Source organism: Python bivittatus, unplaced genomic scaffold (assembly GCF_059951505.1).
Source record: "Python bivittatus isolate LINGU-HERP-01145 unplaced genomic scaffold, Pbiv_v1 ctg000050_np1212, whole genome shotgun sequence".
Lineage (NCBI taxonomy): Eukaryota > Metazoa > Chordata > Lepidosauria > Squamata > Pythonidae > Python > Python bivittatus.
In genome coordinates, this window is record NW_028277033.1 from 6645003 (window position 1) to 6717091 (window position 72089).

At 40.8% G+C, this 72089-nt stretch overlaps 1 protein-coding gene across 2 annotated transcripts; it reads left to right on the forward strand.

Moving 5' to 3' along the window:
* The first annotated feature begins 1495 nt into the window (after positions 1-1495).
* On the forward strand, positions 1496-43551 carry TSPAN14 (tetraspanin 14). 2 transcript variants are annotated; one of them, XM_088129374.1, is made up of 9 exons: positions 1496-1636; positions 21629-21726; positions 31710-31760; positions 35818-35964; positions 37894-38064; positions 38754-38879; positions 39411-39455; positions 40574-40693; positions 42672-43551. In XM_088129374.1, exons 2-9 carry the CDS (start codon positions 21646-21648, stop codon positions 42747-42749), a joined length of 819 nt encoding a protein of 272 aa, XP_087985500.1. In that variant the 5' UTR covers positions 1496-1636; positions 21629-21645; the 3' UTR covers positions 42750-43551. The 2 variants fall into 2 exon arrangements, with proteins under 2 accessions (XP_087985500.1, XP_087985508.1); XM_088129382.1 differs by lacking the exon at positions 31710-31760.
* The last annotated feature ends 28538 nt before the right edge of the window (positions 43552-72089 follow it).

Genomic DNA, 72089 nt, shown 5'->3' on the forward strand with positions numbered 1-72089 from the left:
CTAGCGAGATAGCTGGCTTGGTGTTCATGGGCTGAAAAACAGCCCCAGGTGGACAGGATGCAAGAGGAGCAAAGAGATTCATCTTGGGAAGAAGGCAGTGAGAAACAAGGGTCATTTTCTAGGACAAGAAAGGTCAGAATGGTTAAAGCAATTCACTTTCCAGGGGTAATGCTTTGTTTTGCAAGCTAGGAATTGAGGAAAAGCAAAAGGAAGGTGGCCCTTAAGAGTACTGCCTGCTGGGAGGGGAACCAGTCAGTCAGTAGTGGACCCAATTAAGGTTGATCACCTGCTTGAGAGGAGGTCTGGCCACTAAACTCACATACTTTGGGCATGGTATGGAAGTGGACAATGAACTAAAAGATGGTTAGGCTTGGAAAGGTTGAAGGAAGCAGAAGATGGCATGTAAAATGGACGGACTGTTTAAAAAGGATTATTAGAATATCCCTGGAAACACGACACGTTATTGGAAGTGATGGGCTTGTAGAAGACTTCTGGCGGAGCTGAGAGGGAGGTGGTGCCTCCATCCTTGTGCCTGTTGGCCTCTCAGTGGCTTTCAATACCTTCTTAAAGTGGAGTTTCCAGAACTGGATACAGTACTCAAAGCAGGGACCCAACTTCATTCAACCAGAGATTCAACGTGGGCTGGGCAAGGCTATCCTGCCTTCTTCTTTCTCTGACTCGACACGTTCACAAACTTTGCACAGAACCTTGCTAGTTCTGGAATAGAAATACCATTTTGCCTGTCTCCATGCATACTTTGCTGGGAATAAGCCTCAGAGGTTCTAGGTAATGGTGCTGGCATTTGATGAAATCTGGACTACATTGGGCTGGATTTTGTACCTTAATATTTTAATTTTATTTGTTTATTTTGTGGATGGGAAGTTGGCTCTGAAACGATTCAAAGTAGTCTTGCCATGGCATTCTTCCGGGATTTGGTTTTGCTCCAGAATACAACTCTTGAGATTTCCTGGTGGCCTCCCATCCAAGGACTAAACCCACGCAAGCCTATTGCACCGTTTCCCCCCTGTGGGCTGGCCTGTGCTGGGTCTTAAAAATAAAGTTGAGTGTAGCTCAGATCTAGCGATCTCACGGCCATGGCCGTAACTTAAGTCGCAAGAGGGTAGATGTTTTTCTCCACTTCTCCGTCTAGCAAACGGGAGCGGGGGGGGGCGGTTTCCCCGTGGTCTCCCCTCCAAGCACTTCCCGGCCCCGGCCCCGGCCCCGCAACGCGGCAGACGTGAGGCGCTCTCCGCCTAGCCGGAGCCAGAGCGCAGCGACCCGGGAGTTCCCTTTGTCAGCCAACGGACCCGACGCGAGCGCTCCGCTGCGGAGGCGGGCGGGCGGGCGGGGCGGGCGCTGGGGCGGCTCGGCCAACGGGCGTGGCCAGCTGGCCCCCGAGAAGCCTGTTTGCTCGGCCAGCAGGGCGGACGCCGCGGCGCGGACCCCACTTCCAGCGGGCTTTTGTGCGCCCCGAGCCGGCCGCCTTTGCTCCGCTGGCGAGGAAGAGGAGCGCGGACCGGAGCCGATGGGACCCCGCTGGCGCCGGAGACGAGTCTGAAAAGCAGCCGGAGCCGAGCGGAGGGCGCGCGGAGCCCTCTCGGTGCCAACTTCCCCAGTTCCAGCTAGTTGCTTTGGGGTAAGGCGAGTCTCCGCCGCTCTTTGACTTCCCCTCGCTCCCCGTTTTTTTGGGGGGGGTCTCCTTTCGGGCTGCCCTCCCTTTTAAGAAGGGGATAACGCCTCTCTCTGCAAGGCCGAGCCTCTGCCTGCTCCAAGGGAGAGGGGGATTTTCTTTGTTCCTCGGGGGGCCGGCCCTCCGGATCGCGCGATGGGGGTCCCCGGCATTGGCGGGACCCTTCAGGAGCTGACTACAACGCCCATCGGGCCCGGCCCGCGCCGCTCTCCCGCGGGAAGTGGTTCGGCCTTCTGAACGGCCGCGGTTCGGGAGACCCTCGGAGTTCGCGGCCGGGGCGTGGGATCTGCCCTCGCGGCGCCTCTGCTCCGTTTCGCGCTCGCCTCGGGTCGCGGCTGGCGGGCTGAGCGCCGGTGCTGGCCGGCCGCGGGCTCCGGGCGCCTCGCCTCTCCCTCTCTCCCGGGAGCCCCTTTGCCCCTGGGCGCTTCGGGAGGCGACCTGGCTTGCCGAAAACAAACCTGAACCTTCCTCTTCCTTTTCCTGGATGCTGTTGCTGAACCGATTGGTTGCGCGGTGAACGTTGGAAACGGAATCCTGCCCCTTTCCTGGGTTTCGTGGGAGCCTCATCCTGCCCGGTCCTGCTGAATTGCTTAATCACCTGTTGGGTTTCAGAAGCAAGTTTCAGACAAGAACTTGCCGCCCGTTTCGGCTCCTGCCGGAGATCTAGAGGTGGCCCGGTCAACCTCTGCGGGGCTTCTTGCTGGCAATTCCTTTTCGCTCTGCGTTTTCTCTGAAGTCAAACCGGCTTCCTTGAGGATTTCTGCTCCCTTTGTCCCCCCCAGTGATAATCCTGTGCGTTCGGTTGGGCTGAACGAGTAGCCTAACTGGTGGGGAGCTCTGCAACTGAGTAGGGACATCTGCATTTTTCTGCTCCAGGTCCAACCAATTATGTTTTTTCCAACAGTCCACTCAGCATTTCAGCTGCGATCTTGCACCAGTTAATCTTGCAAAACTTCTGAGTAGCAAGGCACACCTTTCCGTTTCAGTTATAGTTGGCGTTGGCGTCTCCTCTTAGATATAAAGCAGTGTTTTTCAAACTTGGAACTTCAAGATGTGTGGACTTCAAGTCCCAGAATTCTCCAGCCAGCTTGCTGGCTGGGGAATTCTGGGACTTGAAGTCCACACATCTTGAAGTTCCAAGTTTGAAAAGCATTGAGATATTGCCTTAAGCTGCTTCCAGATAGAGGGGATCTTTGCTGTGGGCATTGTTAGAGAACAAACAACCCTTCAGTTCTCTGTACCATCTTGTAAAGTGATTAAACAACTAAAGAATCCCTTGAGCTGAGCTTAACTCCAGGTGACTTCATAGACTATCAGTTTCTTGAGAATGGTATCAAATTGATTTGCTGCTCCTTTTTTTTAGGATTTTTTTTTTCCAACTTCCCAGGCTAGCCTACCGATCTTGGATCTGCTGGTGGTCCTCTATCCATGTACAAACTAGGCCTGACCTTGCTTAATTTCCTAGTCCAGATGACTAGGACAGGTAGTCCCTAGCCACCTACTAAGATTTACAGAAGTTGTGAAAGTACATCAAAATATTACGTGATTTGTTTGTGTTGCGCTTTTATGGGGTGAAGATGAGTTGAGTGGCGTAGGATACGTTGCAGAGTGACTTGAGGAGACTGGAAACCAGGATGGGAAATTTATTTTCTACAGAGCCCCAGGCAGCAGGTGCGTTAAGCCTACCCTGTCTGAAAATCTCTGCCCTTTCTTGTTAATGGTTGTAGAGTCCAGTCTAAATTAGAACTTCTTAAAAAAACAAAAGTGGTTCAACACTTTCTAGTTTTGACCCTTTCAGACGCCACCAAACGGTGATAGACTTGGAGTCCTTTCCCGTGTCAGCAACTACGACCCAACATATGGAAAAATAACTGTTGTGTGATGTGTTATTTCTGTGCAGTGGTGTGGCAGCTCTGAAATTTGGAGGCTATTGCTAGGCTGGGCTTGACTTAAAAGCATTAAGTTTAAATCCTGAAGTCTGAAAGTTTTTCTTCATCAACATTTTGTTTGAGCTAACTTTAATGCATAATTCAGCTTTTTTCTGGGATAAATACAGGTTTCATTTTCTGGTGGGCTGGGCACACAGTAACATTATAAAGCATTGATGCATTTTTCAGGCTAATTTTCTCCAGAGGGGTCTCTTTCGCAGCAGGCTGCTTTGATAAGCTTTTTTCTCCATTTACAATTTTCTCAATAACTCTCAAAATAAATATAGGGGGGAGGATATTGAGAATGTATTCTTCAAATCTGCCAGAAGGCAGTCTCCTTCTAGTTTCACTTTCTGTTCCTTTGCCAGGCCTTCAGGTTTGCCTCTAGAACCCTTGTTCAACTCTTCGTTGCTGCATCCACGCAATTTTCTTAGATTTATCAAAGGAGGTTACCATTCACTTTGGGGATTTCCTGATAATACCCCATCTAGGTGCTAACCAGCTTCATGGATCAGCCAAGATTGGTTGATTGATTTTGATTACATGCCATCAAGTCACTGTTGACCACAAAGGTAGGTTTTCTCCATGATGATCTGTCCCTAACCTAGTCTTTCAGGTCTTCCAACTCATCACCACTGTAGCTGAGTCCATTCACCTTGCTGCTGGTTGTCCTCTTCTTCTCTTTCTTTCCACCTTTCCAAGCATCAGAGGCTTCTCCAGAGAGCTGGGTCTTCGCATAATGTGTCCAAAGTAGGATAATTTGAGCCTGGTCATTTGTGCCTCGAGTGAGAACTCTGGGTTGATTTGTTCAGTGAACCATTGGTTTGTTGTCTTGACTGTCCAGGGTATTCTTGCAGGTCTTCTCCAGCACCAGAGTTCAAAAGCACAAATACTCTTCTATTCTGCTTCTTCAAAGTCCAACTTTCATTTCCATTGAGTGTTGGCTTGCATGATTCTGATCTGCTCTTGCTTCTTGTTGAAGGACTGGTTGCTTGGGTTGAAAAGCAATGCTGTTAAACTGCAGTGTACTTTGTTTTCTGTTGACTTAAATACATCAGGATGTGAGAACCTCATGCAGAACCTGATCCGTTGGATCTGGAGAGAGTGGTGAGACATCCTTGTATACAGAGGAGTGAATAGGCTGTATGTGCAAGCCTTTCCATCCACCTTCGTCTCATTTACGGCGTCCAGTAGAAGGTCAGCTACTTTTTGTTCAGTACTGGAGTGGGTTGTAGAGCAGTGTTCCTCAACCTCAGTGACCTTAAGATGTGTGGACTTCAACTCCCAGAATTCCCCAGCCAGCATGGCTGGCTGGGGAATTCTGGGAGTTGAAGTCCACATGTCTTAAAGTCACTGAGGTTGAGGAACACTGCTGTAAAGGACAAAGAAATTATTCTGTTCCTCTCCTAGCTGTTTGACAGAAATTCTTTTTTAACACTGGCAAAATGACTAACATTCTCTCCCCCTAAGCTGACATGAAACTAAAACGTAGGCTGCAACATTAACTGTTGATAACCTTTTGTGGACTTCTCATTTTGATTATTAAACATGGTCGTGGACCACAAGGAACCATAGTTTTGAGGATTGTCTTGTAGATCTGAACTGGGAGCTAATGAAGTTCCACAGCAGTTACCAAAGTCCACTTTTGTTTATTTCAATTATGCAGATGCTGACTCTCGTGCCTTTTAGATTTTGTTTTGTTTTATAAATCAAGATTTAAAGGTACAAGAAGGATTGTGCCCAGGAGCATCTAATCCATCTATTAGACAGGCAAGAAGCTGTTTAAACTGAAATGTGTCTTGCACGTTTGCAGCGAAGAGTCAAACTTTGGCAGAGAGCAACAGTTACAATCTTATTGCTGTCTGCTCATAAAGAGGTCGAGTACCACTCAAGATTCTTTCAGTGATATTTAGATAGCTTGGTGTGAGTAATTTGCTCCGTGAATCACTGTGAAATTTATGGAGAAAGAACCGCATGCATTAAAATTTCTGCCTCCTCTTCATCACAAGGACAAAACTGTTCATTAAGAGGGATTTTCACACACACACAAAAGTCCATCTAATAGTAGATTAAATTTAGCCCTCAGGAAAATTAGCTGATGCCTGACAATACGATACCCAAGTAATTGGCAATGCCTTTTATACAGTTAAAGGACAACCCAACATGTACTGGAGAAGAAAATTGAAGGTAGCAGGTATGAAATATTGACGCCAATAACCAAAGGATGAATTTCATGGGATAAGCCAGACCATTTCTGCCTCTAAAGTGTGAGAGTTAGTTCTTACCATGTCAGTGAAAAACAACTTGATGCTGAAGTTCTTGGAGTTGTCGTGAACTTGCTTAAATGACTCATTCATTTTGGGGTGAAGCTTGACAATAGTCGGTAAATACTTAGTGATTGAGATCATACATGTGCTATGATTTACTTTGCTTAATTTGATGCATCATTGTTGGCTGAGTTCACCCAAAACTCCAAGCTATAAGCCATGGCTTAGAAACCCCAGCAGCTGGATTATGGCTAAGGGAACCACTGGTGAGCCTTTGTTCTGTTAGCAGCCTTTTGCGTTTCTTTGCTAGATTTCCAGAGTTTGGGGAGGTGCTGAGATGGGGATTTGAGCATCAAGGGGGATTCCAGTGCTATGGGTGACCATGTGCTGAATGTTACTTTATATTGGGTAATCAATTTCAAGAGAATAGCTCCATGGAGAGCAATGGATAAGAGCCCTCTTATTCATATTGTTCAAGAAAAACTGTCAGTAGGGTGTACACACTTTAGGATTGGGTATCAATTGAGTCTTTTCTAAAAAAAATCCAAAGAACAGGTCATCACAATCTTTTCTAAAAGGCTGTTGAAGCTAGGCTATACTCTAGGGCAGTGTTGTCCAAACTTGGCCACTTTAAGATGAGTGGACTTCAACTCCCAGAATTCCCCAGCCAGCCATGCTGGCTGGGGAATTCTGGGAGTTGAAGTCCACTCAAAGTGGCCAAGTTTGGACAACACTGCTCTAGGGAAAAAGGACAGGTGAATGCCTCAGATTTGGTCTTGTCTGCCTTCCTGTATCTCTCCAGTGCAGCAGATCTAAAACTCATGGAAAGAAGCTGTGTTTTATAAGGTGCTCATTATTACTTGTATGATATGTATGTATGTATGTATGTATGTATCAATCGATCAAATTTGGTCACCGCCCATCTCACTTGGAAGCAACTCTGGACAATTTACAGTAATAACAAGAATAAATATTAATTAAAATGCAGTAAAATGCAATAAAAACCATATTCATACATAAATAATATCTTCGAAGGTACTGCTAGTACCTTCTACCTGGTAGATAAGGATATTAACCTACAGTAGCATCTTCAAGGTGCTAGCCACCCCCAAGGTTGGTTGCCCTTCTTCTTGCCCCACGCAAGTTGGCAGAGCCAGGTCTTCACCCCTTTCTGGAAGGTCGAGAGAATAGGGGCCTGCCTCACCTCTGGGAGGAGGGTATTCCATAGGGTGAGGACAACGGCAAAGAAGGCTATCCTTCTGGGCCCCGACAGCTGGCATTCTTTCATTGACAGGGTCTGTAGCATACCCTCTCCTTGACTGGGTGGGATGGGTTGATATAATGGGTGTGAGACAATCCCTTGGGTGTTGGGTCTTCTGCAACCTGTTCTTCTCTAGATGTATCACAAGCTGCTCTCCAGATGTGTTGGGCTGAACCTTTTATCATCTTGCTATAACATATGGCTGTGTTGGCTAAGGAAGATGAATCAGCACAAGGGTGGGGAGTCTTATCTCTACTTCAGCCCTACCCTGCAGACTTCATTATTCAGATAGGAGAAATTCTGAGAGAACTTCAGTTGACTTTGGCTGATCTCCAAAAGGAAAGCAGGGTTGGAAAGGGTTGTTGGACACCAGGAAAATCCAGGGCCAAGAGCTAGATTGGAAAGACAAGAAAACATCCCAAAAGATGTCAGTGGCGCAGCATTTACACAGTGCTGCCAGGACAATTTCGTGGACGTGTCCATGCAGTTACCAAAAATTAAGCTTCATTTGAAAGACACTTTATCTTTACCTTTCAGTTTTGCCTACAAGGCTCTAAAACCTCCTGTTACGCTTCCCAGGCTGCCCAACTCTCTTCTTTGGAATTAGGAAGGGTAGCTGCTTGACATCGAAGTATATCTTCACACTGTTTTGCTTTCTCTGGTCTGGCTGATGGTTGTATACTCTGTGTCTTAGCAGCTGCAGTCCTGTGTTTTGCATGGTATTGTGCCCTCCAGTATTATTGTGTGCATTTTTGTGTATACCACAGTCCTCTGTGGAATAGCTCTAGTCTGAAGATAAATGGCTTGAGTTAGGAGCAGCATTTTGGCATGCGTTGGCTGAGCCCAATTGATGACCTGGACTTGGAGACCTCCTTCAGATGTTCACCTCTGTTATAAACCCTGCTCTCACTTTCACTGTCCCAGAGTCCATGCAGGGGAAAGTCAGCAGGAACCCATCTGTGTGCTTATGTAAGGTTTTGAAAGGAACCTTCCGAAAGTAGGGTTCATTTTAGACTTTTTTTCCTCACTACAGAGCCATCTCCTCTGCTCCTTCCATTTTGTGAGGATTAAGGGGGAGTAGTGTGATATGATTAATGGAAGAATTCCAGTTGACCCTAATTTTCCCTGACATCAGAACCAAGAAACCATAGCTTTAACCAGGTTTTAATCCAGCTTCATATATATACAGTATTAGAGAAACTTTATTAAACTTTGCTCTGTAAATCTGAATTGGGATAGGGGTAGCTTTATTCTGTCAAGTTTATATAACCTTAGATTAAAGTCCAATAGTGAGATATTGGGAACATTTTAACGTGATGTTTCAGTCCATAAAAATGTGTTTGCAGACATTTGCAGGCAAATACTTGTGGAGAGTGAAAGACAGAGAGCAAATCATAGCATTGCTGCTGGCATTACTAAAAATATTACTCTTGCAAACTGTGTTTGGGAAGAGTGGTGTGAAAGGTTATAATTTGGAGGCTTGGTCCAAAAAAATCCCTCTGAACTCTCTGAGTGTGGCTAAGAGATCTGGAGAGGGCCGCATGTTCATGTAGAGCTCTCCATGGCTCGATGTTGTAACTGTATTGACAGATCATAATTATAGTGAAGTAGGCTTTGTGAACCTTGATTTAAGTTTTGGCAAAGTTGTTAATGCTAGCCAGTACTTGTAGTCCTAAGCTGGGAGTGACATGCTTTTGAGTCTAAGGACTGCATATGTGCCTGGCTTTGCATATGGCTACTGTTCCAGTAAGAGGAGTAAAGTATGTTTCAGTGAGTTGATCATTACTAATTCACTGCTTTGGAGGAACGGTAAGATTGCCACACCTTGGATAGAGAGGCATGGACTATTACTCATCTTTATGTATTTCTGCTTATCCCTAGCTATTTTTTGAATGTCACTTTCAAATAAACTTGCAGAATATTGAAACCTAAAATAAAAATAATAATATCCCCCCCCCCCCCGGATCCTGACATTTCTTTGCAAAGCTGTTCTACAAACCCTTTGCTCTTGGGCGAAACACCATAAAGGTTGGGCTGTACTGAAGATGTGGAATTGCTGGTCTTTTGCTGTTAGTGGACTGTGGTTATTGTGGACCATTGGTTCTACAGACTGGAGCTGATTAGAGCTGTAATCTAACAGCAGTTAAAGGGTCACGGGCTTCCACCTTAACAATGTGGTCTCAAGGCTGACCCCTGAAATCCTTGCTGTGCTCCCCAAGATTTCCAAATAATTTTTAACCAACTTGAAATGTTTAATGGGGTAGAGGGGTGGTGGGGAGGAATTATTAAGTAATCAGGTCAGTTAATTAGTTAGATGCCATCAAGCTGGGTTTGTCTTCAACTTTTTCTTAGATGCCATCTAAGCCTACCTTGAATAACCACCTACAGCTCTTTCAAGAACATTCTAGTAATCTTTCTTATTCATTGCATTTCTGTTCTGAAATTTTCCTCGACCTTACCAAGCATAATCATTTCTTTTCCTAGTCCATCTAACGCTCACATTTCATGCCTAAAATATGTGAGTTCCTGATGCCTTGTGAGTACTCAGTGATTATTTGGTCCAGGAGCAATTTCTTCCAGTCCATGGCGCTCTTAACCATCACCTCACAATGTATAATTGAAATATGCCAATTTTTCCCTTGCTTTCACGCCAGAAATGTTAAGCAACGGTCTTTCCAACGATAATGCGTGGCTGATCATCAGCTGTCTTTAATTTCAAGGAAATGCCAGTGTAAATGTTCCGCTTGCCTCACTTTTTGCCACGCAGTTCCTAACGCAACGTCCGTTTGAACCACAGGGTAGTTGTCAGCCTGGGAGAAAAAAGGTGCGAAAACCCTGGTATAAGCATAAATTTACGTGCTGGTTACTCTGTGAGCCTAGACTGGCAGTGACTCAAAACAGCTCATAATTTATCACAGCAAGGCAATGTCCGTTCAAAGTTTTCTCTTGAAGTGAGTGGGCCCAGCCCATGTATTAGCATTATTCAGAAAGTGGCCAACAGTGTGCTTTTGTTCAGTTAACCCCATGTAGTGGATAAACTACAGCTAGTTCTTCTCTTTTTGACCAAAGGCGCTTTTAACTATCTCCCATTGTTCTTTAAAGGGTGGGTGAATTGCATTAAGGAGGGAGGGAACCGGATGTTCACCTTGTTTGTTGTGAGATCTTGGGTTACTTTAAGGAGGAAGTAGAGGAAACGAGGGTGTGTGTAGAGATACAGTCCTATTAAGACTCTTTACAGTGAGGAAATACAAGAATAGCATCCACAAAGGGTAAATTATTTTGTTACTGCAGCCTCCAGAGATTCTCACAAACAAGGGCTCCCACTGTTTGTAAATTCAGAGGCCTTTTCTGTCAAAGGAATCCAGATATCGTCACGATTCCATCTGGTTCTTTCTCCTGTACAATGGAGAAGGATTTATAAAAAATACACAAAGCAGTAGAAGAGGTATTTAGGGATAGCGGAATGCGTTTGTATTGCTAAACGTGCCAGAAGTCCTTCTTTTGGCAAATTGCAATTAATGGAGCATATGCTGAGAGAGATGGTGGTGGTGAAGACACAAAGCCACAGCGTGTTCTTTAAAACAGGCTTAACCTAGTTAATATTAAAATAACAGAACCAACCACGACTCAGAAAAAATAAAATTTATGGCTCAGCCCTTCTGTATAAAAAGAACTCATTTGCATCTATGCCATGTCTGTTGTAACTTCAGCTCCCAAATGTAAAATAGGAACCTCAGCTGCTAAAGGATCCTGGCTGGGGAATTCTGGGAGTTGAAGTCCACGTATCTTAAAGTTGCTAAGGTTGAGAAACACTGCCTTTCATCTAAACCAATAGACATTTGATTTAGCATTTTAGTGAAGATTTTGCTTAGTTAAGGGGCAGAATGTGGACAGATTCAACTGATTGTGAAAAATCCTAGGAGATTACATCCTTAGAAGAAGACAGCAATAAACTACTTCCATATTATTGCCTAGAAAAATATGCAGATGTGTCTAAGAGGTTGCCCAAGGTTGACCTTGATTCAAGAGAATGCTTAGAAGGGAAGGGACACATGAAAAAATACAGGAACCCAAGGCCTCAACTCACTGCTTATTTTCCAGATGCCTATTTTTATCTCCAAAGACCTTCTTCTTCTTTAATCAGAGACACAGGGCTTGCAATACAGATGTGCAAAATGGCATGTTCTATTCCTTGGAGCACTCTGTATCTTCAAAACACTGGGGGATGGGGGGGCTTGTCCATTTTTGGACATCTGCCTTCTAAAGAGGAAGTGGTTCTTGCCGTGCCAGAAATTTGGGGCTGGACTGTGTTCAAAGCATTGTGAACCACATCTGGATTTGGAAGATGCAGTTCTGGAAGGGTCCGAACTACTCCCGAGTTGCTCAAATTGGTCTTTTCCGAGGGAGAAACAGAATGTGCTTAAAACAGACTGTTTTATTTTGCTCATAACTCTTTTGGATAACTTTGCGTCGATCTGCTCCTAGGGGGAACACAAGGGAGAAAGCATAAATACAAATCTTCAGCTTTATACCTCTCAAAGCGCTTCTGTGGACATAACCTTGTTTTAAATATTCCCCATCTCTTTAGATGTAGAAATGGGTACACCAAACCCTGTCCAACTGAATCTTTTATTTCCCTCCCTTCCTTTTTAGGATCAGTCCCAAGTGTTTCCTGCTGAAAATTCCTCTTACTTAAAATGGTGAAAGTGTCCCAGAGATTCTACCACTTTCGGTTTAGTTAAAACACACTTCTGAAACTTATTTTTCATATGATTTCCTTTTTCTCTGCCTTTTGTCTTATAGGAACCTTAGTAAAATGACTTCAGCTGAATCTTTTGACACAACTGCACTTCTACCGAATCTAGCTCTCCTCCTTGCTCAACCACTCCATTGCAAAACACTTCTTTAAAAAGGAGGAAACAGGAACAACAGGCTGGGTTTGGTCTGATAGTAGCAACTTCCATAAGGCATGACGTCTTTACTCTTCAGAGTCCCTGTGACTTTGTGGAATTCCTGGTTCCTAATTAGCAAATTATCAATGCTGGTGAAATTTGTTATTAAGAATAAGCCTCTGCAGATTTTCTCTGAGAGGTAGGAGAGCATGACTGCATCTTACATGTCTCGTTAATTGCACATTCTGCAAACATAATGGCTGCATAAAGTAGCTGAAATTGATAATTTATTAAGAAAGGAAATTAATGAACTACACTTAATTTGGTTTAAAGGCTCAGATTCACAACTTTTAACTTTTCTAATTGGCTCACTTGCCAATGGCTTAAACCACAACTGAGTTTCACACATTTCTCTAAAATGCTCAGCATGATTAACTATTTATGTTTGAAAAGCCGTGTGCATGTACGTGTGCATATATAATTATTTGGGAGGATTGTTAATTAGATTTCTTTTACAGTTGATTAATAATCAAACCTGCATTTTGCCCCATATTGTATTCCTTCATTATGTTACTAATTAATTTTATGATGTCGCACATTTCTTTAACAAATTCCAGCGAAGAAAAGCAGCAATGAAAACTTTTCTAGGGTTGCAAGCAGTAATTCCCAAATGCCTCGATGAAGTAAGGATGTGTTTAATGGTATCGCTGAAGGAGAGTAATTGCAAACTCTTGTTTTATGGCTACAGCTGAGCTGACTGTGCTTGCAATAATAGTGATGGTTGTAGGAAGAGAAAAGAGTCGCTATTCTCGGGCACAATGCTGGCTTTCTGTCTTCCCTTCTTGTGTCACCGGTATATGTTTCTCCTGGGTTCCTAGTAGGAGCAAGTTCTTAAATACTACAACTTGGGTGGCCACATACTGAAGCTGGACCTACATGCCTTGTGGGTTTCTAAGATACATATATGGGCACCCAAAGAAGAAAAAAATGGTTTATGCCTGAGATTCAATCCTGAATTGACATCTTCTCCCCAGTGAAATCAGTGAGCAGCCTCCAGGTCACTGTGAGATTCTTTTCTGTAATCCAGTGGCTCCTTAGCTATTCTGCTTGGGACAACAGAAGGGTTCAGATGGGTCAAAGTGAGTGAAAAGGAAGTCCACAGAGTAAAGAAGGTTCCCAGCTAGTTATGGCTGATCAGACAAGAGGCAGTGTGGTTTGAAGAACAGGGTGTGGGGACACGTACTAGATTGGGTGGTATGAAATATAGCAACTCAGTGGTCAAACCATTTGGGAGGTCAGAAGCCAGATCATCTTCATTTTACACAGCAGTTCCCATTTGGCTAAGCTGGGACTAGAATACTCAGAATTTCCCAGAGTTGGCCAGGAATTTTGGAAATGTTAGTCCTAAGGGAACTAGAGGGCTCCAGTTTCAGGAAAGATGGGATCCAAAAAGTATGGTGTATCTCAGAGCAGGAAGTTTTGTTTTCAGCTATTGTAGATTGCTGCCTGCCAGTTATGCACATGCACTAAAAGAGTGGGGTTCTAAATTAGTGAAATAAGACAAAAATGTATATGCCATTGGAAAATGTAGTCAGTTTTCTCCGTTGGAAATCCGACAAACATTTAGTTTTCATATCAAGGGAGGCTTGTTTTAGGACTGGGGCTAGCTTTGACTATGAACAGAATTTAGGTGACCTGACTCAAGCTTTGGAATCACTTCTTGAAATTGCAGGTTGGTGTTGAGCAACAACAACCCTCCCCCCCCCCCAAAAAGATCACTTGCTTTGCTTTGCTCTGTTTGTCTTATCCATCCTCTTCCTCCTCTCCAGTTTTGAATGCCTCCATTGTCCCACCTGCCTTCTCAACTGGAGGAAGTAAATGGTCCCATTTGTTACTGAGAAGAGAAACATAATGCTATTTGTCCTCTGATCTGCTTCCTTCCTAAACTGCAAGACTTCATCATTCCACACTGAGCTTGCCTGGGAGCTGGTAAGATGCTGCTAAACAGTGCAAAAAGAGCCAGAGGAGAGAAACACAGAAGGGTGATCTAGGCAGTAGGAGCTGGGTAAGAAAACACGCAGAAGGGAGGGTCAGAATATGGGGCACAACGTGATGCATTTTTCTTTGGAAGTTAATCCTGCTGAACTCAGTGGAGCTTGATCCCCAGGAGACACATATAGGGTGCAACCATTGGAAGAGGAAGAAAGAAACAAGGTTCGGTGTTTGCATAATACAACATTGTGAAAGCATGTTGGCTTTGCAAGTCACATGAGCTGTCAGTTGCATTTTATTTCATGCAGCAATATTTAAAAATACAAGAGACCTTCCCATCTGGCATTTCAGAGTTGGGACGTGTGTGCAAAAATAGGCAATTGGTTCTTTCTTGTCCTGAAGGTAAGGGCAGTCTAGGCTTTTATGACTCAAGGGGAAAAGTGTTTCCTTCAACACTTCTGTGCTATCAGAAGCCCAGTGGGGGAACTTTGGTTAACTGTTTTAAGTGTGTCCTGGAAGAACTCTGCAGGATTCCATCTTGTCTCCTGTGTTGATTAATACCTGGGTGAAGCTCAGCTTCAGGATGAAGTGACATCTGGACACTGATATTGCTGAGATGTACTTCTCTTGGCTTGCAAGTTCAGGGTGGGAGGTCTCTACGTCCCTCCAGGCTGGATGTGGGAGAAGAAGCTGAATCTGTAGAAGACGGAATTGTTGCTGATTCTGGAGGGTTTGGGAGATATGCCTGATCTGGAAGGGGTTATACATCCCCTTATGAAACAGGTTCATAACCTGGAACTCCCCTTGGGATTCAGCCAGGCAGCCACATTACATCCATAGCAAGGAGGACATTTTTTCTTAGCTTCAGCTGATGAAGCATTTGCCCCTATTTATGGAGGAGAGAGACCTGGGGCCAGTAACACCTGTGGTGTTAACCTCAGAATTGGACTACTGGATTGCATGCGCTTTGAGGCAAACCTTGAAGACAATCCAAAAATTGCACCTACAGCAAAATGAAGCAGTATCTGTAGTGACTTCCAGGAGACACCACATCATTTCTGTATTGAAACTGCTGCACTAGTTAATTTTTAGGCTTAGTACTTGCTATTAGTTATAAAGCCTTACCTATCTTGAGTCGCAGGGTGTAATTTGCAGGGCTGCCTACACCATACAGTCTGCAGCAATTCACTGTTCAGTTTCAGGGACCTTTGACTGTTTTGTCACAGCTACATAACATTAAATGTAATCCTGCTTTTTCAGTGGCAGGCCTAGACTGCAGAGCAGTTTGATGCTGGACTGGAACTAAAGCTAGTTACACCTTAGGTGGGGCTTAGATAATTTCTTTTTAGGGTTTAAAGTAAGTTTGAGAGGATAAAAAAAACCTGTGCTTCAGTGGTTTTGAAGACACAGAATCCGCACGCCTGAGTTGCGTATAACATGCGCTTGCCACCTTGCCCTCTTAAAAGCTTCTCATTTCTCGCAGCACTGTTTTGGGGAAAAAGCATTGCATTTGTTTGAAGTCCTCCCACTTTCTTGTTGCTTTCACCTAAGAACTGCCATGCCATTCCTTCCTCAGCCTTGGCTTGGGGCCTTGAAGAACTGAGTGATGTTGTATAGATTCTTCATGAAAGGTCCAAAAGCCCATTGTGTCCCAAAAGATAACACTTCCTCATGATCTCCGTCTCCAACACCACTTGAGTGGCTTCATTGTAGGCTGAATTTTAGGAAATCTTTTCCTAAATAATTAAGTGGGGAAGAGTTACTCTTTTAGACATCTTAAATGCCTTACTTAGTTCACTGTGACAGTCGGACAGAGGCCAAGTAGGGCTGTGTTGTGGCTATGGAAAGGAGCTTATTGTAAGAAGGTAGCCCAATAAGAAGCACAAGGATATAATTTGGGTGTGGACACAGGGTGGTCTTCTGTGACTGCCCAAATATGCAAGGAGTACTACCCCAAAGATTCCTATCCAGCAGAGCATTGTTAGGCAATGCAATGTAGGCTGGAAACTTTGGTGGACTATCCAGTGTGTCTAAAGGGCAGCTGTTTGGAGGGAGGCTGAGTTAAGGTACAGCCGGGTTTTGGGAATACCAACTTAACACCTTTTTTCTGCTATTCTACTTTAGATGGATGAGAAGGTGTTTCAAATAATCATTGCCATATTTATTTACACAGTATTAGAGTATAGGAGCAGTTCCTGTCAAACTTTCCCCCAAATTAGAGTTAACTCTTCAATCTGATGTCTTCTCCTGGTCATTTTATTGCTTCTAAATGAAAGTAAAAATTCTCCTGAGCTTGACTTCTAGTGACTCTAGACCACATTGATGTTGCTTTCTTAGAAGTGTTTTGCCATTATCTTCTTCCATGATTCTTAATTTTTTCAGTCTAGTCTATAGCCCTGGGGTTTCCTGGTAGTTTTGCACTCAAGTCCCAATTGCTTCTAAGGGAATGCCTTTTCAAAATAATTGTTTGGGAGAAGCAATACTGAGATATCCATGTTATTGGTTGCCCAACAACATGTTACATATTTCTAGGAGAAAGTCCTCCTTGGAGCAAATAGAGTCGTATTCTAGATTTATGGATGCTTAGTTGGGTACAATTTGGGTTTGTTCTTAGACAGCATTTTAGAACCAATCATTCTTTGTCTTTTTGCAGTATGAAAACTGCCTTGGTTTTCATACCACTTTCTATATATCTGGTCCTGGGAGTTTGGGGGTTGGATGTAAGAGAGCTAACGTAATTCTTCTTGAAATGTGGGTTTGAGAAGAAAGCAGAGAGAGAGAGAGAGAGAGAGCGCACGTGTGTTGTGCTTTAAGCACTCTGAGTTTTGTATTTCCTGCAGCTGCTCAGGTCATGTGATTTTCCTCCCTAAGTTGTTGTTTTTTCACTGTTCTTCAGTAAGAAAAATTTGACTTCAAGAAAATTAAAGTGATGTTCTGTTTTTCCAAGGCCAAACCAGCATCTACCATCTAGAGATGATTCCGTTCCTGATGTTCAAGGGGTTAGGGTGAGATGTCCATCCAATCTGCTCCAACTTTTTCATCCTGTAACTTAACCCCATTATCCTACCTGAGTCCTTATCCCCACTTCTTCATTAAGACGTTTGTAGAAATGAATACTTGTCCAAGACAAGTGATTAAAACTAGGGTAGAAGATCCTTAAGTGTATCCACCCCATAACTTACTCATATCAACTGAAAACAAAAGCCAAAAGGAAAAACTTGGTCTGAAGGTAGATATGATCAGTCTGTCATTGCTCAGTGCAAACTGTAATGTTTACAATTTTCAGCTGTTTATGGCTTGTGCTAATTGTGTAGGAGGAAGGCTAATATATTTTGCTTAGAGCCATGTCTGGGAAATATGAATTTAGAATCTAATTCTCTGGATATGGAATGGAATAATTTCACCATGAAAAAGCAGAGTCCACTTCTGTTTATCTCAGATTAGAGCCAATCTCATCTTGAAGGTTTTTTTAAAAAACAGTGCTGTGGACTGCAAGGAGAACCAGTCAGTCTGGGATCAAATAAAAACTGATTGCCCCCTTAAGGCAATGATCAGTAAGAAAAAGTGTTCTTGCTTAGAGCATAGGATGAAAGCAGCTGATGGGCTAAAAAAGAATGATAACTGTTGGCAAAGTTGAGAGAAGCACAAGAGGGGAAGATAACGTGGATGGCCAGCATCAAAGAGATGGTCGGAATGTCCTCAGGAGAGCTCCAGGTTTTTGCAGAAAACCAGTCCATGCCAAGCATTTTTCTGTACAGTTCTCAGAGATTTAATTAGACTCAATAATAGCTAACTGAATGACTCTTGGGATGGGGGGGAGGCAGATGGAGAATGGTGGGATTGGTCTGAAGAAGAAGAAAGAGAACAAACTGGTAGCCATTTTGCAAATGGCCAAGCTTGCTATAGCTGTCCCACTCCCCTGAGTTTGGCACTAACAAGGCTGGGTCTCTCTAGAGGGTTGGACGAGCACTTCTGGGAACTAAACCTTGTAATTCAGGGGAGGGTTGACCGTCTCTGAGCAGTCAGGAGAGCTGGGACAGAATTTATAGACACTCCTACTTTCAAATTCTGTGCATATTTTCCCATTCCTTTCCCTGGGTAGTAAAGTATTAGCTTTGCTCACGCTCGCTTGCTGATGACAGTTGCATGTTTACATTCTCTGCTTGCCTGCTCTGAGAATCTTCTACCACCCATGGAACCCTGATCAAGGCAGCCATATTCTTGGGCACCCAACTGTCAGCTCTACTCAGATAGTTCTAAGGGAGAGAAGCTCACGCCTGGCTGTGAGTTAAATATCATTATTTCTATTCACTCTTGGTACAGCAGCCTTCTCCAGTATCTGCGTAGCTGGGAATTGTGGGAGTTGTTACCTAAACAGAGCCAGAGAGCAGTTGGGGGAAGGAAAACCAGATTTGGATCCCAGGTGCAAAAGTCACACACAGTGGAGATTCCAATGGAACTAAACTCAAAAGAAAAAAAGCTGCTGGGGGTGCAAATATTTCTCTCCCCCCCGCCCCATATTATCCTCAGCACTTCCTTTGTGCAAACTTGATCGAAGTTTGCTCGTACATCTATCCAGAAATGGCAGGGGGCTGCTCCCTTTTTCTAGATGTGAGTTCTGATTTGGTATCTGGGTACAATTTCTTTGCAGATGGTGAGGCAGGAACACAAAATGCAGAACTGAGATTGTGCCTCGGCTTCCTTATTTTGATTTTGTATTTGTCAGCTCAGCCTGGTTTCATTGAACTCATGTGAATTGTGATGGACCTGGCCGCTGCCTGTTTTAATACAGGTCATGGGCTCTGTACACTGAAGGAACAGGCTCTCCAGGGTAGCAAAGAGGACATCACTAATATTTGGCTCTTCTGAGGGCCAGATAAAAATTCCCGATTGTCGGATAAGACTTCAGGTATGCAGTCACTCTGGCAAATTATGAGAAGCAGCTGTTGAATTTATCTACACAATTAAAAGGTTCCCTTTGCCTTTTCTTTCTGAATGGATAGTCTTTCCTTAAAGCCCTCTCTTCCTCTTACTCATTCATTGGTTTCCTTGCACAATTTTGAACTGCTTTGCTTTATTGCATTAGTGCTGCCATAACTTTGTGTGAAGAAGGGAAGATTAGAGGTTTCATTTACACGCTGGCCAATTTGATTTGATTGATTGATCATGTGCCAGCAAGTCATTGGTTGACTTTTAGTGAACACATGGATAGATTTTTCTCCACAATGACCTGTCCCTAATGTAGTCTTTGAAGTCTTCCTATGGTGTCCCCATCACCACTGTAACTGTTGGTCTTCCTCTTCTTCTTGCTGTTGGTCTTCTCTATCTTGCTGTTGGTCTTCCTCTTCTCTTTCCTTTCACCTTTTCCAGCATTAGAGCCTTCTCTAGGGAGCTGGGTCTTCCCATAATGTGTCTGAACAATTTGATTTATATACCGGCAACATCCTCTGAGCCATTTGTCACATCTTTAAGGCTGTGTCTTGGGGAAGCTCAAAGTTGTAAAGTGAGGCTAGTGTCAAGGCCTTTCAAAGGAAAACTTGACAAAAACTGATAGACACAGCTAACACTTGTTTTTCAGGCAGCCTCATCTCTCTTGCTGTGGTAGAGATTTGTCATTTAAGGGAAACAAGCCACAAATTTAAGAGAGTAAGCCTTGTCAGACCAGATCAAGAGTAGGATATGGAAAGTCTCTTCTCCACAATGGCCACCCAGGGTCAAGGAGGCCAATGTGGAAAGCAGTGTTGCACTGTAAGCTCTGCTTCTTTTGTATGCATGTCCTGATTCCTCAAATTGAACAAATGTTGGATTACCAGCTTTGATTGAAAGAAGAATATGCACAAAAAATAGGACAGAATTTGCTGAATGAAGGGCCTGGCGATTTTAAATGGTTGGTAGGATTCCTTTGGATTAAGAGAGTATCACAAAACTCTTTGAAATTGACCATCCCTATTTTTCTTGTTTAGTTTAGGAACTTAGTGAAGCTACCTTGTTACCCCACTCCATGGTCTGATAAGGAATCTATGTCTCTGTTTGATCACAAAAGACAAAAATAATTAAATATGTCCTTTTTACTTCCTGATTTAAAGAAAGGGCTCTAATAAAAACAGAGTTGCTGCCCTAAACATTTCCAGGACATTCACTTTTACAGTCTGTGGTGCTGTAGATGAATACATTCCTATCTTGCACTAGACTTTGATTGCTGGTCTTTCCCAGGGACCATGATATGTGTCCAGTGAAACCCCTTGTTATTGTGGCTACAAACTATCTCCAAACTCAGCATTATTTGAAGTTGCATTGCAGGTGACCCCCAATTTTTTGTTATATGCTGGTTGAGGCTTTCCAAATTACTACAGTTACTGTTGTTGCTATTATTACACGTACACCATCAAATAACAGAACTCACCCAGCTTGTAACAACATAGCATTACACCTGTCAACTATAATAAGAAACATAACAAAAATTCAATCAAATGTCCTCAGTAAGAAAACTAACCCACGTTCCCCAATACTATCCTAACACAATGTGACTCACGACGGATCAGAACTCAAAATAAAAATACACAAGAAGTAAGAGAGGAAGTATGGTGAACCTTAAGAGCAAGGAAGGCATAAACATTCTCGATCTTTTACCCATGTCTAGAAGCCGTTGCTTACGTATTGAGGATAATTTATTGGGGTAGCTTGCCACAGTTAAGCATGGAACTGTGAGATAAGCTGGCAGAGTTTTGCAAAATAATCCACTGAACTTGACTACCTTTTTAGTTTGTTATATTTTTGGCAAAACTGCTGGCATTTTATGCTTTCCATCTGGAATTTGGCATGAAAAAACAAGGCAGCTGTGGTTGCAGTTGGGGGAAATGCTAACCAGCGAAGTTGATCGCATTGCACCTAATTCTTAATTATCAGAAATATTTGCAAAGGCATTAATCTTAACCTTCAGGTTCCTAGCATTCTGGAGGAGAAACTATTCAAAGACTGCCTTAACTCTGACCTTACAGTCATGTTCGTTTACCGCTATTTGTTACCTTGAGACAGATAACAGCAAAAATGTTTTAATCCATACTTCCATTAACCAAAGTCATTTTTTATTGTAAAAGTTTTATTCTTTTTTGTTGTTGTTTGCTTCATTAGGGCAGAGAATTATTGTTGTAATCTTGGCAAAAGATTAAAAACTACATGACGTTGGGCTTTGCACATTAAATTTGCACTATTGTGGTAAATAATTGTAGTTATTAAAAACAAGGACTTAACAGCTGGTGATGTCAAAGTGATGTTGATTTCTAGGTTTCTGTTTCACCATCTCAGCTTTTCTTTTCTTTTTTTTTAACATCTTCAATCAGTGCTGCCCAAAGGGGGGTGTAGGCTCCCCCTTCCCACCAAAAGTAGAGAAATGTTTGGAAGGGCAAAGAGGTCTGTTGTGCACCAGCCAAAATAGTGTCAACTTCCTATATAAATTTGACCACTTGGAAACTTGCATGCTCTGAAGATTTCCTTGTGGCTCATTCAGCTAATTTGGACCTCCTTGGATAGCTGCATAATCCGAATATGGTGACTTCTGTCTTGCTAACTGGTGATTCTCTCTCCCTGGTTCTGCACAGTTGCTACACTCTAAAAGATGCACTACTACCGGTATCCTTCTGCCGAAATCAGCTGTTGGTACAAATATCTCCTCTTCAGCTACAACATCATCTTCTGGGTAAGTCCAAAGTGTTTTTCTCCCTCTCTGGGAAATAAAAATTCACCTTGTCAATTGAGAAAGTAAGGATGCCCATAAATTGAGCCTGCCTCCTCATGACTTCGTGAAGACGTTGATTTCGTTTTTCAGCCGTGTTTGGCCTTGCCTTCTTGTGAGATTTTTTTTTGGGGGGGGGACTTCTCATTCTTGCTTACAGTTCTGAGGTTTTCTGGTGGTTTCTCATCCAAGTATGACCCACCTCTGACCCTTCTTATCTTCTGGGACCAGACCAGATCAGCCATCTGAGGCGCCCGTTCAGATGCTTCACCGGTATAATTTATGATTTCCAATATATTTCTGTCCTGGATAACTTATTCCTCATAAACAAATAACTGAATAAAATCTTGTACTCAGTTTTTGTAGTAAGGAACTTGAATCTTAACATCAACAACTTTTTTGAGCTGAACTTCAAGTGATTTCATACACTTGACAATTTTTTTGACTTCCAGTCTAGCTACAACATACAACTGTGGTATTTCCTGCTGATTTCCCATCCATGTATCCGTGTACTAACCAGAGCTGACTCTACTTAGCTTTTTGAAATCAGCCAAGATTGGCCAGCTAGGCAGCACAACCATGTTACTATGGTTCCATTGATAAATACCTGAAGTTGCAAGAACATTGTGCTGGAATCAGATTATTATTATTCTCATTATTCTGAGGACACAGAAAAGTAAGTGGAAAAAGACGCATCTGACCGAGAAATAACTTGTCAATGGTCTTAACTATCTTCTTCATGCAGAATTTGAATGATTAACAAATTGCATTGAATCTTTTTTCTTCTTAAGCTGCATTTATATTCTGGTGACAGAATATAATCTTTGGTGACAGCTCTCTTGGGTCTGTCGAAATAATTTACTGAGATGCTGTTAAGAAGATAACAGTGTTTCTGAGGTGTTAGTTGTAGACTATAATTAATAACATTTTGCTAAATTAATTAAAGAGCAAAGATGGCATAACTGAAAAGGCTTGTCATTCTGAATTGTTTTAGCACATTGGGCCTGATGGTATAGCAAAAATGGCTGTTAGTAGAGAGCTTTTCTTTTTAAGAGATAGATCTATACACTTAAGGTCAATAACCCTGGGAAGCCAGTTTCTCTGAAATGGGAGTGGTTTCTTAAAAAATGGGCTACCTGTGACATCAGATGTCATTTTTTGCCAGCCTTACCCTTCTGTAAATTCAAATGTCAGTGGCACAATTGTTGAAAATCGGCAGCAAAGCTTCTCATTTTGAGAGAGGAAATTCACAAATGCTAGTGTGTGTCCTAAAGTAGATTCAAAGCCTTTTAGAAAGTCCATCATACTTCCATCATAAACTGTGGAGGGGAGGGAAGGGGAGGAACCAGAAAACCTTGCCTCCACCCATGTGTGAGACATAGCTTCCCATTTGGCATTCAGTACAGATGGTCACTTAGGAAGATCTTTGCTGATATGTATAATCCAGATCTGGTATAACTAGTGGTCAGAACTGGACAGGTCCTGGAGCGCATACTTGGAAAGGTGATCTGTTATGGCAATCAAAGTGTCTGCTTCATGACATGTTTACTTGGCTAAAAGTGGGCAAACATAGCTTTTCTAGGATCACAGAACAGCTGCCAAGGACAAAGAGAGAGATGCACTTCCCAAGAAAAGATAAAACTGTTTAGAAGAGTTGGAGACAGGTGTTAAGTTTGTGCTCTTGTGTGCACTAAAGGCATTTTTGGAATCGCATCTGAAGTATTGTACATACTGTAAGAGCCATGTGTCCCTTAAATTGTGTTTTTCTATCAGTGTATGAGTTTAACTAGCTTTCTTTCCAGACATTCACTAAGGAAATCTTTATTCTTAAAAGCAGTGATTGAAATCTCTGCTTGTTTGTATTGTTTACTGACTCTATCCTCATGAAGTTTGATCCAGGAGATCTGGAGCCTCTAATACTTGGTGAAGGACAATTTGCTAAAAACATACTCCAGTGCCTTTATTGGTTTTGAATTATGATCCTTAAGAATGGAGACTGCAAGTCTCCAGCTGGGGGAAATATTGTATTGGTTGTTTGTTCAATTGCCATCAAGTCAGTGTCAACTCTTAGCAACCACATAGGTAGACCTCCAAGATGATCTGTCCCTTAAGGTCTTCCAGAGGTGTACCCATCACCCCTGTAATTGACTACCCTTTTATTCATCATCTTCTTCCTTACTTTCCCCCTTTCTCAGCATTTGAGACTTTTCCAGAGAGCTAGAATCCTCACATAATGTGTCCAAAATATTACAATTATTGTTAAAACCGTACCCCTAAAGCAATTCCACTCAACTGTTATATACATTTGGTGTGGCAATGGAGGGATGGAACTTGATCACCTGGAGCTTTACGAGGGTTATATAACACCTAAATGGAAAGGACAAGTTGCAGTCATTGGGCTTGGATCCTGACCCTTCATCCACATTTCTGAGCAATGTGAAATTGCTCCCACTTTTATGAGCATGCAGGTCTACTGTTGTTTCCTTTCTTTCAAGTTCAGCAGACTGGGCTCTATGAATAGCAACTTGATTTCCGTCGAAACAGTTCAAAAGTTTATGGCATTGTTCTTTGTTCTTTGATTTGCAGAAGGATACAGTTTAATCTTTGTCTGTACAGTAAGGGACCCTTCAGATCTGGGGTTTCAGTTTGAACTGAAGACTGCTTTGTTGTGTCATCAAATAGCACTGAGGCATAGCTTGTAAAGTTGCACAAGTCATGGATGTGTGTAAAGAATCTGAATGTAAAAGGAAGAAGTTGCTAAAGCAGAATTTCTCTGTGTCCCTCATGGAGAAAAATCAGAGAGCCAAGAGGAAATAATTGAATAACAAAACATCCAGCCATTGAGGGGTGGGAATATTTCTTTCTTTATTTGCAATATTTATAAACACCCCAATTGGTTGAGACTCAGAGGCACACAACAAATTGATTGATTGATTGATTGATTGATTGATTATGCTGTATCAAGTTAGCATTCATTCTTAGTGATCACACAGATAGATTTTCTCCAGGATGGTCTGTCCTGGACCTGGTCCTTCAGGACTTCCAATGGTGCACCACCACCACTGTAATTTAGTTCATCCACCTTGTTGCTGGTCATCATCATCTTCTGTTTCCTTCCATCTTTCCCTCCATCTTTCCCAGCATTACAGACGTCTCAAGAGAACTAGGTCTTTGCAATAATATGTTCAAAATATGATATTTTGAGCCATGCCATTGGTGTACAGCAAACCACTTCCATATTGTTGCTAAGAATACTGCATAGATGGGTTTGTGAATTCACCAGGAGTCAAACAACTCAAAGAAGCTTTGTGGCACTAGGTGTTTGGAGAAGTATTAGAACTAAGATTAGGGCCTGAGTGGTTCATGAATTCCTGGCTTATAAGTGTGCTCCAGGAGGTGGTTCATACATTATACATTGATGCACTTTTCTGTAAGCTGGCAGAGTAATGCAGTTGTTATGGCTCTCTAGGGCATTTGTATGATGGAGTTATTGTCAAATGTCTTTGTGTCTCCTTTATATCTGAAAGAGAAGAAACACTGAAATCTTCACGTTATCTTTTTTAAATCGCTTGTAGCTCCACAGTTACAGGATCTAGAAAGGTCACTTTTGGATGGAGGTGAAGATTATTACCAGCTTATGCAATAATGAATGGTGACTCGAAAGCAAGATGCATTGATTTCTTTCTACACAATTGGATCTGCCTAGTTTTTGATGTTTCAGTTAAGCAAAATGCATGGCCTGGCCATTTTGTGAGTGTTGCTAAGGAAGTAGATAATGGCTTGATGAAGATGTTCAAAAATGTGGCCTGCTTTGTGGATATGTGTTGCATGAATCACAGCTTGTAGCATCACTTAGTCAACCTTGGGAATCTTGAAAAGAAAACTAAGCAAACTGGACCTATAATACTTAGATGAAAGATCAGCAGGAAACCATTGGGTTGTAGGCTTAAGATGATATAGATAGATTAGATAGATAGATAGATAGATAGATAGATAGATAGATAGATAGATAGATAGATAGATAGATCGATCGATCGATCTTGGGAAAATAACAGTGAAAAACAGTCTGCACCCCCCTACCTCAACCTTGGTAATTTTCTCTTCCAGCGGATGCCTTTACTTGATACCCTCCATCCTAACCCTGACAGGTGAAGATATATAGCCTTTGCATCCTGCACACTTTACCAGCATGTAAAAGTGGACGTGGCAGGAAAGGAGTTTTTGAGCATCATCTCCTGGCCTTTTGTACTGAAGCATGTGGCTAGGAAAATCACCATCCTTTGGGAGATAGAACAGTGATAATTCTGGCTTAGAAGAAGTGATGAAAAATTACGTTTCAGGGCAAGTTAAGGTTAAGGTTAGACTTCTTTGCAGAGAACCTCATGGCATTGTCCAGATTTTATTTTATGAGCTCCATAGAACTCTTGTGTGGTCCAAATTACAGGGAATTAATTACTGTTCCTGGAAATAGTAATGCTTGAGTAGAAACATGTAGATGCCTTCCATGTCAGATCAAGAGGGTGGATGTTTAAAGGGATTGGGAAGAACATGAATGCTTACAAAATGTTTTGAGGAGTTGTGCACTGGAAGCATGTCAAGAGGGTCAAGTATGTCAGAGTGTGTGTAGGTACAGGGTGAAAGCTGTGAGTCCCAGAGGAAGAGCAGAAATGAAGGCTCCTATTTAGTCACAGAGAGGAGCTTTCCAAAAGCACTCTAGAGGACATTGTCCTAGTCAGAACATTCCTGCTTCTATCTGATGAACTCCATCTTAGGAGTTTGTAATTGATTGATTACATGCCATCAAGTCATTGTTGACTGTAAGCAACCACATAGATTTTCTCCCTGATGATCTGTCCCTAACCTGGTCCTTCACCATTTCCAATGGTGCACTCGTCGCTACTGTAACTAAACCTTCCCTCCACCTTGGTGCTAGTCATCCTCTTCTTCTCTTTCCTAATACTGGGAATAAAAATATGTAAAAGAGAGAAATGTTTGGTGAAATGGCTTCTGGGTAATGCTGTGTGGCAACCAGTCTGTCTATTCACATGGTGTTATCTGGATGTCATTTCACTGCAGCTGTGAAAACTTATTACTTTTTGAGATAAATTTTGTTCCTTTGTCATTGTTGAAATCCAGGTTGGTTCCTGGTGAAGGTGGATGCTACAGTGGCTGTCTAAATCATTTAAAATAATCTCTGCTTTGACAAGAATTCTTCAACCTTGATTTAGGGGCATCCTCTATGTAGAAGCTGGGTGATCAATTGTAGCCAGAGATGTTCTTGCTTTCCCAGAGAGCAATTGCTGAATAATAAAAAAAACCCATCTCATAAACTACACCAGTTTAGTAAACTAACTGTTAGCCTTTTGTTGGCCTAAATATCTTCCCGTGCCTTGATCTGGACTAAGTTCATTGCATGTAATTCCCATACTTGGGACATGATTAATGATGCTCAAAGGAATGGACTGTCTCTGCAGATCTCATTATAGTTTCAAGATCTAATGCTGAAGCCGGGTCTACATCTTCAAGCCTTCTGTAATCTGAAAGATAAATTGATGTACATAACCTTGGATCTTCAGCCTACATTACAATCGCCTTTAAATTGCTTCTTAACTTTTCTGAGTGTTTCAAAACCTGCTACAGTGATCCCTCCTTTCCAACTCATTAGCTGGGATCAAGTGGTCGTGGTAATAGAAACAGAAAAATAAACTACGAGGCTTGTAATCAATTCAATTCATGTTGATTTCTTTGTGTGATGGTTAGCCAGAAGAACATAGAAACCACACCTGAGTAGTTCTGGGCCAAAAAGTCCTACATCTAAACCCCAATCTTTTCATTTAATTTAATTTAATTTATTCAATTTAAGCACAGCCTGACCCCACACTGACACTGGGCAGCTCATAATAAAACCGATCAGGGTAGAAGTTACAATATGTATGTATGTATGTATGTAACAAATTTATATGGCCACCCAACTCACACACAGTAACTCCAGGCGGCTTACAGGGTAAAATGTATAATTTTAATATACTGTACATATAAGTAGAATTATAAAACAGGATAAGGAACAAGATGGTGAACATAATCGACAGGGCCCCTGGCTGCTGCAATCCAAAGCCTTGGGAGAACAGCCTTTCCAGAATGCTATCAGGATGGGAGCCACACAGATCTCTGGGGGAACCTCATTTCAGGGGGCAGACACTACAACAGAGGAGGCATGCTTTCTGGGCCCTGAAAGATGGCACTGTTTAATTGAAGGGACCCTGAGTGTGCCAACCTTGTCGACTCCTGTGGGCCAGGCAGATTGATGATCCCTCAGATACCCAGTTTCTGTGCCCTGTAAGACTTTATAGGTCATATCTACCGCCTTGAATTGCACCCAGAAGCATACTGGTAACCAGAGCAGCTGATGAAATGGGTGTCAGATGGGCCTACCGAGGCATCTCTGCCCTTGCCACTGCATTCCAGATCGGCTCAAGGTTCTGAGTGGTCTTCACGGGAATCCCTGTGTAGAGTGCATTACAATAGTTGAGCTGTAAGAAGATTAGGGCATGAGTGATTGTCTGATGGGCCTCCTGATCCAGGAAATCTACAACTAATGCCCCAGATAGAGTTATATAAAGGCCTTCCTGGCCACAGCTGCCATCTGCTCATTGAGCAGGAGCTGTGAGTCCAGGAAGACCCCCAGGTTGTGTACCACTCTTGAATGGGAAAATGCAACCCCGTCCATGGTGAAAGATGAAAAACCCCAGATCCAGGAGGCTGTTACCACTCAGTCTTGGTAGGATTGAGTCAGAATTGGTTCTTCCCCATACAGGGCCTCACAGCCTCCAAACAGTGGGACAGGATCTTGACAGCCTCATTGGCTGGTCTGGATTGATATATAATTAGGTATCATCTGTGTCCTGATGATAACAAACCCCAAACCTGTGGATAATCTCACCCACTTGAAGAATCAGACAGCAGGTGGTCAAAAACACCTCTGAGAACAAGCTGCTGTCACTCTAGATTAGCCAATAATCTGATCAAATGTAAGATCACTTCTTCTAATGCACTGGGAAAAAGAAGCAAGTTTACCTCTCACTCTGCAGTTAGGTAGAATATCAACTGGATGTGTTGCTTTTACATCTCTGTAAACCAGCCTCATGACTTGCTGCAGCAAGAGAATGTAAGGAATTTCATTGTTTTCATGCGCCTTACCAAAACATCAAGAATTCCTAAACCAGGAACCTGATTTGAACAGAGCTCCATAGGGATGGGTTGCCCCATCCTTTTTTTTTTTCAATTGCTATCCTTAAAAAAATGGCAGAGGCATGCAGTGCCCACACATGGATGGCTGTCATTTTGGTTCAGCAGTGAATCCTTTTCTGCAGTTCAGTAAAATGGGGGGTCTCCATGAAGACATCCCAGAGACTTAAACAGGAAAACAGAACAGAACAGGAAGGATGTTGTATCTTTGTAGGCAAACTGGATTATGCATGTGCTCCCAAGAAACATCTGTTAGCACAAAAACAGCAGCAATGTCCATTTACTGCAGCAGAAGCATTGAATGGATTCTGGTCCTCAGCCAGCTGGATCTTGGAGAAGGATCCTTTCAGCTGATGAAAGACTATAATTAGACTAAGGAAGGAGGATATATTGTATCCTCTCCATCACATTTCTTGTTTGGTAGTAAGTAGAATTGATTTCCTTGCTTGGGGACTACACATACTTAGAACCCCATTTTTTTTCTCTCTTCTACACTTTCATGATGTCCTGACTAATCTGCACGTTGCCAGGAGAAAAATGGAAAATAAAGTGAATATTGGGTCTGAAACATGGAGTGTTTCAAAGTCCTAGTCATTTTGAAGCATTAGAGTACAAGATGCCTCTTAGATGCACATAAGGAGATGATGAAGGAAGAACACGAGAAGTTACTCTTCCTTAGGGAAGGTAGGAAAGATGTTCCTCAAACAGGATAAGGATGATTTGGATCATGTCATATAAACTAAGGCACTCTTCAAAGCTAATATAAAAATCAGTGTTCCATGTCTAAACACACTTGCTCAAACCTGGGAGATGCCTAGAAGGTAAGAAATCTGGTAAAGCAGCAAAAAGGCTTTGAAAGGTCATCTTGTCATGCTTACATAGAAACATGCTATTATTGTCATTAGCCGCCCGGAGTCACTGGTTTGAGATGGGCAGCTAAGTAAATAAATAACCTAAAACAGGCATTTAATTTATGAAGGACCATCTGGAGCATCTCCTTTGATTCAAAAATAACCACAATAACGATACATCATTTTTAACATCTTATTCCATCCCAAGTCCCCCCCCCCAACCTTAACCCCAACTCTGAATATTGCTCTCTCTCTCTTTTTTTTTTCAATTATCCTAAATATTTTTTTTTCTAATGAACATTCTCAGTTTTCCCCTTTGACTTTATGCAACAGTAGATAAGCAGAAATGGTGCCCAGTTGTGCTGATTCTTCTGAGCTCAAAATAAACTTCCTTTGTACAGACGGGGTGGAGCGTGTACCAATGTGATGGAAACTAAAAGATATATTGCATGTCAAAGCCTGCTTTTGTTAGGAGGGGAAATTAGTTCTAATGCAAAATAATTCCAAATCCTATCTGAGAGCTTTCTTATTCCAGTTCCATCAGCTACTGAAGGTTGTCTCTTTAGAAACTTTCCTTTTCAGAGAATCCCACCCCCAAATCTTAATATAGTAGATTAATATGTTCCCCCTCCTCCCCTCCAGAAAAAGTGGTGAATGGTGGAAGGACAAGAGAAGTCACCTGTTGGAATTACATTACATTTTGAATTCGTTATATTTCAAGCTTGAATCAGTTGCTCCATCTTACATGAAGTGTTCCAACCCTTCCAGAAATGTTCTGAGCTTCAAAGAGTCTTGTTTTTGTTCAAGGAATCTGTTTTGAAGTTGAAAGAGTTGCTTGGGTCTCAGAAGACACCTGGGAAAGTTGAGATGCCATCTGAATACTTTCAAATGGAGGAATAAACTGTTTCAAGCTTTAAAAATACAGCATGCCCTAGACTTCTGTCTTGTTCCCCCCACCCCCCCAGCTCCAGATAATTGTAGCTGAAGATCAAGCCTTCGTGGACAAGCCATGTTGATGACTGACTTGCAGAGTTTCCCTTTCCCAGGAGTCAGAAGACAAGAGGACTCAGGAAGGCCATGTTATTTTGGTCTTAACCAGCACAGCTATCTCCCTGGCCTTTGAAACTGAGAATGACATTTATAAAAACAGCAGAAGAATTAACTCTGTAGGATCTGTTGTCTCATCCTTGAAGCTTCCCCCTCTTCCTGTGCCTTCCACTAGCGGATGGAGCCCTTGTTCCCCTTCGTGTTAGATATCTGATGTTTAATGTCACCATTTCCTTGCATGACTCCCACTTGATGCAGGAAACTTGGCCTGTCTTCCTTCCTCCCCACACATATGCAAAGGATCCACTTAGCAAGCCCCACTCCTTTGGATCATTTCTCTTGTTGGTTGGTTGGTTGGATTTCATACAGCTGAGTAACCTTTCTGAGATTGGTTACCCACAATATTCCACATTCTATCACATCCTAGTTTTGTATAATCTTTATAATATGGTGAGTTTCATTTCTACCCCTTTCCTACTGACCCCAATATGGATATTGCATTTGTCACCACTGTTGTTGATTGAATAGTTTTAGCCAAATTATCCAGCACAATTGTATTATCTTTTTATTAGATAGCTCACATCCAGTGTGGATCTCATTGGTGCAAATTTGCTAACGCACATTCTTTTTTGACCTCAACAACATGCATCACTGACCTAAAGCATTTACAGGAAGGTCACTTGGAGATGAAGCTTTTGCACAAGAGTTTGCTGACTATTCTGTATCTGAAATTTCCCAGCAGATGAAGCTGTACTTTCTGCAAAATAATGTCTATTTTTTTTTTCTTCTTTCTTTTTCTCTTAGTTAGCTGGTGTTGCATTTCTTGGAGCTGGTCTTTGGGCATGGAGTGAAAAGGTAAGCAAATTAGGACCTTTTAGACATCATAGAATCGAGTCTCTTCCCAGTGAGGAAGTATGACATGTCTCTCTGTCTTTCCTTCATTAGAAAGACTAGTAAATAAAGGAATACTATGGAATCCTTGGGGTTCTCTGAGCTTGGTTGTTTTCTTGCAGACATTTTGTTACCCAGCTAGGTAACCTCTTCAGTGCTAGAAGGGAGTGGAGTTTGCTCTCTGTTTATATACTAACTGTATTCTGTCTCCATGCTGATTGTATTCATTGGTGCAAAATCCGTTTCTCATTCAAGAATGCAGAGTTTAGTGTAACCCTATAAATGTCTCCTCAAAATGAAGCCCAACTGAGTGCTTACTCATAGGATTTTAACTTTATGCTTTCCTGGGAGTATGTCCAGGGAAAGCCCATTAAACATGAATGGGCTTACTTCTGAGTAAGCAGGAGTAGGCTCATGTTTTCAGGCCCATGTTCTCTGGATGTACAACTTCTTACTTCAGTTATTCCAGATTGTCCATTAAATCCAAAAGTGCGTTTTTCATGCCAATGTGTGTCCTTTCAGTAACAACTGCATTCACAAGTGATGCAAATCATGACATTTGCATCAAGTCACATCATGATGTGACTTGATGCCAACATCATGTAAATGTAAGTGCCTTAGTGAAATTCTTCATAATCAGTGAGCATCGTTTTTGAAAAATATTTTCAAAAATACCTATTTGAAAAATATTTTCAATATTTTCTAATATTTTCCAATACTTTCAATATTTGAAAAAATATTCTCAAAAATATCTATTTGAAAAATATTTTCAAAAATACCTGCTTGAAAAATAGGTTGGATTTCAGCCTCCCTGGGGTGCCAAAGGACCATCTCTCAGCAGTTGCCTGTGGAACGATTCCATGGTCCCTTCTCCACTTCTCGTTCGTTTCTTGCATTCCTAGTCCATACTGAAATCTTGCCATTTGTGCCAACAAACCACTGAGAAGTACAGAAGAAACTAGGGTGGTGCAAATGTTTATTACATGGTGAAACTCATTTAGTGAGTAATTGTGGAAAGTTGTATCCCAGCCATGTTTTTTCCCCTCTCACCCAGCTTCCTTCACATCCAACCCCAGGTGTGTTTAAATAATAATCTTTGTTTTGCATGGATTTCCATGTTTCATGTTTGGTTCCGGTTCTACTCTGCAATTCCCATTTCCTTTTTGGTTGGCTAAAACTTTCCCCTATTTGGATAGCTGGTGCCATCAATTTAAATGGAAAACTGTTGCCAAGAGTGTGTCCTTCATGACTAACATTCCTACAAAGCAGTTAACCTTTGGTCCTGTGGAACAATTTCTAGTGTTTTTCTGTTTCTTTCCTTTCATTCTGACACTGCAATATACTTTCTTCCAAAGCTTGTTTTTGTTAGTAAGGAAATAAATAACGGCTGAAGGTCCTTTGGAGGATTTGCAAGCGAACAGAGTGGCCCTATCATCTAGCAATGCTTTTTGAGATGCAGGAGTGGAAGAAGAACTGGAGCAGTTTCAGAGACAAAGGAGGGCAGTCAGGATGATCAGGGGAGTAGAAACTAACTTCTGTAAAAATATAGAAATTGGAATGTTTAGCCTTGGGAAGACTAAAGAGGAATATGATCACACTCTTCAAATACGTGAAAGGTCATACAGAAGAAAGTGAAGATCTGTCCTTTGTCATTCCATAATGGAGGATGTGACTCCACTTGGATGTTGGAAAAAGCTTCTCATGTGGTAGTCTCCATTCATTGGGTGTGTTCAAGCTGAAGATAGACTAGATTGTCTATCTTTGTCTAGGTTGCTTATGCTTGGATTTTTGCACTGAGCAGTGGCTTAAACTGCACACTCTTTTATATATGTATTTGATTTTTATTAAATAAGTTTATTACAAAGTTAAAAGATAAACACAAAACAATATAGAAAAAGAAAGGAGGATAAAGAAAAAGGCATTGAAAACAATTGAAAACAAAGAGAAAGGAAAAGAAAAGAAAAAATACTTAAGCGATTTTTGATCTTCTTTACAGCAGTTATAGACATACTGGAAACCATTTCCCCCCTTCTAAATTACATAACGTGGTTCTCTTCTCTCCATATTCAACCCTCATAATCAGTAAATCCAGAAATCACCAGTTCATTTTCAGTGAAAAGTCCATAAAGAGCTTCCAGTCTTTTATGAAAGTAGTTATTGTTCCCTCCCTAACCAAACAAGTCAATTTAGCCATTTCTGCAAGTTCTGCCATCTTCTCGATCCATTCCTCCAACTGTGGGTATTTCTGCAGTCTTAGCTTAAGCAGCTCATTCTAACCTAGTGTTTTATGATTCCCTTTACTCGAAATGGTCAGGTGTCTAAAAGCGAGAAGCAGCCCTGGAGAACCGATAGCTTCTTTGTTGATAAGTGCTCGTTAATAAACAGCAGTCAAGTGAACAGCTATTTCACCTTGTTCTCACAGAGGCAGGAAGCTGCTGCAGACGCATTAGCGAGCCCTAGAAACTCTTCTCTGAGCAGCAATAAAATTGTGCCGTGCAATCTTCAGCCCGTTGGTTCCATCTAGTGGAGGTTTCTTCTTCTAGTTCTCAGATGGACTGGGCTTCTGAGGATCCTTGGCCAAACTCGGCTGGTCATCAAACACCTCCTGATCAAAGGGCTGAAGCCAGTTCTGGTTCTCTTGTCTTGTTAGCTAAACAATGCCCTGATTTCCAGTAATGCTGGTTCTTGGAAAGGATGCTTGTGTAGAGCTCAGAGAGTATTGTGAGAAATTGCCCTTTCCACTTTGTGGGAAGTGACTGAAAGGAACCTTTTTTTGCTTGGTCTCAGTGGAAATAGAAGTGCGCTGTGCTTTCTGTGTGCCCGGCAAATAGCTCTTATCTTCTGGAGTGGCCCCTTCAAAAGCCAAAGTAAATATTAAGTTGCATTTTAGTGTACCGAAGGTTTAACATACTGAAGTAGATGGGATCTGTCCCCTGGCCTAAGGAAAATGTTAAAAAACATTCCTTGTGGGAACGGCATCTGACAAGCAACATTTTCTGTTCTCTGCTTTATTCTGAAAATCCATTTGCCTATTTAAAAATCTCATGTTAGCACTTAATTTGGGTATTCTTATTCAAAGTACCATTTTGTCCATTACAGCAGGGTTCCTCAACCTTGGCGACTTTAAGACGGGTGGAATTCAACTCCCAGAATTCCCCAGCCAGCCTTGAAGGTTGAGGAACCTGTATTACAGAATTAGATTCATTCGCAGTCTGACTTTAAAATGTAACCTTTTAATATAATGATAATTAATATAATAATAATAACCTTTTCATATAATAATAATATAGCTCTAATATGTCCCTGAAAGGGGAAAACTTCCCTGGATTTCCAGGATTGCTTTGTTGAGAGGCATTGTTTGTGAACATTGAATGATGATGATGATTTCATTTGATCTTCTCTGAGCTTGACTTAAGGTCAGGCTGAAAGACCGTATACACAACTATACAAATCTCCTTTTGTGGGTTTTATTTTTCAGCCCAGTAGTTCACTATATGGGATTCGAATGGCTCTGCCAAAAAAGCTCTTTTACCACCTTTCTGGTCTGATTCCACCTATTTTGACTCCAACTCCCCAAGTTCTCAGCAAGCTATTCCCTAGCTGTTGTAAATTCGGGTGTTGTAATATAACAAATCTGCAGACTGTTAGATTATAGAAAGCTGGTACATATTACACAGATACGGATAATTGTTTGAAGGTTGTTTGTCTCAGGATGGTTGATTGATTGATTCATTCTATTTATACATTCTTTAGCTATCCCTCCTGCCACCTCCCACCCATGGAACTGCTTTGCACCCTCTGAGGTATCCCCGTACTGATTTAAAGACAGTAAATGAAATGAGGCACTCGGAAAATAGGATTTTGCACTTGTTATCAAAGGCTAAACGTTTTCTGCACTTACATAGAACCCTGGCATGCTCACAGCCCTTTGGACTATAGTTGGGAATATGCTACCTCCATAGTAGGTCACACATGAAGCTTCAGCAGGTCCTCATCCTTGTTCATTTGTGTTTCATTTTAGGGCGTGCTGTCTGACCTGTCGAAAATGACCCGCCTCCATGGCTTTGATCCTGTGTTCCTTATCCTGTTTGTTGGAGGGGTGATGTTCATCCTGGGCTTTGCTGGTTGCGTGGGAGCACTGCGGGAAAATATTTGCCTTTTGAAATTTGTAAGTTCCTGGATTCCGATGTGTTTTTATCAGGGCAGTACCATTCTGGTAGAACTAGGCTACTGAATCCAAAAGTTCAAGCCACCATCAGATGGCAGCAAGGAGATACAGAAGACTCTTTCCTCCCATCTAGTGGTCATCCGTTTCTTTTATCCCAGTTATAATAGCAATACTGCAAGGCTGAAATTTAATTTGAAAGTTCTAAACCATGAAATTTGCATCTTCATTTAACTGTGAACACAGCTTTCTCAAAGTCGTTCCCAGAATTCCCAAGCTTTGGTCATGCTCTTGGGAATACGGGGGGTTGTAATCCCAACACATTTGGAAAGAACCAGATTTGGGAAAGCTGATCAAATATACAAGGAATTGTATGTAACTAGATTGCTGGAAGTGTGATAGATTTGATGCATTTTTGCTCCTATGTGGTTATAGCCAGTTGCTCTGGAAAAGAGATTTTGTAGAGACTCTTAGATTGTTGTGGTTGTCTCCATAGGAGGAAATAAGGTACAGAATCAAACCAGGTTCCAAAGTCTGAGCGCAGATCCACATTCTTACATGAAAAAGTAGTTCCAGCCTACATTCATTGCCATAAAAAACATTTTTTTAGAATGCAGTGTGTCTGAGAAACATTTCCACCAGACTCTAGCATGGGGGGGGAGTCTGTTTTTGCCTTTGTTGGGGGAACTAAGTTCATACGTTGAAGATCCTGAATGTTCCCCCTAGTATCAACCAAGAAACAAACGGGAGGACAAAAGCCTTAATGAACCTTCCCCAACCTGTTTCTCTCTAGATTTGTTCAAATTCCAACTTCCAGAATTCCTGCCATAACTGTCAGAGATGAAGAACCTTGCAGTATCTCACCTGTGGGATAGCAAAGATAATTTTCACAGTGTTTCTGGTTGCATATGAAGTCTGGGAATAAATATTTCATTAGGTAGGGATTGAAGAGAAGAGGTTTTCTGCTTTTTGCTATGTACGGTTGCCATCCATATGATGCAATAGTTTTCTGTTGCATTTATCAACATATTTATCTATTGCAATTTTATATCTTGCGAGTTGCTTACAAATGAAGCTTCTGCAGACATAAGCATAAAATGCAACAAAATATAAATCATGACTGTAACAATATTGTTTTTTTGGAATTTACATTAATTGCTCATAAACTGTTAAGTAGAAGAAACAAACAGTGTGCTAAAGACCTTTAAAGGTCTCGGTTTCTCTCTTTGTTACCAGTTCAGTTTCTCTCATAGCTCAAATAAATCTGATATATGTGTTATTGCAGAAGGCAGACTGGTGTTCTCCTGCTCCCGTTTTTTGAAAGAACCAATTTTCTCTATCTAGCTTTCCCCATTTGTTGTCAAGTGTTGCAAATTATGGCATAGCATCTTAATAGATTTTGAAGATTGCTACAAGCAAAGCATGGAGCGTTAGGTGATATGATTGTACAGGAGGTTTTGGTCAGGTGGGGAGGTCATGGTGAGTTTTTATTTTCCTTGTGAAAACTAGACAGACACTTTTTCTGCATGAAAAGTCTTGACCTATTTCAAGGATTTTCAGACTTTTTGTCTTCAGGGTACCATTTCCGTATATGACATCAGGCACCAAACTCAAAAGTTCTGGCATATTCTTAGATAATCATGGGGAACTAACCAGATATGTCAGAATTGGGGAATTACTCACATCCTTGTGAATTGCAGCAGAAAATCAGAAGCAGTTGGCCTTTTCCATGCAGTCAGAATCAATTTGCCCAATTCCATGGAATTACTGCTCTTCTGATTAAATTGCTGATGATCTCCTGAAGAACAACTTGAATTCCCTGCTGCACAGTTGAAAACCAACTGGCTTTCTTCTTTTTTTGACAACAGCATTCTTCTCCTTCCTGAAATTGGTTGTCTCTTTCTCTCTCCACTTCCTTTCTCTTTGCTGTAGTTCTGTGGCACAATTGTGCTCATTTTCATTCTGGAGTTGGCCCTGGCTGTGCTGGCTTTCTTGTTCCAGGACTGGGTGAAAGCCCAGGTGGAGACGTTCTTCAACAACAATATTAAGGCTTACAGAGATGACATTGACTTGCAGAATCTCATAGATTCATTGCAGAAAATGGTAAGCTGTTCTGTTAATCATACTTGATCTGCATCATGTTTTATTTTAAATTATGAAACCAGTAATGAATGCTGTCCCTCTTTTACGTAAAGGAGAGCTTGATCAAGGAGAAGCGGCAGGGGAGGTGACATTAGCAAATGACAGAAGACCACAGAGGGGGAACACATCTGTGCAAGATGCAGATTTTCCCCCCGCTGTGTTGTTTTCGCAAAAGTCTTTCTTTTGCCTAAGATAGGGGTGGGCAGCCTGCAGTCCGCTGTTTAATTTCATGTGACCTTCAGCATAATTTCCAAACCCCTTGCAAGCTATCGGTTCAGATCTCTGTCAGGAGTGATCCGTGTCTTCCGCAGTAACTCATAAGAAGACAGTGGGATAACAAAAGATTAAATGGCCACATTTTTGTTCTCTTGACATTTATTGGAGCCTCTGAAGAGTTTTGCCCATGGAAGCTAAGCTTAGTTCCTGGTCTTCATGGTTCCGCTCATGCCATTTTCTTGGGAATAATAAGGAAAGGTATTCCATTGCTTTTCCTAGGATGCTGTGTCGGTTCTGTGGTCTGGCCTTCTGCCCTGGAATTTCCGGGCGTTCTAAAGCTGTCAGATTCTGCTTGGCTTTTTCGCTTCCTCCCTCAGCAGTTGTGGGGAATCTCGGATGCTTCAATGCATCCCTCTTTTGTTTCTCTCTTGCAGAACCAATGTTGTGGTGCTCAGAGTCCAAACGACTGGAACCTTAACATTTATTTCAACTGCAGTAGTACAAGCAAAAGTCGTGAAAGGTGTGGGGTCCCCTTTTCATGCTGTGTCCAAGACCCTGCTGTGAGTTATCTCCTATCTTCTTCTCCCTACCTTTATGCCAGGTTTGAGATACAGGGAAGTGTTTCCTGTACTTATAAGGATGAGACTCACCTTTTACAACCTTAAGTATTTCCTTGTCCCCCAGAGAAGGTTGGGATTCTGTGTATTTTTTTTTTAATTCAATGAGTCAATCAATAAACAAGGTAATAAATTCAACATAAAAGGATGCTACGTCACCATTTCCCAGGGATGCTTTGCATATTTCACCTTTGGTCTCTGGCATAAGAATTGATCATGCAGCATGTTTTAACCTGTTTACCGGATCCATTTGGAGAATCAGTGTAAATTAATGGTGAAGGATTAAGGAGGCCCACGTTCAAGTCTACTTCAGCTCTGGAGTATTGCTGGACAATTTTGGTCTGGTCACTGGGGGGTAGAAATGGTGTCAGTGGGAGCTATTGAAGAAAAGGCAAAATAAATCTATCCCATGAAGTGTGCAGATCAATCCCATTGTAAAAAGCTGTATCAACTCTTTTTCTTCTCTCTCTTCAGCAAAATGTGGTGAATACCCAGTGTGGCTATGATGTCAGAAATATGGTGAGTATTTCCTAATTCTCCCTTCCCTAATTTCTCACATCCTTTCGCCATCCCACTGTTCTTTAGGGCCCGCTGAAAAGAAGCAAAAAAGCAAAGCATTAGCCAATGAAATATGTTAATTCATGTGTTGATTTAGGAGTTGATTTCGTATCCGTAGTTCCATTTCTGTAGCCCTTCCAGAATCACGAGCAGCCTGGCTAATGGGCACATCTTTCAGTCCCTTGGGTTTCCTGTTAGTCTTCAGCACATACTTCAAGCATGGAGGACTTCCCACATCCATGCCGATGTGGTGTGGTTTATTTGTGTGACTGGTGAAATGATACAGCACCAGAAGCCTGTGGTGTTCCAAGAAATTTGTTCCTTGAACCTTGTGATTGTCAGAACTGGGGCAAATAACCTTGTCCTTGTTTAGGGCTTTGGGCGTCCTGTAGAAGGAAGGCGGGTGGGGTTATTTATCGTGGCAAGCTGGCAAGGTGCCTGGTTCTGTGCGCCACAAAACTCCGATTGTTCTGAGCCTTGCTCTCTGTCTGGGAGCCACAGAACTTCCTCCTGTTCTGCAAAGTCTACAGGGTGGCCTTGTTGAGTCAAGATATTTATGGTGATAATGTTGGTGGAGGGAAAGCATGATCTCTAGGGTTCCCCAAAGAAAGGTTTATGTGTGATTGTTATTTGTGTCATTTCATTTCATTTCTTGCTGTCAGATGACACATGTTCAGCTTCTAGTTTAAGGTGTTATTTGTTGGGAGCAGTTTGGAGGACTTTTGCTCCAGAGTAAAACTTAAGTAGTAATTTTTGATGACGTTTGCTGAGCAAAGGACCCAATGATGAGGTTTGCTTTGTAGAATCCAGCTTTTCTAGGAGAATCATTGTAAGCGTTTTTAGCAGAGCAGATCGTTTCCCGTTCTTGTTCTTCAAATCTTTTTTTTAAAAATGTGGAATATCACCTCAGTGGTTGGTTGCCTCACATCCATGTAGTATTTTTGGCAACATCACAGAAATGGTTGCTGTTGTCTTTCTCAGGGATTTTTCCCCCCAACTTCCCATGTTCTGGAATTTGCTGGCAGTTCTACATGCAAGTATTAATCTTTCTTCATGCCATCCTTCCCCATTTCTTCTAGTCTTCATCACTTTGGGGGGAACGAATCTTCACAAGGGGCTGCATCACTGCCCTGGAAGCCTGGCTGCCCAGAAATATTTATATCGTTGCAGGAGTCTTTGTTGCAATTTCATTATTGCAGGTGAGTGGCTGCAGGCTTAAAGATGTATATTTATATTTATTTATTTCCCAGCTTGCTGAGGGTTGATACTCATTCCTGTTGTCTGTAAGAGACTGCAGAATATTTCATTTCAAACTATTTTGAGCAGAAAACTTTGCGAAGTGTCCTGTTTTGCAGGTAAAACGGGCTCGGGGGGGCATTGTTTAACAGTGTTTTTGAGCTCAAAACAGCTCTTTGGCCCTTGGGAATGGGACGTGGTGCGAAGTTTTGTCCTGGACACAGTTTGAAACCAAATGTCTTGTGCACCACTAGGATTGTGTATTTCTTACAGAGGAATACCAAGTTAGAGAACTGAATAATTTCATCCAAAGGTACTGTTGCTGAACTTTAACTAAACTGGAAGGCATGGAGAATGTAGAGAACAGAAGTATATGGCTCTTCCTTTTTTTTTTTTTTTTTTTTAACACTGCCACTGTTTTGCTACCAATCAATTTTTGGTCACAAGATAAAGGATAAAGGAATCGAGCTACATGCTCTTTTGGAAAACTTCCAAATGTTGGACCCTACGATAGGGCTCTGTGAAAATCCGCAGTTTCCAATTATTTCTATAAGGAAGAGAATTCATTCTGTATCTTCCAGGTAGCTAAGCTTGGACATCTAATGAATCGGTGTTTGTCTACTGTGTGTATCGGGCAGTTCTTCCATAGAAACTTTTTATCAGGAATCCTGGCTTTGTCTTTGTTTTATTTCATTTTTTTAAAAAATATCTGAGCTTTCCCAGCCAAAGACTGCAGTGAGTTAGTGCTGAAACCCATTATTCGAAGTCACCTGTACATTGGGAAGATTGGTGTGGTGGGCGAGGCTAAAGTCTCTCTGTCTGTCTGTGGAAAACGTGGGATAGCACACATTTGCAAAAAGTGGAATTGCACCTCGGAAATTGACAGGTCCATTCTATAATTTGTTGACCAGTATATCCATTTAGGATCCCCAAACCCCTTTAACAGACAGTGATGAAAACAGTGGTTGTTTAAACATCTGCCATCTTCCTCGTCTGTCCCTGCTTCACTTTTTAATCATTGGCTTATTTAAATTGTTCCCCAACCATAATAATTGAGAAAGTGAGGTTATGCCCCTTCAGTATTCCATTGCTGAACACAGGAAATGTTTCACTGCTTTTCTGACCTTACCAGAAGTATTTTGAGCTCAGAATACTTCCTGTGGGGTTAGAACATCCTGCCTGGGGTTTGAAACTGTGTTCTGAATTCTGCTCATTTTGCACACACCTCTAGCAAGGCATATCCAGAAGGCACCTCTCAGTTCTTATTCATACCCATCACAGTCACTTCTTTCACATCTGGAAGCCTGAGAAGAAGACAGCAGAGGAACATGGGGACACACCTCCCTATCATTCAGAGTTGGAGAGAGAACATTATCAGCTTCAGTTTTCAGAAATACCAAGGCAGAGGTTGAGCCAGTATAGCTTTCTTTAGAACCTGGCACATTTACATTTTATTTTTTAACCCAATTGATGTGGGGCACTTGAGGCTGGAACTTTTTGAATTCAAAACATTTTGTATGCCATGAAACAACATGAAATATTCATTATGTGCCATCAAGTCAGTGTCGACCCTTAGCGATCACATGGATAGATTTTCTCCACGACAATCTGCCCCTAACATGTTCCTTTAAATCTTCTGTGGTGCACCCATCACCACTGTAACTGAGTCCATCCACCTTGCTGCTGATCATCCTCTTCTCCTTCCTTCCTTTCCAAGCATGAGAGCCTTCTCCAAGAGAGCTAGGTCTTTGCATAATGGGTCCAAGTAGGGTAATTTGAGCCTGATCATTTGTGCCTTGAAAACACGAAATAGCCAACAAGAAAATATTGGTTTCTATTGTTATAGGGGGAACAATTAAACTATGAAATCAGTTATCTATTCTTAATTGGACCTCTCTCTCTCTTTCTCCCCCCACCCCCAACCCCCCTATTTTTCATTAGATATTTGGGATTTTCCTGGCTAAGACACTGATTTCTGATATTGATGCAGTGAAGTCTGGCTTCTACTTCCCAAGATAAAGACTATCTGCAAAGACCAATCAATGTTCACTGTTTGTACCATGACTGTAAAGAGAAAGGAAAAGAAACTTGAGGCTTAGGAATGCATCTAGAGCTTCAAGGCATTATACGTCCTTGGTTAAAATGCTCGATGGTATCCTGCTCTTCTTTCTGTCCATTTGTGAATTGTTTTGCAGAATTGTTTTCTTTGAAGGAGATGCATTTATCCACAGCCCTCTGCATGCTGGTGGGTGAAGACCAGAGTGTGCAACAGCGGCCTACTGATTTCTGTCTCAGGACTACTGTCTTCATTCTGTTTCCTTCCTTCCTTCCTTCCTCCCTCCCTCCCTCCCTCCCTCCCTCCCTTTTTACAGTATTTTGAAGTGAGAATGTTACATTCCAAATGTTGATCAGTGCCTAGAAAAAAAGTCCCATGATGCCAAATAAGTATATCCTAAGGAGGGAAGGGGAGGGGGAAGATCTGCAAGGTAACATTGATACTGAAAACATGTTCAGGGAATGTTGTGCACGTTAACAAATTGAAGTGTATTGTATGTGAGTTTTTAAATGGAAGCCATGTTTGTATAGTTGTACGGGTGGGTGGGATGAAGAACTCCTGCTCTTCCCTAAAGCTTTGGTTGGAGCTCATGTATAGAAGAAGGAAGTTTTTCTCATGTGGACCAGATCCAGTGAATCCATTTGAGGGGCTACAAGATCTGGAGAGAACACTGGATTTACTTCAAAAGGACTCTCATCAGATTGAAAATCTTTACCTAAGTGGATTTATAAAACAAATACTATTCTTTTCATTCACTGGTGTCGAGATTGGATTCTCCTGTCATTTCTTCATTTTAGGCTTTTGTAATATTGCCATTGTTATTTATAGAGGTTTGGACAAGGGAATGTGTTTTCTTACAGCATAGCTAATATTGTAGGAAGGAGTTACAGCTGATACAAAATCACATTCACCTATGGACATTGCTAAATATGGTGAAGTATATTTCTCAAAAAAAATAGTCACATGTTGATCTGAAATACCTTATATTTCCCTCCCTCTCTATGGTAGCATTTAAAACAACCTTTACACTATATATGGCTAAATTTTCCTAGATATACAGAAATAATTGGATGCATTTAACTATTCAAACGTATTTGAATAATAGAAGACCCATTTAAAAGAAGAAAACAAAATGGATTACCTTAATGTATATACCACCTATGTTCTCTGGAAAGTTGGAGTACTTAGACTTACTGGACATTGGTCTCCATCTGAAAAAAGGTCTACAACACGCCTCTGGAACTTGGACTACATAAGCCATGTATGATGCCAGTTAACAGCTTGTTTAATCTCTTATATTTATGCTTCTCTGAAAGCTGATCTGCCCAGAAAAAACAACTGGAAGGCCTTCAAACATGGAAGGTGAGTGTCATTCTGGCTAGTCTAATGCAAATTAAGCAGGAGTTGTGATGCTGTGGTCCTCCAGATCTTACTGAACTAGCATTTCCAAGAGCTTCAGAGAGCGTGTCCAAGTGGGGATTGAAACTCAGCAACAGGCTACAAGTCCCCCTGTCCTGTTTTAAAGCCTGTAGGCTAGAAACGTTGAGACTTGCAGGTCTAAGATGGAGCACAGCTCCAACTTGGAGGACAATGCTCTGGCATGTACCAGAATGAAGTTAGGTGGTAATCCTATATACACTTGGAAGAAAGTCTTACTAATTAGACTTGTTTCCATTAAGGTATATAGAGGATTGCACTGAACTTTGAATATTTCGGGCAGATGTTTAAGCACTCAGCTACAGTTGGACTCAAATCCTCGGTTTGATTCAAGTTTCCAATTTGGTTTAGAAAATTGAACTACATTTATTAGATGTGGTCTTTTAAATCCGGTTCAGTGTGTGTGCCAGTGTGTGTATGTGCATGCAATGTGCATCTGCACGTGGGCCAAAAATCTCAAATCAGCAGATTGATTTGGAGGCATTTGACTGAACAATTAACATTGCCTTTCCAGTTTGATTTGACAACCAGATACAATTTAGCTTCAAATCTCCACGTTGAATATTTGCACACACCTACAAAATACATGTTTAAGTGTCCTTTGAAAATTAGCAGGGTGTCAAAGTGCTTAACTTGGCTGGAGTTTTACAACTCTTCATCATGCCTGATTTTTCAGGGACTGCAGCTTTCCTCCTCTCCTCACACACAGTATGAAGCCAGTATTTGTGTAATTTTGCATCTTTTTAAACTTCTTCAGCCCCATAAAAAATGCAGTGCTTATGCAATTCTCTGCCTAAAGTAGGCTATTTCTCTGCTAGGAACACAAGGCATTACTGTTTTATACCAAACTGGTTTTAAAACACAGGCTTCTCTGAGAATTTATGAGCCTACTTTTGTGGACTAATGAAGCAAACAGGTTGCCAAGGCGAGGGAAAGCTGTTCCTGCAATATGTCAGATGTTTTCTTCTGGATTCCAACAATTTGAGTTGTGTTTCCTGGATGTCTGTGGCCAGAGAGGACAGCAGTTGGCAAGTGGGTTGGCAAAAGATGTTTCATGATGGGGATTAAGCTGCTGGCCTTTCGTGGTGCATGAGAGTAACGGTTGAAGTCAGAAGGATGGATCTTGAAAGCTTGCAGCATTGAACCACAAGCGTGTTCTGAGCCACTCCATTTCTGGGGCACATATTGGTCTTCAGCCATTGGCCCCCTGACCTAGCTCTTCTGTCTGTCAGCTCAAATTCCCGAGAGAGAGCCCGTGTCTGTTTACCATAATCCAATTACAGGAGACTAAAAAAGAGCTTTCCCATTTTGCTTTTAGGAAACACAATGGTACCCAGTTAATGTTTCATTTATGGGGGATTCTGTTTGCTTAAGGCGACCAGCCAACAAGCTCTATCAAACAGGGAACTGCTGGTGGTATGAGTTATTGGACAAAACAATATCAGAGGCTTGGAAATGGTAACTGTTCACCTAGAGGATAGTTTCAGGGCTCTGGCAAAGGAACAGCAGCAGCAGCGACAACAAAGCCGATAAAGGTTAAAGCACCGGCTGGAAAATTCATCACTTGATGAAATATTAAGCACTATTCTTGGGCACGTAGCGATTAGCTGCAGTGTTGCCAAGGAGGTCACCCTCCGGAGACTTGGTTTTTCTTCCGCTTGCCTGAAGGCATATCAAGCAAGATTCGCAAGAAAGTTTTCCCGAAAGTCATCTGGATGAAATAAAGGGATATTGAGTAAAAGCAATATGCACCGAGGATAGACATTTTCTGCATTTCTGATAGCAACAGAAAAGGCATGCTGTAAAACTCAGAAAGCATGTGGTAAATTCCTGGTTTCCTAGGAGCTGCAGATCCATTCCCCCCCCCCCACACACACACTTTTTTTCCGTTGTTGTCTTCCTGCCCTGACACTGCTGCAAGTAGAAGTTAATCAAGCCCAGAGCCTGTCGCAGTCGCAGAGGGCACCTGTTAGGGATGTGCACAAAATGGAAAACTTGCTTCATACTGAACTTGAAGTCCGCCTGAAATGTTCCATTGGCTGTGTCCTGATGGACCAAAACTTGAAATATTTTGAATGTTCTTAGGCAACAATGGGAGCTCAGAGTAAGCCCCGTGCGCCTTTCTTTACCCTAGCGCTACAAAATCAAGGGAATTGGCAGCCTTCGTTGGCTACTACTGTCCACCCAGCTTGGATGAAGATCGGCCATACAGACCATTTTAAAACATTTTCGAACTGAGAATAACAGCAAGTTCAAATATATTAGATCAGGCACCCCCAACCCCCTTAATAGAATAAAAAGTCCTTTTCAGTTCTGTAAATAAACCCTTACATATTTTGGTGCCCTTTTAACTAGGCGAAAGAGCAAATCTCACCTACTCTCTTCTAAATTAACAGTTAATGGCCTGCAGATAAATAAGACAGCCAGTTATATTGACTGCTCTGAAAACTCAGCATCAGTAAGGTGCGGGAGCTTGGACCAACTGTTCACATGCCAAAGCTCAACAAACTGGTCTGAACTAGGAATTCTTTCATTTTAAAATGCGTCCAAAAGATGGGCATCAAGGCACAGGAGGCCGAGTTCTGCCAACTAGTTTTTTTGGAAAAGAAAACCACTGGTGTTTATTAAACTTCTCATTTTTGACTAAACCCTGAAATTAACAGCAGAATTCAAAAACAGGCAGACAAGCTCAACTAATGTAGCATTTCTGGAGCTTAACGTGTCTAGCCATGTAATTATCTGCTGTTCTTCTGAGTGATGCATCGCACATCACCTCATTCAGCCTCAATCAATAGAAGGAGGGACATAGTTTATCCCTAATGCTGTGTTGAAACACCAAGCGTCAACTTCTAAGGAAGGCTACCTTAGACTTCCCTATACGTGATACCAAAAGTATATGAAGATGCTTTGCATACAGTTAAGGAGTATTTAAGTTACTCAGTGAGATGCTGTTATCTGAAAGTTAATACTTAGAGCTTTTTTTCCCAGTCAAGTTCTTGAAATGCTTTTTTATAAATAACAAAGTCATTTTATTTTCTCTTTTTATTTTATGTTCAGGTGCCGTCATCTGAAAGTTAATACTTAAAGAGATTTTTTTCCCCAGTTAATTTCTTGAAATGCTTTTTATAAATGACATAACGAAGTCATTTTATTTTCTCTTTTTGTTCAAAAATATGTACTAGCAAAAGAAACGGTCAACAGATTTGAATTAGGGGTTGGGTTTGGTCTCAGCCATTAAACACCTAATGTTATTCCTACTTAATTATCTTCCCTTTGAAGCTCTTCAGCATTTTCAGCTATCTACCTAAACTAACATGGCTGATCCTAAAAAGCTAAGCAGACTTAGACTTGGTTAGTCCTAGGATGGAGAACAATAGGAAATCCCAGGACTATAGATTAAATTGGGCAAAAATGTCCGGGGGGAGGGGGGAGCCAGTGGCAAGCAACTTGCTTATGGCTGCTGTGGCATGTTCAGGTGGTTGCCATGTTGTCAAAACTAAGGCTTCTGCAAAATTACAGAAAAAGATTTGACTGCCCAGTGTTGTTCTGTATGCCATGCTTGTCAATTCCAGTGCTTACAAACCTGTTTCCCCTGTGCATAACCCTCACATGTGTGCACAACCATTGTTTTGCTGATGATGATTCTCTGGATGGGAAATTTCACAAGCTTTGCTTCTGCCTTACCACGTTCTGCCCAGCATTTGCTTACCCTAACTCTGCTTTCATGAAATATAAAATTTAGCTACCCAGGACACCTACCCAGGACACAGTAAGAGGAGGGTGGAAGCAGAGAAAATTAAAATAAAAATTGAATGTGGATAAAGGGATGACTTGGCGTAACCTGTCCTATTACGCTGATGTGGTACCATATTTGTGTAATGTTAGCAGAACAGAACAATAGTCATGATCTTAGTCCGATGTTTTGTTTCTCACAGCGGTGAATGAGATACTGGGGGGGGGTGTGTGTGTGTGTGTGGAAGGCAGGGGGCTCTCCCAAGCCAGAGATGGGAATGCTTATCTCCTGCTGCGGTTCCCTTGTAAATGGGCGTTTGGAGGCATGCAACCCCCAACCCAGAGGTAACACTGAAACTTTAAGACCAATAACCCTTGATAGACCTGTCCTCTTATAGCCATCCAAGATGATAGACATCCTGACATCTTGGGGTAACAAATTCTACAAGTCTCTTATGTATTGGGCAAAGAAGTGCTGTCTTTTATCTATTCCAAAATGTCTTCCAATCAGCTTCATTGAATGGCCCTTGCACGTTTCTTAATAAATTTTGCAATACAGTGCTCAACAAATATACAAAATCTTTTATAAGAGATGGGCATCAAAATGCATGGCTGAAAACTTTGTCAGATATATAAGGAAGTGTTTGTGCCGTTAAAAAAGATAAGGGTGGAATGGTTTCTTAAATAAGCAAATGCAAACTTGGGGCTTTGCAAGCTAGTCTATCTATTCCCAGGTGGATTCTGGTGACCACATACACCTATCCATGCAGCTTTCTTGGCAACTGTAAGAAGTTGGTTTGCCATTGCTTGCTGTCACTTATGGAGACCTGGGTGGAATAGTTATGAGAGAAAAAAATCTGGAAAGTTCAGTAATTCTGAATGCATAATTCTATTAAAATAAGAATATAAAACAACCAGTTTCTATGTGTTCCAACAAATGGGATGCTGCTTTGGAGACTGTAGCAGAGAAATCCAGCTATTGTATTTCCAAATCCTTTTTGTCATCTGCTTCCACCAAGCGCCCAGCTTTAAGGAGGGATTCACAGAAAATGAGAATAAAGATGGGGGCACCACCTAACCAGCCAATCAGATCCATTGATTCAACCCTAGTGATCAATGGGATGAAAGAGATTGCCCTTGTATCTTTCCCACCTATTCATATTCAGAATTTTTCTAACACCTAGTCTGATTGGATCATTCTGACCCAACAGCGCACTCCTGCCAAGGATCAACAATCTCTCTGTGCACAGCTAGAAGGGGTGCAGATAGAATAATGACGGAGGAAGGGAACCCCTGCCATGAGACAGAAACTGACAGCCTGAAGTTCTCAGCATAGAGATGTCAATTATGTCAACAACTACTCATCTTCAAGGCCATAGAACATAAAGCAAAGAAGACTTTCAAAGATGGGGAAGGCAGGAAGAAGTAAGGGATTTAAACTGCCATGGATATAAAAGGGAACTGCATCCTCATGCTGGTAGGGGGCAATCAACTGTTCCACATGACTTTAGTTTGCAGGGAGCATTCTTATCTAGCTGTACCATGTTGAGCATTTGATAGATTTTGAGTAAGTTTTAGCTTAACAATCACATGAAGATAAGCTGTATGAAGATAAGCTTGTGAGGTTGGAGGCTGCTTCGGGGAACCTGATACCCACCTAGTCAATCCTGGTGAACAGCAGGGCCACAGATGTCACAGTCAGATCATCTTCATCTTGAACTGAGTCTTCCTCCACTTTTCTTTCTTCCTCTCCCATATATAGCTTAGCAGTTCAAAAGGTAAAATGACTTACTGCCTCTCTCTATCATCTTACTTGCTATGTCAAAAGGCCTTTAAATATTGGCATTTGTAATTCTGTTCAAGAACGACCACAATAATCAAGTTTTGATTTCATTCTATTTGACAGCCCAGCTCATGCAATATAGTTGATCCTTGGACACAAGAGATCAAACCCAGGATGTAACTTGTTAGCTAGGGCAGTCCTTTAAAGGCAATAGCACAATAGCACGTTTCATGCAAAAAAACCAAACACAAACACAAATTAAGATTACCATTTAAGGCCCAAAAAGTCTCATTCAGCATCTAAAGAACCACAAATGGTTGCTTGACTATATTTCTACTGATGTAGTCAACGAGTCTCTCAATGGTTTATTTCATCTTTTTTTTCTTCAGCTTGTCTGAGCTCATCTGAACGAGACCAAACATATATTAACAGAGTGGCCTACAAGAATAAAGGATGAGCCCACAAGGAAGATGGTATGTGTCAAGTAATAATACAATAAAAGGGATTTGAGCAGTTTGTGATTTCTTTCATGGAATGGGGAGTATTTTGAGCTCTCAGAAGTGGTGGCATCTAGCTGGTCTTGAGAAAGCTGAGCAGGTTCAGATTCAGTTAGATCTTGTATAGGAAACTACCAGGAAACTCTGGGGTTGCAATCTGGAAGTTGAAAAAACATCTGGAAGGAGGCCATCCCAAACCACTTCCATACTTTCACAAATGTGGATGTGTCACTAGGAGTCAAGTTCAACTCAAAGGACACATTTTTTTGAGGTGACGTTTTGTTAGAGTAGGATCAATGCCCTGTTTCTGTGCAGATTCTCAGGTTGGTGCATAGATGGCTAAGCTGTATTTTGTAACAGTCCTGGCACTGCTTTCAGAAGGAAAGCCCCAGCTGCCATGGGGGGACTCTGCTCATCCTGACAACAACCCAATCCCTATTTATTGTAAAGATTTGTGATAGATTGATTATGTACCATCAAGTTAGCATCAACTCTTAACAACCACATAGACAGATTTTCTCCATGGCGACCTGTCCCTAACCTAATCTTTCTGGTCTTCCAATGGTGCATGAATATGTATTTTCCTTTCCATCATGTCCCTTTTAAAAGTCAGAAGGAGGCGCATTAAATTATATTTATATAGTATACTAGTAGTCCCCAGTTTAAGAACAAGTTCCATTGCCAAGGTCTGTCCTTATGTCGGATTTGTATGTAAGCTGGAACAGTATTATTGTATAATACTGTATAAATAATATTGTGTAATTAACTTGAACCATTGTGTATTTAACTCAGTTTTTTCTACAATAGGCTCTGTTCTCAATTATGGATCATCCTTAAACCAGGCGTTCTTAACCCAGGGACTACCTGTATATGTATAAATACACCTGTGTATTTATTTCTATTTTCTGGACAGGAAACCAGAAATGGTGATTGATGAGTTATATGTATCTATATTAATTTATAGATCTTTAATTTGTATTTTTCTAAAAATCATATACGTACACAATTAACAAAACAAACTTTAAACTTGATGAGATATTTCACTATCAACTGTGTGTGTTCAGGTGGTGGCAATCCATCTGGGATCTGGAACTTTCAGCAATTACTGTACAGAAGTGCTGGTTTTGTTACAGACCAGTCTTGAATTATTGTTACTTTTATTTTTTATTTAGTGTCATCATTGCACTGGCATTTTTCCAAGTACACACACAGGCAAAGGTCAGGTTACAAGCCCAAGGGCATCAGAGTTAAAGTGAATGTTCTATCTTTAATAACTCCATTAATTAGAGTTGGGTTGAACAGTAGGAGAAACTTCCTAACTTTGGGACAGACTTCCAAGCACTAAAAGCCATTTAACTGTGGAACCATCTGCTCGGGGAAGTGGCAGGCTCTGGTTTTTTGCAAAAACTGAAGCAGAAGCAAGACACCATCTGTCAGTAAAGTTTTAGCTGCATCTTGCATTACAGATCCTACGCTGAGCAGAAGATTGGATTCGTGACCCTCCAAGTCCCTTTTGACTCTTTGTTTCTACCTTCTGGTAGAATGTTCTGCGCAGCCTCTGCAGAATGTTTTTTTCTACTGGATAGTATCTCAGATGACTATAAGGTTGGGAAAAAACCTCATCAAACTAGTTCCATCTTGTACCAGAAAACAACATCCTAGAACCATATACTAAATGAAATTATTAGCACTAGATGAACAGGAATCTCCTTACATGCAAGGACATTATAGGGGTGTTTTTGAGGTCTCACACAGGCCAGCTATTGATGCTATGATTTTTCTCCTACGTTCAAAGTATCTTTTCTGTAACAAGTTTTAAGATGTGCATATTTTGAAAACCTGCTGAGGACCTTGAACTTGGGAATTATTGATAAAGAATATGTAGGCTGAGAGGTGTGTAGCATTGCAGATGGAAATGGAAACCTAGCAAGAACAGCTTCTTATGGGTTACAGAAATAGCCTTTGAGCCAAACACCAGTGTCAAGTTAGAGAGAACATCAGTTTCCTGGACATGCTTTGATCTCCAGAACTGGACCAATTCTTAGAACAACAACTAAGATGGCATAAATGGCTTATGGGCAAGCGAAGAACCAATCAGAAGTAAGAATGCTTGAGTGAAAACAACACAAGCATTGTGTACCTGATAGAGGGATACCTTTCCTGGAAGAACTGAGAAGAAACAAAGTCAAATAGCTCCCACTCCTTGTAGACGAACTGCGGCAGAAAAATCCACCGGAGTACAGTATCTACCAGTTTGAGGTGGCCAGTCTCCCCTTCTCTTGTCCAGAATCTAAACATGTATTCCAGCTCAGTTTTTACCTATGTAATTTGACCACTGAGAAACTCACTGGGTGAATTCTCTGAACACAACCGATATAACATGGTGGCTGTTGTGGAGAAAACTGGAGATAACAGTTCTATGTGTACCATAGAACTTCTGGAAGAAAGTCAAGGTTTCAATCTACTCTAAATAAATAACTAAATCACCCAGACCCTTTTGGCTGAGTTGCAATAGAAACAATGACAAAATGAAGGTAATTGCTTGTATCTTTTTTTCCTGTTAGCTATGTCTCTTCTCTCAGTGGGAATGGTTGGACTGCAAACTCTCTAATTCAAGGACATGTTGTCTTTTATATGCATCACAGTATTCAGCTAGGTGTCATATGCAGCTACAACATTATTGTGACTCTGTGAAACGTGATCAGGCAAAAGAATTTCCAATCACGTTCATAATCTTTTTGCTACAGCAGCAAGATGGGGATACTGGCAGCAAAGTCCCTGTCATCTTGGGGGGAAAACAAAACAAAAATGATCTATGCCAACACTTGATCTTTGATTAGGACAGGGCAGAAATTTCATAAATGAGCACATGACAGGTATTAAACCATTATTCTGCCTGGGTATAAACTACATTTATTATAATCCTTTAGGTGATCCTAATGTATTTTTTATAATTTGCAGGTCTTCAAAACATCTGGGAAGAAATACTTGTCTCACGTGCCCATCCCTACTCTGTTACTGATGTACATTTCCTAATAATAATTGTTTTTCTTATCAATGAATTTTGATTTGTATACCCGACTGGATCGAAGTGATCATAACTCAAGGGACTGCACAAAAGGCCCACTGAATTGTGTCTTCACCTTGAAGATGTTCTGAACCAGCTTGGCCTCTTTCAAGGCTTCTTTGATGGTTTCTGCAACGGAAAAGAAACCTTCAATATAGTGTTTCCTGCTCAAGGACATTTCTAGAGCAGTACATCCCCACAAGTGGGCAGCGCATAGGGTTGCCAGCATTAAGAGAGAAGGTTCATTTGCTTGTGTAGCAGTTATGCCCATGGTGCCCCAGAAGGTCAAAGATTAGGTAGTGTAGTAGAAAAGATGATGTGAATTATCTTGTCCTCAAATCCATTTTTCCCCGGGAAAATAAACTGTCATCTCAGCCATATAACATTTAGAAGGCCAAGAAACATTGATGAAGGTGGGGGAAGTACTAGTAAATGAACATAGGCTTTGTAACACAAGGCCATTATAACATAAACCTATGAAATTAACTCTCGGGGGGGAGAACTATACTTATGAAATACTGCCTCTTTGTTTCATAGAATCCACCCCTCAACTGACCACATTAGATCACGATGTGCTGTTATATGCAATACTTTTCTGCTATATCCAATCATATGTATATTCCAATTTGCATAATTCTTTCTGGAAAGGTTGCATACCCCCCCCCCCTTTTCATCTTTCATCTTTCTCTATTCTAGAAGTGGAAGATTAAAGGCACATGGACCTGGGCTGAAAAAAAAACAGTCTGAATGCCCACTAGGCAACAGCGAAGAGATATAGAAAACATTTACTTCTTTGACGCCACATGGTGATCATCTGGATGGTTGCAGCCAATATGTGGCTCCTGACCCCTTTTCTATAATCAATGGAGTCCCCTAGATTTTGCCACCAAAATTCAGCACCAAATTACAGAACAGTGATGAGGTTTCCTATCAAATGTAGGTGTGAAGGAAAATAAATTAATTAACTCTTCTATAAGTTCACCCTACTGATTACAAAATTATATTTTGAAAAATCCCTAAACTTAAAAACCGACTGAAAAGAGAGATTATTATTTCAAAGTCCTATGTTCTGGTCCCTTTGCCCCCCAGATTAAAATTAGGTGGAGGAACAGAGACTGATTGCAGGTTTGGGCTCCCTGGGATAAACCACCTCCTTGGTAGCCAGAACCATGATAAAATGGCAGCTAAGCCTGCCAGAGGCCAATGTGTAGGCAAGGTCTGAGGTGAAGGCAGTTGTTGTGACCAACCTTCTTTCAGCTACTCCTCATGCTGGAAACAGAGACAGTGAACTGTTTTCCTGGGTATAATGACCTTTACCTGGTCCATGGCCACTTTGGGAGATGTTCCTTCTTCTGTGATACTTCTTGGTTTTGGACCCATGGATTAACTTGAATAACTCTGGCTTTAACATCTTAATTAATTGTTTTTCGTACCTGATCCCACCCACCTCCTCCACCCTTTCAATACCTTTACTTCTACAGGTCAAAACTCTTGTGCCTCAGTAGCAGCTGATCCATGACATGATAAAGGGAAGTGGAAGACTACAGATTTGCTGGGGGGAGAATTTCATGTAGAAAGGCTTTAGTAAACGAAGTAGTGGTCCATGTTCTGTCCACTGTCCACTTAAGGGAGAGCTTCACAGAAGTTATTGCCAAGCAATCAGTGCTTCATTCTGCAGTACGACCTACTTGCTGGTTGCTATAGAAATCAGGTGCTTCACTGCTTGGGCCTCTTGAATGGGGCTGACAATTTCTTGTTTACAAAACAGAGAGAAGGATGGATCAGATTAAAAACCACAGGACAAGCACAACAAAAGGACAGTGATAGTTAATGATGGTTTGGGGCCTTTCTTGGCAGCTGATGAATGGATTGAAATGGCTGTTTCTGAATCTGAAAGAAACTCTGATTCTCCCCTTCTGCAGTCTGTGGAGGAGGAAAGTCAGTTTTGAAAGACTTGCATATTTTTGTCCAAGTGTCAGGCAAGCTTCAGTTGAAGATGACTGGTCCTAAAACTATTTTTACTACTCTAAAATAGTTCTCTTCCAAATGTCAGCGCTTAATCACATACTATATGTTTTGTGCAAAATATAAACCCATTTCTCTTCTGTGTGTGTGTGTGTGTGTGTACAAACTGGACATAAAAATAGCCCACGATACTGTCTGGGATATCGTGGAATTACTTTAACTTGTCCAATGCATTCCTCAAATTCTTTAACTTGTCCAATGCATTTCTCCCTTCTCCAACTCAGGCAGAATATGGAAAACTCTGTGTCTCATAGCTCATACTTACAATTGCCAGCTGATCTGAAGGAAACCCAATTCCAGCTGGGTCCTCTGTTCTTAATATTGCAAGAGGATTATCTAGCTAGTTTCTGCAAACCAGTTGTTCAATTTCTTCTAGCATTTGAGGGCATTTGGAGATCAGCAATCCAGTATTCAGAGGGCAATGATCCTAGCATTTGAGGCACAGCAGTCTAGGATTCCATAGCCCATAAGCAAGAGCTGGCTGCATACAGATGTGGTGCAAAGAATGGGGTGCTTCTCCACTGGACTTTTGACTGGATGTGGTGGGCAACATGCTTTGAAGGGCAAAAGAGGAGAGCTTTGCTAAAAGTTCCTAGTCATGCCAGCCCAGAAGCATGGGGATGAAAGAGCTGTGTAGGAGGAGGGGCAACGCACATCCACTGTGTGAAGTTGTCTCTGAGCACATTGTCCTGCCAGCCTGACCATCCACTTGGATTGGCCCACTTCTTATTTACTAAGGAATTGCTTGTTCTCTACTTTAGATAACACTTTTGAACAGCAGCTGGTAGGTTAAACTTTAGGTGGCAATGAAGAGATGCTAGTTAAGTGCCCCTGAGTTGGGTTTAACGCAAAGGTTGACCATCCCAACATGCCTTTAGTAATATCTCGCAGGTCTTCCAAAAGCAGTCAAGTTCTTTCCATTCTGCTTCCTTACCTGTGGTCTTCCCTTCCTCCTATTTCTCAGATGGATTTGTTGCTAATATCCACAGATCATGTTCATGTAGTTCAGCTTACAGTTTTATTCTTTGACGACTTCATCACTTCGATAAGCTATCTGTGGACAATGGTTTTCCATTTTTGAAGATTTCTTAATATGATTCAGAGGAGGAGTTCAGCTGGATAGGATTGGACTTTGTTCCTTTTAGAAGCACTATTGGGATGACAGGAATCACAACACTGAAAAACTGAAGTGAATGACATATATGTAAATCAGCTTGCTTTTAATGCAATTTAGAGGAATGACCAATTTGTTTTTCAAAAGGCTTTGACTAAAATATGGAATCAATTAACTGGAATGCATTAAAGTCCCTCAATCCATTAAAGCAGCTTGATAGGCAATTCAGATAACCAACCATGATTCTTTTTTTTTTTTTAATAAATAAGCTAAGAACACTCATTCATGTCTTACAAAATTCTCATTTTTGTGTCTTGAAATCAACAGATTGGGGTTAACCAAGAAAAAAAACATATATATCACTATTTGTCAATAATTGTTATCCTGTAATGGGAAATTGTGGTTAGATTAACCCAGTTACAGTATCAAGTCAGCGTGCAACATCTTGAAGAAATTCATTTTTTTTCCCCTTTCCAACCCAACAGAAAGTTGGAGATATGTAAAGAGCATGGCATGTTCTCCATCTGCCTGTCAGCTTCATAATTTTCTGAAAACTTAATAGAACAAGACTGCATTTGGTGCTGGAAGAAGAAATACCAAGTTTGAAATTTTATGAATTCAGCCCGGTCATCCTCTCTCGACCCAACCTTCCCCACTGAGTTTTTGTTCTGGAAGAAACTGGAGGAGGAATTATTGTGCATACCACCTTGACCTCCTGGAGGAGAGGCAAGAAATAACCTAATATATAAATAAAAAAATTCAGGCAAACGCCATGTGGTTTTCATTTAATTATAAATGCAAATATTTTAACAGAGAAAAGTGCATTCAGAAAAAAATAATGCCAGTATTCCAATGGCTTCTGTCAAGAAATGCAAAACAAGATCATGATGAGAAACATTATACATATCCACAAGAGTATTTAACTACTGATCTCTGTATGTAAATTACTATATTTAGTGTTCATTGGGCCATAAATGTGCAAGGGTAAACCAGCCAGTCCTTTGTGGCTTCTGACAGAATGCAGAACTGTTTCTATGAAAAATACTATCTATAAAGCAAAGTGTGCATTTGACTCGTGTGAATTATATCTGACCACTGCTGCAGGTTGTCACTCAAAGTAAATGACGTCAAATGAGAAATGAGCGTACCCTGGTGCCACTTTCTGGGAGGCTTAACAGGAATCAAAATTAGCTTTACTGTACTAATGGGCTTATGAAACATATAATAACATTTCTTCATAGATCTCATGTCGACATGCCTGTTTTAAATGGCTCACTTGCAGAAATACACAGAAGTGAGAAGTGTTGTTAGTAAGCAGCTCTTCTTTATAATGGTGTCGCTAAAAACTGTTAACATCGAGGGTTCAGATTTCTATAATTAAAATAGGAACCTGCTTTTCAAAATTCTGCAGACATCAATGCAGCCAGTGATAGTCACAGTAATGAATTTACACTAGATAATGCAATCAACTAATTTAGCTGGGACTTGTTAGAAGACACATGTTCACAGGAGTGCATTGTGTGGAGTTAATTAAGGTCAATATTGGCTCACGGGTAAATAGAAGAGACAGCAATTAAGGTGGGAGGCTTCTGGGTTCAGTGAGGTGGAAAGGCACCTGGGAACAGAAAGTTGAGGTCTTTGTTTCCTTGCTTTATGTTAAACAGCATTGTTCAAGTTGTTGGCATTTAAACAAAAGTAATTCATTTGATGGTCTGAAGGCCCCAGCTGGTAAGAACCCTTGGAAGCAAATGTCTGGATGAAGAACAACAAAGTTTCTCTTTAGCGAATGTTCTGGGCTCAGAAAAAATGTGCAACTTTCAGTCACTGGTTTTGTATTCTTCCTTAATTCTTTATGTTTCCATGCACAAATGCTTAGCAAGGACTGCCTCCTATATTCTTCAACATTTCACGCACAGAAAATTGAGTCTGCACGTAAGTACGTGAGTGTGTATTAATAAATCTATTCCTCACACTGAGGGTGGGGCTGAACTGTGTTCTGTTGCCTTTTTGTGTGTGATCTGCTCAATGATGGTTTAATTATGTGCCATCAAGTCATTGTTGACTCTTAGTGACCATATCGATAGATTTTCTCCAGGATGATCTGTTCTTCAGATCTTCCAACAGAAAAAAAAGAAGTACAATCAACAACCTTCAGCACGGAATATAAAACTAGAGTGAGTGAGTTTGAAGGTAGTGTGTATGGGTAGTAAAGAAATAGCCATGCCATCATGCCAACATTTACTCTGAAAGAAGTTCCACTATATTTAATAAGCCTTCTTCACTAGTAAGTGTTTTGGCTTACATCCTATCAGCCCCAGCCCAAGAACAACGATGAAACAGTCCAGTCCAGTTCCTTTATTAGCTTACACTTTATAGACAGAGTCTTGCCAGACTAAATCTATCCTACAGCAACTGGTGGATCTACCCTGGGAAATTCTAGGAAGTGGCTACCCTGAACCTCTTTCGCTTCCCACGCTCCCCCTGCGGACTGTGCTGCCTCTTGCCTCCTGGACTGCACCTCCTCCTTCCCGATAGCCTTGATCTCCCACATCACTCTCCTCCTCGTAGATCCATTTCATCACACATCCTAAACATCTTAAGCACGCTCTGGTCAAGGATAGGAGGAATATTAAAAGATACAGAAGAAAGCAAAATAGTTCCAAAATAATTTACACTATATTCATATACGATGCATCATTATCGAGAAGCATGTCATTTGTCAGAATTTCATGATCTGTCAAATTCCATGTTTACAGCAGCAACAGAGTCTACTAGTATCTGTTGCAATTAGATGAAAGAGTTCGTAGCAGCACATCAGTTCCCGAAGGACAAAACCAAATCAACCTTATATGGGAACACCGCAGATGCAGTCTCTGTTCATCTGTGCAGCTAAAATCAGCAGAAAAACACAATCAATAGGGAGCATTTACACGAACGCTGGGAAGAAACAGGGTTTGGGGATCATCCAGTATGAAGTGTGGGAAGGTGTCCACTTAAACTCCCTGCTTCCCTCACTGAATCTATGCATCTTATGCAGTGGGGACAGGAAGAGGAAGGGCAGGTGGGAGTAGGAAACTCTCAGTTAATCCATTTGTTTGTAATTTCCTTGGACTTCTGGAGCACAGAGTTTAAATGAAAGGCCTTGAGAGTGGTAGAATTTTCAAAGGTAACTGATTCATTAATAACGCCCTTGGTTGCCTGCTGGACATTTCAAAAAGATTGTAGCTAATGGATTTCATTTCATGTTCAGCTCGACTTTTCATCAGTAGTGGTTGCACTTTCTTTGTTCCTTCATAAAAAGGCTATTTGTTTAACGAATCAACAGGGAATACCATTTCAAGACAAAGCCCCTATTGTTTTAGTTCTGGAAATGTTTGGGAAGGATGAATTTTGGCAGGGTTGAATTTGCTTACAGATCATTCTCCTTGAAGGCTGCACTTCAATAAATAAACGTACATTTATCAGGAAAATGTTATTAAATATAATAGGACTTGCTTCTGAAAATCTACCCACGGCTCTCCCTGATACTTATCATTTTCACTTTATTTTCATCATTCCTTTCTGTTCTCCTACGGCCAAAGTGATGCCTTGAGATAAGGATGATGGAATTTGAAGTTGGAGAATCTTCACTCAGAACACTTGTCCTATGGTAATTAACTTCATGTAAATACATTTTAAAAGACCCCAAATAGCTTTCCAACTTGTCACTATTTGGAGTCTCCTTTTGCCAAATATTTTCTGGAACGCAGTGCCAGGTCCTTCAGTACTGACCGATAAAAATGATGGGGTGCTAGCATGTTCTCACCCTGCTTGGTTTTCAAAAGATCATCAAAACCTGCCTTTTTCCACAGGTCTAAGGGGTGGAAATGTTGTGAGATATTTCTTCTTGTAATGGTAGGAAGATAATGGAAGCAGAGTTCTTTTATTTCTCTGTGGCAACAAACTGTGTTTCTACTAGGTTGTTTATTGTTGTTTTATAGATATTGCATGTTTTAAGCCTATTTATGGCAATAGAGTATATAACCCACGCAGAGTCAATATCAATATACCATGCAAAGATGTAAGTAACATTAATAGTAAGTACAGTATTTCTAATTTTGCACCTCCTTGGTGTCACTGCACCTCAGGACATCATAGAATGTACTTGTAATTGCAAAATCATCCTTTTTTCTCTCTGTTTCAAAAATTAGAAGACTATTTAGTCATATGAGATGCCTAATGATGTTGAAATCAAACACACCCTTATAGAAACAACCACTGAAAGTGGTTTGAAGAATGCTCGTGGCACCCTGTCCAAAATTCACCCAGTATTGGACTGACTTGCTATTCTACTTCCGAGTTTCATGGAGAGACATGTATTCTACCACTGAGCAAATGGTTGGTCCTGTTTACATGTTACGGGTGAAAGAAATAGAGATACTTAGGTCAAAATGTCCAACCTCCATCACAATTACATGTCTAGAGGTTTGCAGGATAAGTATCCTGTTGATGATGACATACTATCAAACCAGGGTTGACTCATAGTGACCACATAGACACATTTTCTTCAAGATATCTGCCCTCAATCTGGTCCTTCAGGTCCTCCAATGGTGCACCCATCACCACTGTAATTGAATTTATCCACCTTGTCCTCTTTTTCTCTTTCTTTCCAATTTTCTCAGCATTACAGACTTCTCAAGAGAGATAGGTCTTCGCGTTATGTGTACAAAATACAATCCAGGTGCTTACTGCAACTTCATTTAACATTTTTATTTTTTAGCCATCTCTCTAAAACATATGCATGTGTATCTGTGTGGATAGATAGATAGACAGACAATTTCTAGTTGCACCATCTGAACACAGTTGCTGTCTTATCAAACAGGAAAAAAGAAAACATTCCAAATATTCCAAATAGTAGAATTAGATACTGATAACACACACACAGTTTTTAAGAACCAACAACTAAGATACCATAATAAACACTTTCATAATGAACTGTATCTATAAATTTAAGCCAAAAACACATTGAATTAATTTTAGATAGGAACGCGGTTTGCTTTTGAGGCACATGAAACCAATCGGGGGTTCTGGTTGAGTTAATCTACATGCATTTTATAATCCCAACAATATTAGAGCCACATGATCAGACCATCTGCAGACAAAACAGACACACACAAGATTAAATATCTAATGTAAGTAATGTAAAATTATAAGATGCCTAGAATCCATGGTTACTGAGGTGGTAGGTAAATTCCAAAATATTAAAACAATAAATAAAATAATGAGGAGAGAGCAAGCGAATTTAAGAAGGAAATTTGCCTTTGCTTTATTGACTACCACAAAGCATTTTGCATAGATCATGCCAGATTGCAGAATACATTATGACTAAAGGGTTTGCCAGAACATGCAATTATTCTCCTGAGGAACTTTTACAGTGAACAGAAGCTACTATAAGAACTGTGCTTGGAGAAACAGGCTGATTCAGAATAGGGAACAAAATGAGCAAGGGTGCAAATTGTCCCTACATCTATGTAACATGCAGTAAATTTGTTATAAGACTGCTGTCTTAGAATAGCTGACAGCTGGAATAAAAGTTGGGGGTCAATGCACTAACATTTTTTGATATGGAGAAAATACCACTTCGTTCGCTAAAAGCAGAAAAGAAACAGAAGGGCTTAAAAAAAAAAAAGGAAAATCTGTGTTCTTGTTAAACATGAAGAAACAACTACTCCTTCAAGGTGATGATCAGCAAACAGAAACTCACCTATTTGGGCAGGTGATGTGAGTGGGTAATGGACCAGAAAAAAAAATAATACTATGCTTGGCAAGATTGAGAGAATTAGAATAAGGGGAAGAGTATGGATAAGGTGGATGGACAGGATCAGAGATAATATCAATATAGGAAGAGATGTAGATGATCACTGGAGACAGGTTGAGATGGAGGCCGTTGGCCCAAATAGTTACCAGGAACCTGACCTGAACTGATAGCACCTAACTGAGTAAAAATAAATAGGAAAAAGAAGACGCAAAGGTTAGAATCTGTGTACATGAATAGCCAGAAACCTGGAGTTAGGAAACAGGCCAACAGCTAGAAGCTATAACGGCAGCATTATTGGTCATCCAAGTGACTTGTTTTTTTTCTTCTCTCACCGTGGCAAAACGTAGGACTCGTGTTTATGTTCTGAATGCAATAAGTATTGCACTTCACAGTTGTACCTTTGCCTACAATGGGGTTCTAGTGTAGATCCTGTGAAGGACCGGGTAGATCCAGGAGCAAATTCCCTCTTGATTCTGAAACTTGTTGACATCAGGCAGGATTCTACAGTGAGAGCTTGTTCTTGAATCACAACAGGTGCTGACATTCTTCTGCTTATAGTTTCCCAAGTTTCTTCAGTAAAGATTACTTGTCATAAGTTATTGGATTTACTGCGAGCTTCCTTAAGGGTTTTCCTCCTTCCCTTTTCTTTTCTTCGTTTTTGAATGAGAGCCTGCAGGAAGTGACTGCCCCGTTTATTATTCCATCCAAAACGAAGCAACCAACGATGGACAGAAGACTAATTAATATGAGACGGTATCTGTGTACTACAGTATGTATCTAGTTCAAGGAATCAAACCAGCTTAGCAACAACAATAAACCAACTTCATTCTAAACCAGGAGGTTGTTTTTTTTTTTTTTTTAAATTGGGAAATAGCACAGGAAAGTTTTAAATAATAAAGCAGTAAGTCAAGAGACTAGCAAACAGATAAACAATACTTTGATACTTCAATTGTTGTATTCATTTGGGTTGACTCACTGCTCAAAACAATGATACTGACAGATGTTTGCACTGGGTACGGGTCCAATGCTATAATGTTGAAACTAGGAGCAAGGTTTTCCTATTCCATCTCTCCATCTCATAAGTGATTGACCTTTGGGATGTACAAAGTTATAGGGCCACCAGTATGTTGTCTTTCAGGCCCATCTGTTACCATGCATGTGTTTTGCATGTCTGACCATTCCTATTTCTGTTTATGTGCTACTTTGATGAAATATTTAAAGTTGGTTCTGCAGGGAACTTTCTGAATTTTGGAATCAGTCTCTGGTCAAGATCTTTAGGGCTCTCTTCTCTATCACTTGCTGTATAACTTGAAGCTCCTGCTTTTTTTAGGTTCCACATTTCACAACCGTAGATCATCACTTATAAACTATGGGACTGAAGATGTGCTTCCTTGGTGTTTCCCATTGCTTTAGTGTTTCCCATCTGTTTTAAGACTGGTTTTTATGTGGTTAAAGCTGAGCCAAGCCACTGTCCTTCAGCATATCACTTAGTCAATGCAATGCAGCAAACTAATCTTATTTTCATTGATCCTTTATGGAGATTTTTCAATTAGAGCATGAAGAGAAAAAAGGTGTTTCAGATAATCAACTGGGCAAGTGTGCATTCTTACCATTCCTGGCCACATTTGCAATGGTCAGAACTCCTGTACACTGTAACTGGATAGGCCTAGATGCAAGCCAAACATTAATGTTCTGGTAAATAATGCCATGACGCTCCAAAAACAACTTTTGCATAGATTTATCTGTAGGACAAGGAAGGAAGAGAGAGACCGCTGACACTAATGTTCAACCCTTGTTTCTAGGAAGCAACACATCTGTCTTTCAGCTTTTCAATTTAGCTAGGTAACTAATGGAACTTGCAAAAGGTCAGTGGTGGTCAGTGTTTGTCCTTAGAATATTGAACATGATTGTCCTTATCAGGAGGGGAGGGGGAGACTAAAGGGATGGGAGATGAAAGGCAGGAACATTTCTTTAGTTTAAAGTCTCTTGAAGTTAATCTGCTGCTGCTTCCAAGGCTAGGTCTTTGGTGTGCTCTCCATTTAAAAATATTGATCCTACTTGCACCTCTTACCACTTGGGAGAAAATTGAGGTGAGGAAGAGTAAGTATAAGATTCATGGACTCCTGCTTTTTATGGTGGTCACACTACTGACCACCATAGTTCCATTCAGCAGATTCTTGCTAAAATCTCCCTGCTTATCACCATGGAATGAAAGCAGAGAAAACATGAAGTGACATTTGTTGCATTGATTAAATTTTCTGTGTATACAATCACGAGACCTTTTATATTCTCTTCCCGGTGGTGCACACTCATGGCAAAGGTGAATCATTTGTGATGGCGACAAGCTGCATGAAAAATTGTAGCTTGAGTTCATGGCGCTGAATTCTGCAAATCCTTTCTTAGCAGATGGGTATGGTCTGGGTAAGAACATCCAGAGGAACTGTGTGAACTCATCTTATCCAAGATGAACACAAAGCAAGGACTCTAATTTGACCATGCTAATTCAAAGCACTCTGACTGAAGCAAGCAGAGACTGTGTTGAGGCAACACACTGTTCTTTTCATTAAGCACTGGAAGCTTAATATATGTGGTTTATGACTGTATGAGAATTATGGGTACTGTAGAGCACAAAGTAACATCTCCTTTAAGTGGAGCTCAGTGACTGATGACTTCATGGACCTGCATTTTTACTGTTTTCTTCTGGGATGTTTTTCCCCTTTTCACTCTTGTTTGCCATCCTGTTTTTTTTCCTGGAGGTTTCCCCTCAAGATTCCAACCATTCCTAAGACAGTTAATTGATCTCCCTCTGGCTAAAAATTAAGTCTTGTAGCCAGAACCTCATGTTGTCAGGTAGAAAAAGACACAGTACTATAATTCCATTTTTAAAAAGGAGAATAAAACATCTGTGATGTTCTCCTTTGTGCTCCTGGGTTTCCTCCCTGGAGCCTCTTGCTCTTATCTGCAAGCAGCGGCACAATGAGATGTGATGCAGCCTTTAAGATGCACGTATCTTCTGGACTGGAGTTGTTTTGGAGTTTCAGCAGCAGGTTATCACAGTTTCCTGAATATCAGCTTCAGCCAACTGCATTTTCAGGCATCTGAAGGATGCTATAATGTAACACATTAAAAACTTCTTTCTCAATCTGGCAAAGCAGATGAAGTCTCCATGCTGCAATTTATCTTCTGTTCCATGGCTCTCTCATGACATATGAAATGAGAGAATATGGAAAGAAGTTTTCCATTGTAACACTCCTCAGGTATTTTCCAGCAGTGGAACCTACTTCTATGTGATTTCCTCTTACTGGCTATCACATGTCTATGTATCTGTATATGGGCTATAAATCTATTGTCTGGTAACATAACTGCCACACATTTTCTAAAACAATCCTGGGGGTTACAATTTGTAAAGAGGCAAAATGTCCTCTGTTGATGCCACAACCTTCCTGGAATTCCTTTGAAAGGAATTAAGCACATCTAGTTCTGTAACATCTCACCAGGTGATAGCACCTGCTTGACCTCATCTGGGCCTAGAAGTTAAGTAGGATGGGGCCTCTTTGGTACTTAGAAGGAACACATCCAGGGTTGTAGGCTGGACAGGGAAGTGGAAAAACATCCTGGAAGACAACACTAGCAGGTCACTTCCCTATTGTTGCCAAGAAAACAACACACATGGACAAATTTGTTGCCAGGAGGTTAACTCTTACTGAAGGAGACCTTTCCATCTTTAACAAAAATGTGTTTCCCCAGCAGATAATTACTGCTATGGTATACTATAAACAACAGGGTCTTGTTCCATAAATATATTGAACATATCCAAGGGGACCTTTTGGCCCTGATGCTCTTTTTGTAATTGGCCACCATGCACTAAGCCATGAAGGGAACTTTTTGATTATGCTTTAGTATGTTATCCAACCAGTGGTGGTTTATTCAGTAAATAAACAAATCACAGTTCCATTTGGTATGTCAGTTCAGCTCATGAGTTCAGAATTAGATGGAAAATCATTAGTTTTATGATCAACAACTCTTAAAAAAAAATCTTTTTTTTTTTTTTTTTGAGACTTCTGGTGAGGACATGGCAAGCTAAATATCCCTAAAGGAGCAGAGATGGCATTACAGCCATTACGGATCCTGGGTGGCGAAATCTCTCTAAAGAAAAGAGAGATTGTGGGATTGCCCACATGTACTCCAACATCTGCTCCTTGCAAGTAGATGGTAAGAACTGAGGTTTTCGTGGTTGGCTGGTGAGTGGAGTGGCTGGGATTATGCCCACAATCATAATGTAGCCTCTATGGACATAAAGCTCTGCCAAGCCTCACTTCTTAATCATGTTTACTTTTAAAAAAATGTTAAGAACCTTCAGAATTCCCCCCCAAAAAAGGGGGGGGGGGACATGATAGGATGGGACTTTGAAGGTTGGACACTAGAGGGAGCTAATAGGAAGTAAAGATTACAATTAAAGAAGAACACCTATTTGACTTATTAACACAGAATGGAGCAAAATATCTTAACATTGTACTGAAGGATATACATGAACAGTGGACTCAGAAGTTAATTTTAAGAATGTCTGCCATCATAGATAGACTCTGCGTTATGGAAGAGAAACAAGTTCTATTGGATAAAACCAAAATAGATCTGAACATGGATTTAAAAATGACTTCAAAAAGATGAAATGCTAAATATACAAATGAAACCAGCTGACATTTTAATAATTCAAAGGGACCTAACCCTAACCCTAACCCTAACCCTAACCAACCAAACAGGAGAGTGACTTGAATAATTTTCCTATAATGGATTTACAAAGGAGATCTGTTAAAGTTTTGAAAGACTTGGTGAGAAGGGACAAAGAAAAAAAGTAAAAGAAAACAGTTTCTGGGACTACCTGAAGGGATTAAAGATCAAGATTGTTAAAAGTAAAGGGAAGGAATATAAGGTTGGTTTATTTGATCAGGGTTAAAATAGATGTCGTTATTTCTGGTAACCCTTAATGAACTTTTACTGACAGGACCTTACGCTGTGGTTTTAAGGATTGGTCTATAGATAAGAGATGTGATATGGGATGAAGATATTGTTTGTTGTATTTTAAGAGAAAATGTTAAGTTGTTAAAGTTGTTTATGCTTGTTAAGACAAAAAAGGAAGTTACTTCTTTCTATTTCTTTTTTCTTTCTTTTTGTTATATTCTTATTTTTCTTTTCTTTTCTATTCTTTCTTTCTTTCTTTCTTTCTTTCTTTCTTTCTTTCTTTCTTTCTTTCTTTCTTTCTTTCTTTCCTGCACTTTTTATTTTTTGTTCCTATTCCTTTATTTTTTGTCATTTGCATTAGTTTTTATCTGTATAACTGCAATACAGATTGCAGAAAAAAACAAAATTATTTGAAAAAAAATCATGTTTTTTGATGAAGCTAAGATAACTTTAAAAACTCTAAACTGATAATTAAAATTCTCTCTCCCAAGATAGAGAATGCCATTTTAATCATGGATGAACTAATAGGGAGAAGAGATAGTTGGAGTAACCAATATAAACAGCTTTGACATGGTCCTTAAGTGATTTCATTAATCTTAACATATTTAATTGATATCGATCATGCTGCATTAGTCAACCAGTAATATCAACTAGGGTCTTATCAAAACAAAGGTTCTGGGAGCTTTTAAACTATAATGCACACAACTCCTGGGATTCAATAGGTCAGAGGCATACTTCCTACTTTTGCTTTCTTCTGTTATTCACTACTTCATTGCCATTGCTACTTTCCATGCTATATATTTAATATATGTGTTAGCTGTTCAGAATTTAATGGACACATGATGAATATAGAACACCTGTGCTCCAAAGTATAACCAAAATAATTAATCTAGGCAGAAGTAACAGGAATGTTTTGCTACACGCTATTTTCTCTCTGCATGCAGCAACCCTTAGAGTGCACATTCTTTTAATAAATAAAATTTAAAAATAAAATTTGGGCTATTCAAGTTTTTGTACCACAGGTGGGAGGTCAAAGCGTTCTTTGTGTGCATGTGAGTGTTCTCAAGAGCAGGGATCTGAATTGAGCAAGGATGAGTAAAACAGTTTATAAACCTCAGAGAAAGGAGATTTAAGAAGTATATTATAAACATAGACAAAGCTTAGCACCTAGCTAACTACATCCTACCAGGAAGAGTTAAAGAGTGTGTGCATCATGTGTTTGTCTGTGTGCCTGAGAAGAAGGGCAGGAGAAAGTGACCTCAATTAACAATCTCATAAACAAAGAGCAGGCAGAGTGAGACATAAAGTGGGAATAGACAGGAAATACCTGATTCTCTATCTACACGCTATTGTCCCCTTGTGGTCAGTAGATCACGAGGTGCTGAAGAATTAGTGCCATTGCAGCCACATCTTCAACACGGCGTGTCTTGCAGTTACAGGTTTCCTGAACAAGCGAACCAGAGGCAATCTTTCTTACCCAGACTTCTCACTTCCCAAGTAGTGGGGCTGCCCTATGAAATACTGAAATAAGGATAAGTCTGGAAAGAACATTATTCCTATGGTTCAAGAGAAAGCTCAAAGATCTGCTTCCTTTTAAACCCAGAGTTAGCAACATCTTCAAATGGAGGACACTGTGACACAATAACGTAGGTGCCAGCATATAAACAGAGCAAACATTTAAACTATTAGAAAGACAGGCAATCATTTAAAAACGTCAATCTGAGATACGTCTGAGAGTCCTCCTTTATGAATCACTGGGTCACAGCCATCTGATAAAAGGAGAGATCTTAATATGTGATACTACACACACACACACACACACACACACACACATCTCTTGTGGTTATAGGCCATTTTCATTCACTGCACAAAAAGACCTATTTATTATTACCTATCTATCCTGAGGGCACATAGGTGATCCTGAAAAACCTCTGATTAAACAAAAGCCCAGTAAGGCTACAAATAAATTGAATTTGAAGATAACATCCACCTAGGTTGCCAAGATAGAAAAAGCCAACAAGGAGGCATGGATAAGAGATTCATTTTCAGGATAATCCGACATTATTTTGATCAGAGATGTGATTACTTTGGCCCTACCAACTTGCTCTTGGAGGTATCCAGAGAAAGCAATGCACAGTAACAGTGTAGGGACATATTTCACTTTTTTTGTTTATAACACCGATATCCCATCTTTTCTTGGTGAAGCTCTAGGCAGTTCACAAAGTTAATAATAAGGCTGAGAATGTAAAGTAACACAAGAACAATGAAATTCCAGAAAAGCAATTAAAAATACTGAAATAACAGTGTCCTTAAAAACAAAACAAAACAAAACAAAACCAGCAGACTTTTGTCAGGGGAAGTTGCTTTTTTTGTGTGTGCTGATGGCCACCTTGGGAATACTGAGACCATGTTGCAAGTGCTGTCACAAAATGGCTGTCACAAGTTGCAAACCAATCATCAGAAGCCAAAGAAGTGGAATTGTTTTCTACTGTCCTCTCTAATTCCCCCCACTCTACCTTAGCTTACCTTTGTCTTTGGTTCTAGGTCGACGGCCAATCTTGCCAAGCCCTAGGCTATAGCTACCCATTATTTCACTTTCTATAGCTACCTCCGAGACCTATGTGGGCCAAGAGATGTTCTAGAACATACTAGAGGCCAATATTTTCCTTTACAGGATTCCCCCCTTAATGTTTCGATTTTGAAAATTGAAATAAAGTAATTAAAGTCAGATAACTCCAGGGACCTGTTTGGCATCAGATGAGTTACAGTATCTGTGGGCCCAAACCTTCTTTACTGTAATATTATTTTTAATAATATTACTTTACTGTAATATTAGACTGAGGAAGTTATTAGCTGAATGTTACTTGCTGAGCTTCCAGGATGAGTTGGATCCCTAGTTTTATTCAAACACCAACCCATTACAATAAACTGGCTCTCCATGATGAGATTCAGTCCTGGCATTTGAACCAGCGTTCATATATTCCAAGTAGACATACATGTTATATGTCATGGTTGGTTGAATGGGCCTGAATGGGGCTTTCCTGGAGACACTAAGAGAGACGACCCTGACAAGAATATGCAAGAACCATTGCCTAGACAAAGAGGGCTGAGACATCCTTTGAGTTCTGAGAATCAGGATAATATTTGGAAGCAGCTCAGGAAAATGCCCCCCTGATTCTCTGGGGTATAAGAAGGAGGGGAGGGAACAGCACAATCAGACTTGCAAGATTCTGAACTAAAGTATAGTTCTGGTCTTCTGGTGGAGTTGATTTACTGGTCTGGTCTAGCTCGTGGGGACTGACATATCCCTCAGTTCCACAATACTTTAATACAAAATAAGAGGAGGAAATTGGAGTAGATATAAGAAAGGTTCCAAAGTATTGGAAAACTTGTCCACATAACAAAGGGCTCCAGTAAATACCTCTCTTTTCTACTGTCTTCCCAACCTTACTCTGGCTACTTACTGTTGTCATAGCAGATATGGCCAATGGCTCTGCTGATATGAAGCAAAAGTTCTAGATGTGTGCTCTCCAGAAGTAGTGGTATCAAAGTGGAGACCAAGGTCAAGTTGGTCTACTCTTTCATTTCCTCTGCAAAGATAGACCATATTCCTGGACTTCTTCTGATACCACAGGGTGGAATGATATACTTCAGCGATATGGTATCTCAAATGAAATACCACCCTTCCCAAAAAAGGTAGAGCAGGTGTTCTAAATTTAGAGGGTGAATCTGGAATATAACCATTAAAACCCCCCAAAACCCAGACCTCAGTACTTTAAGTTGAATAGCAGATTATCCTTCTGTGTGCTATTAAGCTTGTGGAATTCTGGTTATGCACATTAAAATATGCAAATTATGCAATTAATGTCCCAATGAACTCAATGTTTAATTAATCTGAGAAAACTGGATTTAATTGCCCAGGTATTTCTTGTACATCTCAAAATGACTTTGACTTTTCCTGTTTCAATTAATAAGTAATCCTTGGAAGGACATTAAAAAGGCCACGAGTCTTCCCTAACAGGGTCAATTCTCTTACCCAAACTGGATCCTCTTTATTGTCCCCCCCTTCAAATATTGCAACCTGGGTTGGTCATTGAGGGAGCCCATGATGGGACATCCCTTTAACTGACTATTAAATTTGCAAAGTTTACGGAAGAACCTCATATGACTTGAACTGGTTCAGTGCTCATGAAGCTTAATGACATTTGTTAAATCTCACCATTTGAATTGGCTCTGTGTTAATGGAAAGATCAGATAATAAGATTCAGTCTGATCTGGGTTCAACTCATCCTTTAAGGGCTGAGTCGTAATTTTTTGTATAAAGATGTAACCTTCATTCTTGTATTGTTGGAAAATAGATATGTTTCATTCCTGGTTTTTCTTTCTTTCTTTTCTTCTTTTTAACTTTCTCTTATCCCATGCCCTTTTAATATTTATGCTGGATTTTCATTTGTTTTATCTTGTTTCAATAGTATTAGGTTTGAACAGTATTTGCATGTTTTGCCTGTTTTTGCTTTTTTTAAAAAAAAATTGCATTGTTTAAGGAAATCTGTAAAATTATTAATTTAAATGTTTTTGTGGTAGATGCCTTTTTTGGGGGTGGGTGGGTGTTCAGACAACCTGATGTTCTCCTTTGCAAGGGTCATTTTAAAGTCTGTGGAAGGATTTGCTCTATGTAAGGTTATTCCTCCCAATGGTCCATTCCAAATCTGTTTGAATTTATAAAATGCAAAGAAGGGAGAATAAGAACCTTGAATCTTTTAGCAAGACTAGGACAGCCAGCACACCTGTCAACTGACTACTCAGGTGGGATATATAATATTTTTATTTAAATCTCTATCATTCTTTCTATTAGAGTTGTTTTTGGTCATGGCCAGCCTAGAACTGGACAA

Bases quoted from the DNA above. Each gene is read 5' to 3' on its own strand.
- TSPAN14 (XM_088129374.1), top strand. From the start codon at position 21,646: ATGCACTACTACCGGTATCCTTCTGCCGAAATCAGCTGTTGGTACAAA. The intron at 35,965-37,893 runs GTAAGTTCCTGG...TCTTTGCTGTAG, and splicing joins ATATTTGCCTTTTGAAATTT to TTCTGTGGCACAATTGTGCT. The intron at 38,065-38,753 runs GTAAGCTGTTCT...TCTCTCTTGCAG, and splicing joins TAGATTCATTGCAGAAAATG to AACCAATGTTGTGGTGCTCA.